Source organism: Bubalus bubalis, chromosome 15, assembly GCF_019923935.1.
Source record: "Bubalus bubalis isolate 160015118507 breed Murrah chromosome 15, NDDB_SH_1, whole genome shotgun sequence".
NCBI lineage: Eukaryota > Metazoa > Chordata > Mammalia > Artiodactyla > Bovidae > Bubalus > Bubalus bubalis.
In genome coordinates this window covers 64066242-64138330 of record NC_059171.1, presented here as the reverse complement: position 1 = coordinate 64138330, position 72089 = coordinate 64066242, and the positions used below count along the sequence as shown (strand labels likewise).

The 72089-nt window shown below is 39.7% G+C and overlaps 1 protein-coding gene across 2 annotated transcripts; it reads left to right on the top strand.

Annotated features, from left to right (window-relative positions):
- The first annotated feature begins 32857 nt into the window (after positions 1 to 32857).
- Positions 32858 to 64461, top strand: LOC102406104 (hyaluronan synthase 2). 2 transcript variants are annotated; one of them, XM_025265444.3, is made up of 5 exons: positions 32858 to 33557; positions 36046 to 36189; positions 46928 to 47554; positions 59878 to 59979; positions 61580 to 64461. In XM_025265444.3, exons 2-5 carry the CDS (start codon positions 36133 to 36135, stop codon positions 62507 to 62509), a joined length of 1716 nt encoding a protein of 571 aa, XP_025121229.1. In that variant the 5' UTR covers positions 32858 to 33557; positions 36046 to 36132; the 3' UTR covers positions 62510 to 64461. The 2 variants fall into 2 exon arrangements, with proteins under 2 accessions (XP_025121229.1, XP_025121230.1); XM_025265445.3 differs by lacking the exon at positions 36046 to 36189 and having other exon boundaries at positions 32861 to 33557.
- Positions 64462 to 72089: the final 7628 nt, after the last annotated feature.

Below are 72089 nucleotides of genomic sequence, written 5' to 3'. Positions count from 1 at the left end.
AAGCTCATGACGTCAGGTAACTTAAAGATAACCAGGAGCTTTTTCCTTCACCTCTTCAGTCTGAGAGAAGTGCTTTAAGCCGAGTGCCTCAGGGAGGAAGGAGAAAAACTACCCATGCAAACAGGAAAATGCTTCATTATTTACTTAGGTATACAGAAATCACAGTTCCAGAACCTGAAATCCAAAACTATCAAGTTGAGATTGTCAGTCCTGTGGGAAGTGGAATATGACAGCTAAGAGTCCAGAGCATCGGAGTCATGACAAAGCTTAGATTTTGAATCCCCCACTCTTGTGTTACAGACAATGAAACTAAGACATAGAGAGATAAAGTCTAAGGTTTAAAACCTAGTCCAGGGACTTGGTGGGCCAGTGGCTAAGACTCAGTGCTCCCAGTGCAGGGAACCCAGGTTTGATCCCTGATTGGGGAACTAGATCCCATATTTGGCAACTAAAGAGTTTGCATGCTGCAGCTAAAGGTCCCACATGCCACAATGAAGACCTGGTATAGCCAAATAAATGTAAATATATTTTCTTAAAATCAACTTAGTCCAAGTACAATGATTTGTTCATAAACGGAGCACAAGGATAGAGATTGAACAGCCATCTCAGTATCTCAGTAAACTCAGTTTATTGCCATCTTAAGCACCTATGTGTTCATTGCTCAGTCATGTCGAATCTTTATAACCCCATGGACTGTAGCCCACCAGGCTCCTCTGTTCAGAGAATTCTCCAGGCAAGAATATTGGAGAGGGTAGCCATTCCCTTCTCTAGGGGATCTTCCCAACCCAGGGACTGAACCCATGTATCCTGCATTACAGGTGAATTCTTTACTGTCTGAGCCACCAGGGAAACCCTTAAGTATCTATAGCTGCATGTTAACTGAAACAAAATTTATTTGCTTTTGACTAGAATTGCATCTGCTCAGTGTGGTCCACTAGTTATCCATGATAAAATAAAATAATGGTGTCTAATGTATATTGTTACCCTGCTTATTTAACTTATATGCAGAGTACATCATGAGAAACGCTGGACTGGAAGAAGCACAAGCTGGAATCAAGATTGCCGGGAGAAATATCAATAACCTCAGATATGCAGATGACATCACCCTTATGGCAGAAAGTGAAGAGGAACTAAAGAGCCTCTTGATGAAAGTGAAAGAGGAGAGTGAAAAAGTTGGCTTAAAGCTAAACATTCAGAAAACGAAGATCATGGCATCCGGTCCCATCACTTCATGGGAAATAGATGGGAAAAGAGTGGAAACAGTGTCAGACTTTATTTTTCTGGGCTCCAAAATCACTGTAGATGGTGACAGCAGCCATGAAATTAAAAGACGCTTACTCCTTGGAAGGAAAGTTATGATCAACCTAGATAGCATATTCAAAAGCAGAGACATTACTTTGCCAACAAAGGTCCGTCTAGTCAAGGCTATGGTTTTTCCTGTGGTCATGTATGGATGTGAGAGTTGGACTGTGAAGAAGGCTGAGTGCCGAAGAATTGATGCTTTTGAACTGTGGTGTTGGATAAGACTCTTGAGAGTCCCTTGGACTGCAAGGAGATCCAACCAGTCCATTCTGAAGGAGATCAGCCCTGGGATTTCTTTGGAAGGAATGATGCTCAAGCTGAAACTCCAGTACTTTGGCCACCTCATGCGAAGAGTTGACTCATTGGAAAAGACTCTGATGCTGGGAGGGATTGGGGGCAGGAGGAGAAGAGGACGACAGAGGATGAGATGGCTGGATGGCATCACTGACTCGATGGACGTGAGTCTGAGTGAACTCCAGGGAGTTGGTGATGGACAGGGAGGCCTGGCGTGCTGCAATTCATGGGGCCTCAAAGAGTCGGACATGACTGAGCAACTGAACTGAACTGAATGCATGCAAGATGATGGCCTAATGGGAAGAGTGAGGGTTTAATCCTTGGTCTATTCATCTTCAGTAAACTGGACAAGTTACTTAAACTCTCTGAGCCACAGCTTTTTCATTTATAAAACAGAAATAATTCTCACTTTGCAGGTTTGACAAAAGGATTCCAGATAATGTATGGAAAGGACCCAACATGGTGTGTGGCACCATTTGTCTTCCATACATAGTTACTATTATTATGATTGTCATTATTAAATATCAGGAAGACAAATAGCCAACTTGAAGTTGAGAGGGTACCTCATTGAATCGTATCTCTACAGTAGTCAAACTATTCATTGCCAACTTTTCAGAAAAACTTTTCTGTTTATAAGAAATCCTGGCTTTTCCATCTGGGGGATCATATTCAAGTTTTCACTTTAACTCTTGAATCCTCCAAGGAAGTGCCCCTTAAGCCTTCTTGTCCTGAATGATGCCATGTTCCTAGACACACTTCCACCCCACATATGTTTGTTGTATTCTGAATGTTTCTGGGGGTTGCCATGGTTTCTAATACTCATTTGTAATCTGCATGAGAAGGTCTGAACTGAGATGTTGCCAGTTAAGGGGAGGGATGGAGTATGGTCATGTCAGACTTCAAGGTTTCATGTTAATGTGGTCTAAACTACCAGTCAAACCTTGTAATTTCTTCACGTACAAAATGGGATCATTATACCTACTTCACAAGTTTGTTGTGAGAATTATATGAGCTAATGCATGTTAAAACATGTAGCTTGCAGTATATTATGTATTTAACATGTGTACTTCTCCACAGTCATCAAGACAGTATGGTACTGGCACCAAGACAGAAATATAGATCAATGGAACAAAACAGAAAGCCCAGAGATAAATCCACGCACATATGGACACCTTATCTTTGACAAAAGAGGCAAAAATATACAATGGAGAAAAGACAATCTCTTTAACAAGTGGTGCTGGGAAAACTGGTCAACCAATTGTAAAAGAATGAAACTAGAACACTTTCTAACACTATACACAAAAATTAACTCAAAATGGATTAAAGATCTAAACGTAAGACCAGAAACTATAAAACTCCTACAGAAGAACATAGGCAAAACATTCTCCGACATACATCACAGCAGGATCTTCTATGACCCACCTCCCAGAATACTAGAAATAGAAGCAAAAATAAACAAATGGGACCTAATTAAAATTAAAAGCTTCTGCACAACAAAGGAAACTATAAGCAAGGTGAAAAGACAGCCTTCAGAATTGGCAAAAATAATAGCAAATGAAGCAACTGACAAATAATCTCAAAAATATGCAAGCAGCACATGCAGCTCAATTCTAGAAAAAGAAACAACCCAATCAAAAAATGGGCCAAAGAACTAAACAGACATTTCTCCAAAGAAGACATACAGAGGGCTAACAAACACATGAAAAGATGCTCAATATCACTCATTATCAGAGAAATGCAAATCAAAACCACTATGAGGTACCATTTCACACCAGTCAGAATGGCTGCTATCCAAAAGTCTACAAACAATAAATGCTGGAGAGGGTGTGGAGAAAAGGGAACCCTCTTACACTGTTGGTGGGAATGCAAACTAGTACAGCCACTATGGAGAACAGTGTGGAGATGCCTTAAAAAACTGGAAATAGAACTGCCACATGACCCAGCAATCCCACTGCTGGGCATACACACTGAGGAAACCAGAATTGAAGAGACACGTGTACCCCAATGTTCATTGCAGCACTGTTTACAATAGCCAGGACATGGAAGCAACTTAGATGTCCATCAGCAGAGGAATGGATAAGAAAGCTGTGGTACATATACACAATGGAGTATTACTCAGCCATTAAAAAGAATACATTTGAATCAGTTCTAATGAGGTGGATGAAAGTGGAGCCTATTATACAGAGTGAAGTAAGCCAGAAAGAAAAACACCAATACAGTATACTAACACATATATATGGAATTTAGAAAGATGGTAACGATAACCTTGTATGCGAGACACAGACGTATAGAACAGTCTTTTGAACTCGGTGGGAGAGGGTGAGGGTGGGATGATTTGGGAGAATGGCATTGAAACATATATATTATCATATGTGAAACGAATTGCCAGTCCAGGTTTGATGCAGGATACAGGATGCTCAGGGCTGGTGCACTGGGATGACCCAGAGGGATGGTATGGGGAGGGAGATCGGAGGGGGGTTCAGGATGGGGAACACGTGTACACCCATGGCAGATTCATGTTGATGTATGGCAAAACCAATACAATATTGTAAAGTAATTAGCCTCCAATTAAAATAAATAAATGTATATTAAAAAAAAATAATACATGTGCTTCTTTATCCTCCAAGAGGTCACATCATAAATACTACAATCCTACCAGTCTCGTTTGCTCACCCTACCCTTGGGGTGAGCAAGGGTATAAATATCTTTACTTTTTTCCTCTGCTCCCTTCTTTTTCTTCCTTCCTCTTGCTTTTAACTACTTAATTACAGGTAGCTGCATCAAAGAGTAAAGGGAACATTTTATAACTGGTTTTTATTAGTGGTTTATTGTTCTATCTAAACTAAACTGCTAAAATTTTTTGAGGAATAAGAAGACGTCCCAGAGAAGATGAACTGTGTCACTCTTGCCCTTGTGTATAATTCTGTGCTGACCAAACATCTTGGCATATCGTGGGCATTCAGTGTGTATCAGGAGTCAAGCTTGTGGATCTAGGATCCAGATGTGTGACCCAAACTTTTTGCTACCTTGGACTTGAGGCAAGTTACTTGACCTTTTTCAGCTCTGTTCCCTCCTCTGGAAAATGGAGATAACATTAATGCTTTCTTCAGTGTTCTGTTGGGGATAAAATGAAGAATGTATATATTAAGTGTGCAATACATTCTGCATGGTTATTGATAGCTATGCATAAATCCTACCAGTAGCGCCATTCCTAGATGGCACTAGTTGTAAAGAACCAGCCTTCAGTGCTGGAGACATACTGAGACATGCATTTGATCCCTTGTTTAGGAAGATTCCCTGGAGAAGGGCCTGGCAACCCACTCAGTATTCTTGCCTGGAGAATCCTATGGACAGAGGAGCCTGGAAGGCTACAGTCCATAGGATCGCAAAGAGTAGGACATGATTGAAGAGACTTAGCAAACCCCCATTTGTAAATAGCTATTAAAATATCACATGGAAATAAAATAACTGGCAGAAAAAAAGTGTGAGTAATTTGATATTTTTAACCTGTAGACTAATTGCTGAATGAGCAAGGGTCCTGGGATCCTGACTCTGATTTAAGGGCACCCTAGTTAAACCACTCTCTGCATCCTTCGCACTGTGATTACAGTATCTTTTTCACATACTTCATTCCCTTTTGAATGCCTCTTCCTTTCCAGCTTTCAGAAATTGTACCTTCCTTTTAAGGCACAAACTGAATCCAGAGATCTCTATGACATCTTCTTGGATCCCCCTGTTAGAATAGAAAATGGAGTCCAAAATGTCTGCTGCTAAAAGACAGGCAAAGAAAGCGAGGAAAAGCCAGAGAAAAGGGAACAAAGCAAAAATCTGCGGACTGGAGTGAGAACCTCAGATGAAACAAACCTGTCCCCCTTCCTGATCCATGATGGGTACTAGCCCTAATCTGCATAGGGCAGGCTGCAGGGGGGTTGGGACGAGGAGACATAAAGTTTAAAAAGAGGGAGCCAAGCCACGCTGAGGCCTTTTCTTCGGGATCTGGGGTGTACTATCCTTTGTTTACCAAATAAAACTCTGAGCTCTAACGGAGCTGTAGCTGTAACACTGGTCTGCTATTTCAAATCTTTGTTGCAGCAAGACTGAACCGAGAAAATTACGCACTTTCCAGACACCCCTATCTGCCTTCCACAGTTCCCCTTCTCTCTTCCTTCCAAATACAGTAGAGTACATGCCTCTCTGGCCTCTGTTAATCCATGGAAACCTGTCCGCAGCACTGCATAGAATGACCTGATTGGTTTTTATGGTTTATCTCAAGGTGGTTCAGGCGGTAAAGCGTCTGTCTACAATGCGGGAGACCTGGGTTCGATCCCTGGGTCGGGAAGATTCCCCTGGAGAAGGAAATGGCAATCCACTCCAGTACTCTTGCCTGGAAAATCCCATGGACAGAGGAGCCTGGTAGGCTACAGTCCATGGGGTCGCAAAGAGTTGGACACGACTGAGCGACTTCACTTTCACTTTCTATTAGATTATAAACATCCTTTCAGCAGAGTCACCTTCATTTTTTATCTCCCAGTATAGGAAACTTTAGAGTCAATATGAATTATCCACTGAACAACAACAGCATAGGGAACATGGCGGGCCTCTGTCCTGTGTGGTAAGATCCCACTGGATTGATTTAGTTGGAATCAATCTGATTTGACTGATTTGGAATCAAACTGATGGCAGTTTGTGAGGTCATTTGCCTCTGCTGCTTCTCAAGTCCTGGTTAACGTCACAGTTTATGCAAGGACTTCCCTGGTGGCCCAGTGGTTAAAATGCTATGCTTCCAATACAGGGAGCATGTGTTTGAACCCCAGTTGGAGAACTAAGATACCACATGCCACATGGCCAAAAAGAAAATAAACAAATACACAATTTACTCTAATTACCTCTTTCGGGAATTGTATTGTTAATTTAGTTTCTCGGGATTCTCAATTAAAACAGCAAACAGAATTGAGTGGGGTGGGGCTGCCTTAAGAGTGATTATAAGAGATTTAGAGGCAGTACTGTAGAGACATGCAAATCAGCACCTAGAATCTATCCCCAGCTAATTATTTTGTAGAGTTTCTATCCTTTTCTTTTAGAAAGAGTCAGCCTGATGAATTGAGCCCTAGGGCTGGTTTAATCAACAGGCTGACTGGAATATGTATGAACTCCCCAACTCTCTGGATGCTTTTAATTCTGAAAGTGTCTTCTGGGAGAGCCCAGTCTTCTCCATAGGTTTGGGTTTGAAAGCAAGCAGAATGAAAGAAGGCTGCAATTGTTCACATGTGTTTGAGTTTACACACACTTAACAGTTTTTTAAAGGGCTTTTTAAAAAGTGCTTTTCATATGATAATCATTTTCTGTATAAGCTATATTTAAAAAGAAAATGCTTAATGATTTCTAAAAGAAAGTAGAAGAATGCTCTTCTATTACACTTCTAAAAAGTATTTGTACATTAAAAATATCTCAGTGAACACTGAGGTCAGATTTTAATTTTTTCTTGAAAAGCATAGCAACCTCTTCCTGGTTTTTGTCTTTAAAACAAACACTTTTATTCATTCTATGCAAAGTAGTATTTTTAAAGTTACATATCAGTTCTCATGAGGTACATTTTGCATTGGGGAAACTATGAAATGCATTAAATCATGCAAATTATTGTAAATGAATTCATTACACTTTGAAAATGCTGCAGGTTTTGAAGGCAGGGGGATTGCACAAAGTCTGTGCCCCTGTGTCATCGGGGGCTCCTGGACATACTATCAGTCTCGCTAAGCTTCCAGTTCTCTGATCCAATCTCAATTATTCTCTCATAGTTCAGACGTGGGGATTAAAACAGAAAATGTACATGTAATTCTGAGTATAGTGCCTGACATCTATAAATCCACAACAAAAATTTCTTTTTATTGTTAAATAAACTTTACTCAGTTTCAGCTACTGTATCAGGCCATGATGACATAAAGATAAGAAAAAAGATCCTGTCTTTAGTCCCACTTTGTTTAGAAGAAACCAAAGAAAGAATTAAAATTAGCTTCTTACAACTGAGAGCTGGGAAACCTGGGCACTAGAGCCTTTATATTTGTGTTTCTGAACATAAATCTTTATGTTTCTGAAACTCCAGCTGACCCAAACATTCTCTTGATTTTGATACTTAAAGGGCCATTTCTTCTACCAGGGGAATTTACTGACCCACAGATTAAACCTGTGCCTCCTGTGTCTCCTGTATTGCAAGCAGATTACTTCTGAGCTACCGGGTGCTGCTGCTGCTGCTGCTAAGTCGCTTCAGTCGTGTCCGACTCTGTGCAACCCCATAGATGGCAGCCCACCAGGCTCTACCGTCCCTGGGATACTCCAGGCAAGAACACTGGTGTGGGTTGCCATTTCCTTCTCCAATGCATGAAAGTGAAAAGTGAAAGTGAAGTCGCTTAGTCGTGTCTGACTCGTAGCGACCCCATGGACTGCAGCCTACCAGGCTCCTCCATCCATGGGATTTTCTAGGCAAGAGTACTGGAGTGGCTTGCCATTGCCTTCTCCGCGAGCTACCGGGTAAACCCACTTAGAAGGCTAGAGATTCTAATTGGCCAAAGACATTTGTGGTCTTACACTAGTCACATAACTTCCAGTTGGACCTCAGATGGCCTGAAGTTTACCAACAAGGAAATCTCCTTTCTTTGAGTGTGCTTTCTGAATTGGTAACCTGAACAAACATGTTCCTCAGCCTCAATGAACCTTCTTCTTTGTCTTCAAAGCAACTCCTCCTTATCCTTCAAGAATCAGTTCAAAAGTTGTCTCCTCTTTTTCTTTTTTCAGTTATTTTCCCACACAATCCTAAAAATGTTAACTATACTGTCCTCAGTTTTGTATGGTACTCTCTCATATACCTCTATTATAGTTGTTGTGCAGTCACTCAGTCAAGTCCAGCTCTTTGCACCCCAAGGACTGCAGCACGCCAGGCTTCCCTGTCCTTCACTATCTCCTTAAGTTTGCGAAAACTCATGTCCATTGAGTCGATGATCTATCATAGTACCTAATATCAAAGTGATAAATTAATGTGTTTACTATTAGTTTTCAAAGTATGAAATGTGGGCTGTCATGTTCAATCCTATTAGGATATGTATCCTCATTAGATGTGTTCGACATTCAATAAGGATTGGCTCAAAGGACCAAGTTTCAGATCTGTCACTAATTGTGTGACCCTAAATTGCTTAATTTCTAGACTTAATTTCTTGAGTTACAGCGTGTTAATTTGGCCTATGTAACCATTAAAGTCCTTGTTGAATGCCAAATTTGATAAGTTTGCAACATCAAGTAAATTAAAATGTGCATTTTTATTCTCCTTTCAAAAATTAGAAAGCCAGATCTTAGAGAGTTGATGGGATGTTAATAGAGTTGTGGAAACAGAGCTGGGTGTTTCAGAGAAATGGCCTTTAGGGGCAGAATGCCTAGTTGAATCTTGCCTCCACTGCTTTCTTACTTGCTGTGTGACTTTAGGCAAGTTGTTTAAACTTTCTTTTTAAGTACCTGTAAAATGACAATGAGGGATTTCCCTGGTAGTCCAGCTGCAGTCCATGGTGTCACTAAGAGTCAGACACGACTGAAAGACTTCACTTTCACTTTTCACTTTCATGCATTGGAGAAGGAAATGGCAACCCACTCCAGCATTCTTGCCTGGAGAATCCCAGGGACCAGGGAGCCTGGTGGGCTGCCATCTATGGAGTCGTACAGAGTCGGACACAACTGAAGCAACTTAGCAGCCAGTGGTTAAGACTCTGCCTTTCATTGCAAGGGCAGGGGTTTAATCCCTGTTGGAAGAACTAAGATCCCACATGACATGTGACACTGCCAAAAAAAAAAAAAATAGGGATGATAATAATTTCTATGTGTAGGGTTGATAAAGAGATGCAATAACTTAACATATTTAAAATGCTGAGGGCTTCTCAGGTGGTTCAGCGGTAAAAGATGTGATTGCCAAGCAGAAGATGCAGGATCAATCCCTAGGCTTAGAAGATCCTTAGAGAAGGAAATGGCAGCCCACTCCAGTGTTCTTGCCTGGGAAATCCCATGGACAGAGGAGCCTGGTAGGCTACAGTCCATGGAGTCACAAAGAGTCAGACACACTTAGTGACTAAATGACAACCACCACAAAATGCTAAGGTCACTACCTGATTCATAAGAAATAAACTGTCAGAATCCATCATTATCTGTTATCTTATACCAGTTAACAATACAGAAGGTCCTAGAACCAAGTCTCCTGGCCACACAGCAGTGCATTACCTGAGCTAAACAGCAAAGAACAAAAATGAAAATATTTATCACCAGTTGGGTTCTCTCTCTCTTTTTAAATCAAAGTGAAAAAAAGTGAAAGTGATAGTCACTCAATGTGACCCCATGGACTATATAGCCCACTAGGCTCCTCTGTCCATGGAATTCTCCAGACAAGGATACTGAAGTGAGTTGCCATGTCCTCCAGGGGATCTTCCCAACCCAGGAATCAAATCTGGATCTCCTGCATTGCAGGCAGACTCTTTACCATCTGAGCCACCAGGGAAGTCCAGTGAAGGACAAAAATGAAAATACTTATCACCAATTGTGCTCACTCTCTCTCTCTTTTAAAAATCAAGTTTTTATTTTTTATTTATTTATTTATTTATTTATTTGTTTAAGGGATAGGGTTTTTTTTTTTTTTTTTTCGTTTCATACATGATATTTTACATGTTTCAATTTTTAAACAATTATCTCCCAAAGCCCATCTCCTCCTGGTAGGACTGGGTGGTTTACCATGATGTGAGGTCACAGGCCTAGGTGGTGCTAGTGGTAAAGAACCTGCCTGCTAATGCAGGAGACCTGAGACATGGGTTTCATCTCTGGATTGGGAAGATCCGCTGGAGGAGGACGTCAGAATTCTTGCTTGGAGAATCCCATGGGCAGAGGAGCCTGGCACGCTGCAGTCTATGGGGTTGGACACCAATGAAGCAACTTCTGCATACACGAGGCCACAGGATGAACTGTCAGATTTGAAAAGCAATAAACACAGTGCATTTCAGTTTCCTGGGAAAGATCAAATGTTTTGAGTTTGACTTCCTTTCTACCTCTAAAAAATATTTCAGAAGGAAAAGACTGATGAATTCTTCAGTGATCTTTCTCCTTTGTATATTTTGTTAGTTTTTTTTTTAAACCCGGGCTGTGAAAAGTTGTTGTTCATTAACGAAACTCAGAAAGTAGTCAAATCCCTTTGAAGTTTAAGATAGCATCTGTTCCACTATCCAAAGAGAATAGAGAAATTAACATCTCCATCACAGGAGTTTCAATGTAATTCAAGTTATTACCACCCAGAAGTTGCAGGTGCAAGGATATAGCTAGCTTTGTTTTATGAAGCATATTCATGTTTGAATGTGTGTGTATGCACATGCACAGTAAAGATGGAATTTTATAAAATATGTATTTTAAAAGATAAGTTATAAAAGCTTGAGATTAAATTAGAACTGCTCTTCAGGTAGATTTTTCTGTTACTGTCAAAGCCGTTTAGAGTTCAGTCAGTAATAATCTAGGTCTTGTACAAAAGAAAATCAAAGAACAAAATTAAGCCTTCTAAGAAACAACTTAAAATTTCTAGTCCAGCTAATTGGAAAGAGTATATTTAAAAGTAGGAAGTCAAATTCAAGCAGGATGCTTATCTCTCTTATCCTTCCCAATCAAGATTTCAAAAGTTAGAGTATTAAAAATAATCATAAATATTATATTTTAGGTTTGCATATAAATGCACATTAATTTGTCAGTCTTTTGATGTATAGTTATGGCATTTAAGAGGGAGTGAAGTACATATCAATTAATTTGTGCCATCTAACCTTTATAAGCCATACCAATAATGGAATTGCTATGATTTCTGATTCTGGTTTCCTTAGAATGGAGTGAGAACTCTGGAAACATTTGAAACTCAAATCTCAATTCAGAAACCTTCACTATTTCTTCTCAACCATACCTAGTTTGATAACAATTATTTCAATCAATTTTAGTTTTACAGATCAATTAATCCCCCAAACACATTGCTTTCTTGTATAATTTACTAAACTAAGTAATCATAATAATAACTATCAAAAATGGAGTAAGCTTCTACTTCTGAAAAGATGGAATAAGCTTCTATTTTTAAAAAGATGGAATAGATATGTTTTTCCCTATTCTTTCTACTAAGTATATACCAAGATAAAATTTTGGAAATTATATGCAAGGCAAGAAAAAAAAAAAGACCTTGAAAGGCCTGCTTTTGAAAAACAGAAAGAATATACATAGTGGATAAAAAAAGATTAACAGAGCCCTATGAATCAGTGGGACTGTCACAAATCTAATATTTGTGAAGAGGAAATGTTTAGAACAATTATAAAAATAGAATTTAAGGAAACACAAAGGGAAATAAAGTTTTAAAATTTCATTCAAGCTAATAAACATCTCAACACCAGTTTTCTGTGATAAATTATATATATATTGTAGTACCAGTGTTGCGCTGTTCTTAGTCGCTTAGTCATGTCCAATTCTGTGTGACCTCATGGATTGCAACCTGCCAGGCTCCTCTGTCCATGGAGGATTCTCCAGGGACGAACACTGGAGTGGGTTGCCATGCCCTTCTCCAGGGGATCTTCCCAACTCAGGGATCGAAACCAGGTCTCCTACATTGCAAGCAGATTCTTTACTGATTGAGCCACCAGGGAAACCCAATGTAGTACCTAGAGCAACCCTTTAAAAAATTATATAAAAGGATACAGTGAAAAAAAACTGTAGATGAAACAAAATGGAATTTTTTTTTTTGATGTTTTAGCAAGCCATAGAAAGAGTAGGAAAAAGAAATACACAGAAGAGGCAGAAAACAAAGATTGAAATGGCAGACTTAAGTGCCAATATACCAATAATAACTTTTTTTAATTTAAATTTATTTATTTTAATTGGAGGCTAATTACTTTACAATATTGTATTGGTTTTCCCATACATCAACATGAATCCGCACAATTGCACTCATCTCACACGCTAGTAAAGTAATGCTCAAAATTCTCCAAGCCAGGCTTCAACAATATGTGAACCGTGAACTTTCTGATGTTCAAGCTGGTTTTAGAAAAGGCAGAGGAACCAGAGATCAAATGCCAACATCTGCTGGATCATAGAAAAAGCAAGAGATTTCCAGAAAAACATCTATTTCTGCTTTATTGACTATGCCAAAGGCTTTGACTGTGTGGATCACAATAAACTGTGGAAAATTCTGAAAGAGATGGGAATACCAGACCATCTGATCTGCCTCTTGAGAAATTTGTATGCAGGTCAGGAAGCAACAGTTAGAACTGGACACGGAACAACAGACTGGTTCCAAATAGGAAAAGGAGTTCGTCAAGACTGTATATTGTCCCCCTGTTTATTTAACTTATATGCAGAGTACATCATGAGAAACGCTGGACTGGAAGAAACACAAGCTGGAATCAAGATTGCCGGGAGAAATATCAATAACCTCAGATATGCAGATGACACCACCCTAATGGCAGAAAGTGAAGAGGAACTCAAAAGCCTCTTGATGAAAGTGAAAGAGGAGAGTGAAAAAGTTGGCTTAAAGCTCAACATTCAGAAAACGAAGATCATGGTGTCCAGTCCCACCACTTCATGGGAAATAGATGGGGAAGCAGTGGAAACAGTGTCAGACTTTATTTTTCTGGGCTCCAAAATCACTACAGATGGTGACTGCAGCCATGAAATTAAAAGACGCTTACTCCTTGGAAGGAAAGTTATGACCAACCTAGATAGCATATTCAAAAGCAGAGACATTACTTTGCCAACAAAGGTTCGTCTAGTCAAGGCTATGGTTTTTCCTGTGGTCATGTATGGATGTGAGAGTTGGACTGTGAAGAAGGCTGAGCGCCGAAGAACTGTGGTGTTGGAAAAGACTCTTGAGAGTCCCTTGGACTGCAAGGAGATCCAACCAGTCCATTCTGAAGGAGATCAGCCCTGGGATTTCTTTGGAAGGAATGATGCTCAAGCTGAAACTCCAGTACTTTGGCCACCTCATACGAAGAGTTGACTCATTGGAAAAGACTCTGATGCTGGGAGAGATTGGGGGCAGGAGGAGAAGGGGATAACAGAGGATGAGATGGCTGGATGGCATCACTGACTCGATGGACGTGAGTCTCAGTGAACTCTGAGAGTTGGTGATGGACAGGGAGGCCTGGCGTGCTGCGATTCATGGGGTTGCAAAGAGTCGGACATGACTGAGCGACTGATCTGATCTGATCTGAACATGAATCCACCACGGGTGTACATGTGTTCCCAATCCTGAACCCCCCCCCAATAATAACTTTAAATGTAAATATTCTAAATATACCAATCACAAGATGCAGATAAGCAGAGTAGATAAAAAAACATGATGCAAGTATATGTAGTCTATGAGATACTCACTTCAAATATAATGATATAAGCAGGTTGCTTTTCCTGCTGCTGCTAAGTAGCTTCAGTTGTGCCCGATTCTGTGCGACCCCATAGACGGCAGCCCACCAGGCTCCCCCGTCCCTGAGATTCTCCAGGCAAGAATACTGGAATGGGTTGCCATTTCCTTCTCCAATGCAGGAAAGTGAAAAGCGAAAGTGAAGTCACTCAGTCGTGTCCAACTCTTCACAACCCCATAGACTGCAGCCTACTAGGCTCCTCCATCCATGGGATTTTCCAGGCAAGAGTACTGGAATGGGGTGCCATCACCTTCTCTGATAAGCAGGTTGGAAGTAAATGAATAAAAAAATATATATCATGTAAATGGAAAGCAAAGTGAGAGTCGTTATATTAATATCAGTTATGGTAGCTTTCAAAGCAACAGAAATATCACATACTAAAAGATAGATAAGAAAACACAGTACTCCTAAATGTACATGTATTAAACAATAGAGCTTTAAATTCTGTGAGGGGAAAATTAATAGAATTGAAAGGAGAATAGAATTATTCACAATTTTAGTTAGAAACTTCAACATCTTTCAAGAATCGTTGAAATACGTACCAATTAGAAAATCATGGGAGAAGGCAATGGCACCCCACTCCAGTATTTTGCCTGGAAAATCCCATGGACGGAGGAGCCTGGTGGGCTGCAGTCCATGGGGTCGCTAAGAGTCGGACACGACTGAGCGACTTCACTTTCACTTTTCACTTTCATGCATTGCAGAAGGAAATGGCAACCCACTCCAGCGTTCTTGCCTGGAGAATCCCGGGGACAGCGCATCCTGGTGGGCTGCCGTCTATGAGGTCGCACAGAGTCGGACATGACTGAAGCGACTTAGCAGCAGCAGCAGCAGAAAATCATGAAACTAATAGCACTGATGACATCAACCAACAGAATCCAATCATTTATGGAACATCCCACCCACCAAAAGCAGAATACATTCTTTTCAAGTACCCACAGAACACATTCCTAAATGGCCCACATTATGGCCATAAAACAAATCTCAAAACAAAAAATGTAAAAGAAATAAGATCATACAGAGGGTGTTTTCTGACCACAGTGAACTTAAAACTAGAAATTGTTAACACAAAGGGAAGAAAATCACCAAATGTGTGAAAACTAAGCAACACACTTTGAAATAATCCATGGGTCAAAGAGGAACTTTCAAGGTAAATCAAAAGTACCCTTAACAGAATGAAAATAAAAATATAGTATAACTAAACTGTAGGATATAGTTAAAACATTGATGAGAGGGAAGTGTATAGTTCTACACTCTTACATTAGAAAAAAGACATATCTAAATAATCATGAAAGAAATTTTTAAAAGTATAGCTATTAATTTAGATTAATCTATATTTTCTTTTTTGAAGAAAAAAAAATGTATTTATTTATTTGGCTGTACCTGGTCTTTAGTTGTGGCATGCAAACTCTGGATTGTGGTATGTGGGATCTAAGTCCTTGTTTGGGAATCAAACCCAGCCTCCCTGCATTGGGAATGCAGAGTCTTATTCACTGAACTACCATGGAAATCCCAATCCATATATTCCTACAATCCCACCAGTTGTTACTTTATTCTACTACTACTACTAGTTTATGAATTTAGACATCTAAGAGACGAAAAAGCATATTTCTAATTGCCAAAATGAATAACAAATAAAAAATGTAAGAAATGTGCCTACAATTTAGGAGTAGTAGAATAAAGTAGCAACTTAAATTATCTTTCATTTTCTGTGTCTCATTCATCACTTCCAAATTTCTGCTAGTTCCCTCTAAATTTCTTTTTTTGGCTTGGCTTTCTTTTTTGGTGAAAATTTGTCTATTTAGCGGGAAAATAGTAAAATCTTTTTTGTGTGTGTATATGTGTGTGATAGAATGGAAATCTGTCTTTTTCAGGTAAGCTTAATATGTGTATTTATATTTATTACATTTTTTAGTGGTTCAGATGATAAAGAATCTGCCTGCAATGCAGGAGACCTAGGTTCAATCTCTGGATCAGGAAGATCCCCTGAAGAAGGGAATGGCAATTCATTCCAGTGCTCTTGCCTGGAGAATCCCATGAGGAGAGGAACCTAGTGAGCTACAGTCCATGGGGGCGCAAAGAATTGGACGCAACTGAGTGGCTAACGCTTTCACTTTTTTTTTGTTATAATTGGACTTATTTTTATCTCTAGTTTTATGTGTTCTAGCTATCATACAATATGCTAATAACTTTCACTATTATTCTATAGAACATACTATTTATGTTAGCTGTACGGATCAACACCACTTTTTTCTCCCAAACTCAAATTTGCATGAATTCTATGATATATATTAAGTGAATAATTGTTTATAATCAGGGAAGCCTGGCATGCTACAGTTGTTGGGCTCACAAAGAGTTGGACATGACTTAGTGACTAAAATACAACAACAGTAAATCCTCACCATGTGGTCAATTCACTGAAAAAAATATGTCTGGATGAGAGGATGAATGGATAATTATTTCAGCTTGATTGTATTTTAATAGTGATAGAAAACATTTTTAAGCTTGTCTCTACAAAGGAAACAAACATTTGTAAAAGTTAGACTAAGCACAATTTATGCCCATTTGTTTAAATAATTTTTTAAATATAACTATTTTCTCCCACTCATCTTAAATGTTTTCATTTCAAGAAGAAAAAAAAAAAAGTCTTAGCCTTTCAGATTGGGTCCCCTATTTCAAAATATAAATAGGAGCATTTGGAGAAAGGAAGAACAAGGAACATTTGAAAGCTGATTTAACCTTATTGGATCAGTCACTTGTAGAGGCTTAGGGATGATTAAAATTTTATCTATCAAAATAAAAATAAGCCAATAACAGTCATTACTAAAGATGAATGCTTTGTAGAAGATGTTAGACTCTCTCCCTCTTCTTCCTTTCTGCATATATATATATATATATATATATATATATATGGAAATTTATATGTGTGCATGTGTGCTAATTCGCTTTAGTTGTGTCCCACTCTTCAGGACTCTATGGATTGTAGCCTGCCAGGCTCCTCAGTTCATGGGATTCTCCAGGCAAGAATACTGAAGTGGGTTGCCATGCCTTCCTCCAGGGGGTCTTCACAATCCAGGGACTGAACCCGCAACTCCTGGGGCTCCTGCATTGCAGGATTCTTTACTGCTGAGCCACTGGGGAAGTACATATATATGTGTGTGTATATATATATATATATATATATATATATATGTATGTATGTATGTATGTCAGTCTATCATGGTTCAGGCAGTATGCTTGTTGCTAAGGATTAATCAAAAAATGGGATAGTTCTAAAGCGAACTACATGTGTTTAAGTCAGCAGGGCACATTCCTTCCTCATCTAAACAAGGTATAAAATTTTCAACAAACTTTCAGTCTTCACCAGCTGGAAAAAAGGCAAAGCAGGTTTTTGAGTAAAATGCCTAGTCATGCTCAGGTGTAACTGGTCAGTTAGAGGTCACTGAAGAAACAAAGTTTGTTAGTCTTCTCCAGTTTGTGTTTCCTGGTAAAAGAGGATCCTCCGTACAAACAGCTATTCTAAGAAACCAGTTCTTGACTCAGAGTTCTTTATTAAGATGCAATGGTGGAAAACCGTTATTTAGCTAAAAGTCAGAGTGGCATATTTAAGAAAACATGGCGAGGGGGCTGGAGGTGGCAAGAAAAAATGTGAGGCTCCTCCTTACTGTAAATCCCGTGGCCTCAGGTCAATAATTTGTCTTAATGGTAAAATGCTTCCTCTGCAAAATGGATGCAATGATATTAGTTTCAGCTTCTCATAGCGTTGCTGGGAAGGAAGAACAAATAAACACTTGTAATGTTCACTCCAAATATCTCTCACTCTATTTATTTCATGCCTTACTATTTCTTTTCTCAAAATTTTTTTCTGTGTAAAAAGGTAGCATAGCTCTGGATTGGCTCCTTCCAGAACATCTAATCACAATACTGTATTAGATTAGTTATGTAAATAGATATTAATTAACCAATCATGAATTTACTCTTGAATGCATTCAGTCAATGTTTATGAAATATCTGTTGCTTTTAAGGCTTTGTACCCAGTGCTCCAAGAGATATAAAAGTGAATGAAACAATTCCTTTGATATTATATGGAAACATTAGTTTTAAGAATTCATCATAAGGGGTCACTTGTACCTGGTGGCTCAGACAGTAAAGCGTCTGCCTGGAATGCAGGAGACCCAGGTTTGATCCCTGGGTCGGGAAGATCCCCTGGAGAAGGAAATGGCAACCCACTCCGGTATTCTTGCCTGGAGAATTTCGTGGACTGGGGAGCCTGGTAGGCTACAGTCCATGGGGTCACAAAGAGTCTGACACGACTGAGCGACTTCAGTTTTTTACTTTTTGTACATACCTGAAAAGATCTTAAATGAAGGCCATGTCTTCAGTGCTTTCATAACAGATCATAAAGAACAGAATAAACTATAAGTAAGAAAGATTGGTTAGATATATTCCCAAATATTACTAGTATAGAATCATACACAATCATTAAAAAGGACTATGTAGATCTCTAAATCATTAACTGAATACACACAAAATAGTTAAATGAAGAAGAGTTGCAAAAAGTAAGTGCTCTTTGTGTAACTTCTGTACATTGATTCATGTGTCTACATGAAAAAAACTGGCACCATTTCTGAGTTTTTACTCTTTTTGAACTCTTTTATGGTGTAGCTTATTTACAATGAATAAACAAGATTTCTACAAAACCAATAAAACTATCTTCAAAGAATTGAAAGTAAATAAATGGCATGAGACTAGTCTTCAACGCTTCCACAACCAAAATTAGGAGAGATTGTATATATAAACATAACTATAAAATTGTTTAGTTGCTAAATCATTTCTTCTGTCACTCCATGGACTGCAGCCTTCCAGGCTCCTCTATCCGTGGGATTTCCCAGACAAGAATACTGAAGTGGGTTGCCATTTCCTTTTCCAGGGGATCTTCCCTACCCAGGGATTGAACCTGCGTCTCTTAAGTCTTTTGCATTGGCAGGCGGATTCTTTACCACTGAGCCACCAAGGAAGCCTAACGATAAAATTATAAAGGGAAAAGTATGATATGAAAGATAGGCATGGACAAGACTCAGCACTCCCAATGCAGGGGGCCCACGTTCGATCCCTGGTCAGGGAGCTAGGTCCCACATGCCACAAACTAACACCCCGCATGCCACAACAAAAAACCTGCATGCTGCAATAAGACCTGGTGCAGCCAAAAAAAAATTAAGAGGAGGGAGAGATAATAAGAATTTTTACACTTGGACCAAGGTGAGAAAAGAGCAGAAAGGACAAACAGACTAAGGTATTGAGATGGAAAAGTGCTGTAAGTCGTTTAACCCAGTGTCCTTTACATGGAAAGGTTTGCTGTCAGGTTGGAATGTTCAAGGCAACATCAGACTGAAGCACTGGACCTGTGCTGAGTTGACAATGGAAAGTGGTGATATTGTACAATAGAAGAAGGATATGCTCAGATTATACCGCTGAGCAATTTCTCCGCGTGGATGTCCTGGTGCGGTGCCTGGAAGTACTACCCTGACACCCAGGTATGAAGGACCCTGGTACTAAGCCTATTTTCAGGGCCAGCATAAGCTTCTACCCTGGAATTGGAGGTCAGAGGTCAAAAGAATGGTGCAATGGGTGCCTGATTTGGGGAATGATGCATGTGCTTGAATGTGTAAACTGGTATAGTCAATGCATGTCTGCACTGCCCATCACATTATAGGATATAGCCAGGAGTGGGGAAAAAAACAAATGGTTGTCAGACCAGAGGCAGTTCACTGGCACCAGGTGGATGGTGGCTGGTAGTGAGTTTTCAGACTGTGTTTCTGGCACAAGATGCTGAGGCATTGAGAACTCTAAATTTGAAACAGGCCTTGCAAGTTTGTACAAGGGTACCTTTTCAAGGTAGGAAGAGGAACTAATTTTATTGAATACTTTGCCCACTTAATTCATCAATATTAAGCATTTAGACATGTGTCATGTGAGCCTCTGTTAATACTTGTGCTGAGTTCTATGAAGGTTAGTGGTCAGGGTAGATGAGATCACAGGTGGCCTCAGCTTGCAGCAGTTTGAAGCAGGGTTTCAGTTCCCAGCCAAGAGACTGAGGTCAGGCAGCCAGAAGTAGAGTGCTGAATTCTAGCCACTAGACCACCAGGGACGGGGGTCAGTGGCAAGGCCCTGGCCTGTCAGCTGTGTACAAATGAATTCCCACATAGAAACAAAAAGTGGTTATGTGTTTATTAGGAGGAAAAGAGCACAGTGCATGTGGACATACACAAAGGTGGGTTCAGAGAGGAACAGTCTTGCCCTAATGGTAGTTTGAATTATATTTATGGGGCATTTCTTCTGGGTTTCCTTTGGCCAATCATTTTGACTTTTCTGGTTCACAGTCTGTATTTGATGTATCTCAGGATCCTCCCATGTGTGCTCATGCATCTCTTAGCCAAGATGAATTATACTGCAAAGGACTGTGGGTGATGAGCCTCTCTTGGCATCACTTCCCTTTGACCTCCCAGAAGCTTTTCTGCACATGTGTGGTTGGGGAGGTCTCCTGACTTTGAGAATGAGAAATTGTCTGGGCAGGGCCTAGCCTCTTCCCTTAATTGTCCTGCTATTCTTGTCATGGACTGTCAGTCTACAGGGAGTGAATGTCCAATCACTTTACCTGGGCAGGGAAGGAGTCAGCTACCGCTTGTCTCAGCATCACTTACTATGAGGTGATGCCCCTTTTCTATTGACCTCCAAGGAGCCTTTCTGCATATCTGTAGTCAGGGAGGCATCCTTGAGTTTGAGAATGAGGAATATATATTCTTTCATCTCTTATCTGGGCAGGGCCCAGCCTCCTGCATCATCCTGATTTTCTGGTGTTTCTGCTATTATGGAGTTTCTGACCACAAGGGATTAACTGTTCAGCCTGGGGCCCATCCATCTCCTGCCTCAGATGGCCCGTAGTAGATGCTCAATCAACTTTTGATGAACGAATAGTCGGTTACAACGAACACAATGATTCCAAATAAGGAGAGATGACAGACAGATGACAAATTGGCCAGAATTTCTTAGACAGAATTGTTATATTTCCAATTCAATGTAGTCAGTAAACAGCCTAAATTCAGTTATTTGGAAGAGAGTTGGGAAGTCATGCTCAAGTTGTTATATTTAGAAATATGTTTTATTTTATTTAGGAATTTAAATTAAATAAAGATGTGAAAAATAACAAATATATCCCTTCTCTTTGCTCTAAAAACAGAGGTATGAAGATTTATTTTCAGTTAACTATTTATTTTTGGACACTCCTACCAAAGAAACTCCTTGATTCAATCTGGCCTGAATCACTGACTCATTGTGTGTGACGTGGGGAAATTCATTTGACCTTTCTTCACCTCAGAGCTTTTCAGCTGGAAATATAGGTGTAAAGCAAGAATGTGCTGAAAACCAGATGCTCCATCTAAGTAAGCTTCCTTGGGTAAATACATTATGCAAAAAAAGAACATTCAACTCTTTCAAAGAAGTATTTTAAATTTGGCTTTTAATTCTTCAACCTAGGGCTTTTTATAATTTAGGTAAACTCAGTGAATGGTCATATACCTTCTGAACTATATACTTACAGCTGGTATTCAATGAGTACTTAAAAAGGATTTTCTTTAAGCATTAAAATCCAAATCTGTAGCTTTTACATCTTCAAAAAGATTTGACCAGCTTTTTAAATTTCTGAACTCTGAGCATATTCTAGAAGTACGGTAGCAGAAAGTCTTAACCTGAAGCAGAGAAATTGAACATCTCTATGACAACGGAGGAAAAAGTTCTTACGCATTTTCTTTTCAACAACACCAGTAATTATGGTTAACATTTATCACACAATTATCAGAATCTGCCTGCAACTTAGGAGACCTGGGTTTGATCCCTGGGTCAGGAAGATTCCCCTGCAGAAGGGAATGGCAACCCACTCCAGTATCCCTTGCCTGGAGCATCCCATGGACAGAGGATCCTGGTGGGCTACAGTCCATAAGGTTACAAAGAGCTGGACACAACTGAGTGATTCACAGGGTATCAGAGTGTTATGGGGATAATTTTTTTTACTTTCAGCATGAGCTTCTAAGGTAAGGTTTTAGTAATCTCCTCATTTTACATAAAGAAAGAAACTGAGACCTTAGAGAGATAAGCAATTTGCCCAAGACCACACAGGTAGTAGCTGCCTGGGTGCCAAAAACACATAGTTCTAGTCCAAGAGCCCTCAGATCTGTATGTGATATTGCCTCACTTGTGGTAGAAATCACTAGGTTAATACACCAGTGAAAACTTACTGATTATACAAACCTTATCATGTTCAAGACAATCACGCTGCTGCTACTGCTGCTAAGTCGCTTCAGTCGTGTTCGACTCTGTGCGACCCCATAGACGGCTGCCCACCAGGCTCCCCCGCCCCTGGGATTCTCCAGGCAAGAATTCTGGAGTGGGTTGCCATTGAAGAAATTCTTTGGTATTCACAATTTGATTGCATTTTGCAAAAGTTTTTGCTCTTTTGTTTCCCAAGTACACAGAACACAAAAGTCGCTCAGTCGTGTCCGACTCTTTGCGACCCCATGGATTGTAGCCCACCAGGCTCCTCAGTCCATGGGATTTTCCAGGCATGAATACTGGAGTGGGTTGCCGTTTCCTTCTCCATTCCCAAGTACAGTTAAGACCAAAAACTGAATTTTAAAGAGCTATGTGTAAAAAGCCCAAGAAAACTCATAAAGCAGAAGTTCCCAAGCTTCAAAGTACATAAGAATTACCCAAGGAAGCTTTCAAAATAGATTCTCAGGGTATGCGTGCTCAGTCGCTTAGTCATGTCCAAATCTTTGTGACCCCTTGGACTGTAGGAGCCTGGCAGGCTCCTCTGTCCATGGGAATTTTCCAGGCAAGAATACTGGAGTGATTTGCCATTTCCTACTTCAGGCAATCTTCCCAACCCAGGGATCGAACCCCTGTCTCTTGTGTCCCCTGCATTGGCAGGTGGGTTCCTTACCACTGTGCCACCTGGGGAGCCCTGATTCTTAGGACTCACCACTATAAACTCTGGTGAACTGGGTCTGGAGTTTGGACACGGACATATCTGTATTTTTAAAAGCAGCCAGGTTACTGCAATGGAGGCTGCCCTCAGTCCATACTTTGAGAAGTCTAAGTTACTTGTCACCTCCGATTCATGAAACCACCTGGCTTTTCAAAATAAACAATGAGGAAACTTCCCTAATTGCTTCATTAGAAGCCTGGCAAATTCAGTCTGAACAAATAACAGGTGCTGTCTACAAGAGACAAGTCAAAATACGTTCTAGTTTCTTAGCTTAAGCACAGTTAAATAGATGGCACCCCTCCATACTAAGTTCTCAGATCCACATGGATCTGGGTTGAACTTTGAACTTTTAAAATACTGGAAAGCAGTGCTATGGGAGAGATCATTCCTACAAGCCAGGAGAATGTAACTCCTTTGACTAGCATGACAATGGCCTGCTTTCAAGTTATACTTAAGTCTAAGGTATGCAGGATGTGACTAAGGCAATGCAAGATGTCACATTTCTTAATGGCATTTTGTAGGACAGAGAGTGCAGTACCAGCCTGCAGTTACCTTTGGAATGATAATTCTGCTAATTGGGATTTGGAGCTTACACCTCGCTTGGACAAAGGTAGGAAGTCTCACTTTACTGAATTGTTTCAGCATTTTCCTCCTAATAATTTCAGCCACTTGCGTTAGATAGAAGGCAGTCTTCTTACCTCGAAAGCTTGAATTTGAACTTGGACTTTTGTTATTGTTGCAGTTGTTCTCTTAAAAGTATAAAAGTATAGAATCAGATTTCAATTCCCAAGGAAAGGCAAATGCTGTATTCTTTAAAAATCTTCTATTTCCAGTTCCCTATTCCCCTTGGATGACTTTCTCCCAAATGCCTGATTTCCTTAATTTGAGATTTTACCTTCCCTAAATTGATGCATGAACAAAAATTACTGTGAATCACTAGAGAAAGTAAAAGGCTTGTTTAGTTTTTTACCCCTTTGTCCTTTCAAAAAACTTTTAAGTATATGATATAGATGCTAAAGAATTAAAGGTTTAGGGTATTATAGTATTTACAAAGACCTAACAACACTCCTGTTGGACAAGGAAATTTTTAATTTGCCCTTGAACAGAAAGCAATCAGTGAACCCCTTGAAATTGTATGGACATTTTTGAGCATATATTCACTTTTCTGAGAACAGAGTCATTTTTTTTCCTTAATTATATATAAAAAGAAATTTCCTCTACGTAGAAGACTTTTAACTACCCCCTTTAATAAGAAATACATTAGTTTCCAGAAATTAAGTATATCTTTAAGATTTTTTTAAAACTGGAAATCTTATTAAGCTTTTCAGGAAAAAGGTGAAATGCCACCCAATATTCAAAGAAGATAAGTTAAACAATGTAGCTATATTTTCACAATTACAACTATTAGCAATTGCTTGTGAGCACTTCCATTTCAAAATCTCCTTAGTCATTACAATTAAGACTATTAAAATATCAAAGGACAGTTAGATTTAGACTTCCCCTCAACTAGCTCTTTCTGCTTTTATTGTTTTGTCATGTAAAATATAAACCCTTACTGATGGAGCTGTTGGTATTTAAATGGAGAATAAACAGTTCTGTCCTTTTCTGTAATCTGGGTCAGAAAATGCAAGTAATAAAAATGTCATTTAGGTTACATGAAACAACTCTGTCCCCCTCTAATCTGAATCGCATATGAGCCAGGGGATAATTCTTTAAATTTAAATAGTCCAATAACATGAAAGCAAAGCTCTCATATATTTGCTGCTTTAAGATAAAGTTTTAAAATATAAGGTTTTCTCTTTTTTTTCTTTTTCAATAATTCATTCAGATGGCTGTATTTGGGTATTGTAATGCCAATCAAATCACAGTCATTCATCTCAGGTACTTCTGAGTAATCTTTTAGACCAAGCCACATAATATTTCAAAGCTAGTTTCCTTATCCATGGAAAGGGATATTGAAAGAAGATTATAAAGAGCGTATCTGATGAGGAAAGGGAGTTTTGTTCCTTTTTTTTCTTTTGGGTAATCTTTAATGCACAGCTTTAATAATACTCAAAATCTAATTTAAAATTATCAACAACTGAAAAATTATCATTCTGCCTGATACAGTGAGATCTTCAAAAACTATAATGAGATTTAAAGCATCCTCTTCTATATATTAGTGAATTAATCTGTTCATTCTGATTTCCTGGGTGTCTGATAGATGCTTCAATATCTCCCTCTACCCACAAGTGAAAAACTTGGTCTTACCTTCAAATTTTCATCTGAATTAATCCTGGAGCCTCAAGAGTTCAGCTTTGGAATTAACATTAAAAATATGCAGTCTAATTTCGATGAACTACTGGAAACCTCTTCACATTATCTAAACTGGGAACTATTAATAGAAAACTAAATTCCTGATGGGCTTCCCAGGTGGCTCAGACGATAAAATTCTATCCCTGGGTTGGAAAGATCCCCTGGAGAAGGAAATGGTTACCCACTCCAGTATTCTTGCCTGGAGAATTCCATGGGCAGAGGAGCCCATTGAAGGGCCGTAGTCCATGGGGTCACGGGACAGACTGAATGACTAACACTTTCACTAAATTCCTGAACAATCTTTTTCTATCTTTGCACAATACAGAATCTTACAAAATACGACCTTTTATGAGGCTGAGACATATTGTTTTAATTCCCTTTGGCTCATAGGGAATATGCTAAGTCTAACACGTATATGCCAGCATTGTGAAAGTTTTCCATGTCTGTTAGGTCCTCTGAATCCTTCTTGTTCTCTGAAATATCATTCTGGGCATTGCTGTTTCCTATAGGCATGCTTCATATGACAGAATTACTATTAATATTTCTCTTACTGTTGCAGGAAAGAGGACCCTTTCCAGGGCCTGAAAGTGGGCTCTTGTCTAACATTCAGAAATGAATTGTCCAAGGAGACACATGTGCTGACAAAGCAAGGGATTTTATTGGAAAGGGCGCCGGGGAGGTGAGCAGTAGAGTAAGGAAACCCAGGAGAATTGCTCTCCCAGTCTTGGATTTTATGGTGATGGGACTAGTTTCCGGGTTGTCTTTAGTCAATCATTCTGACTCAGAGTCCTTCCTGGTGGTGCCAAGATGGATGCCAGCGAGGATTCTGGGAGGCGGTCGGACATGCAGTGTCTCCTTTTGATCTTTTCCCACCTCTTCCAGTTTGTGCTGGTTTATCAGTTCCGTGTTCCTTACCAGGACCTCCTGTCATAAAACAACTCACGCAAATGGTTACTGTGTTGCCTGGCCAGGGTGGGCCGGTTTCAGTCAGCCTGCTTCCCTTAATATTCCCACTGGTAGATTGCGTCTCAAAGTGAAAATTTATCTACATTCTTAAAGTGAAACACACAGATTTATATACTGCTATATTTGCTATGCTTAATGTAAACTGGCATTTTCCGAAGTGTAATCTGTAGATGCTTGGGTACCGCAAGACCCTTTCAGAGGACCAGCAAGATCAACACTATTTTTAAAATAAGACTAAGAAATTATCTGCATCTTTCACTACATTGACCCTTACATTGATGGTGCAAAAATAATGGTGAATAAAACCTTAGCATGAATCAAGGCAGTGGCTTTAAACTGTACTCTCAGTCCTACCAGTCTTTGTATTCTTTTCCCCACACAGGAAAAAAAGGAAAAAAAAAAAAAACTAAACTAAATTTAAGAAAGTTCTTGAGGGACTTCCCTGGTGATCTAGTGGTTGGTACTTCACATTTCAATGCAGGGCATGCTCCCTGGTTGGAGAGCTAAGATCTCTCATGTCTTGTGGCCAAAAACCCAAAATATAAAACAGAAGCAAAATTGCAGCAAATTCAATAAAGACTTTAAAAATGGTTCACACCCCCCAAAAAAAATATATATATATATATATATATATATTTAAGAAAGTTCTTGATAAAACAGTAAAAAAAAATTATTCATTTTATTAAATGTCAATCTTCGAGTGTATTTCTTTTTAACATTCTTGGTGAACAAACACCAAGCTACCATGTTTGGTGAAAAAGCTGTGATTGAGCTGTGAGCTGAGGGGGCTGCTTTTATCCTGGTATACCATTTTCACCTGAAAGACTAATTCACAAGCAAACTATTATTCAGACTTGGGTGTTTTGGAAATACTTTATTTTTTTGAAAAAATAAGTGAACTTGCCACTGTGATGATAATGATTGACATTATTTGATGCTAGCGAAAATGTATGAGCTTTCGAAAGAATATTAGAATTTCAGTAAACTTTATTTGCCACCATGACCATGACAGCTTCCCAATAGTGGAAGACTTTTTGGAGAAGGGTGGTGGTGATTCAATGGTTATGATTTTTAAAATATGGAATAATGAAATATACCAAGAGTTGGGAAATTTATATAATTTAGTGAGCTGATATTTTATAAATGACTGATAACATGATATCACAAATTCATTAATGGTTGTAAAAGATGCATTTACGGTGTAAGATAAACCAGCAGATTTTAATTTGACAGGGTACACAAAGTTCATTCCTGTTGTTTCAGATTCAACACTGCCATTTACCTTTATTCAAAACATTTTTTTTGGTTCCTCTAGGTCTTTGTTGAGGTTCAGGCTTTCTCTAGTTGCAGCCTGGGGGCTTCTTTTGTTATGGAGCATGAGCTCTAAGGCTTGAAGGCTAAACAGTTACCATTTGCAGGCTCTCAAGTTGAGACATAATTGCCCTGAGCCATGTGGGATCCCTTGTGTCCTCTGCATTGGAAGTGGTCGGGCTTCCCTGGTGGCTCAGTGGGTAAAGAAGCTGCCTTCAATACAGAAGACCTGGGTTTGATCCCTGGGTTGAGAAGATCCCCTGGGGAAGGGAATGGCTACCCACTCCATAGTCTTGCCTGGGAAATCCCATGGACAGAGGAGCCTGATGGGCTACAGTCCATTGGGTCGCAAAGAGTCAGACATGACTGAGTGACTGGTACACTTTCTTAACCACAGGACCACCAGGGCAGTCCTTGAAATTTACCTTTAAAAAAGTACTCTTTGTTGAAGTTTTGACTTGGCATCAAAGAACAACAACAACAAAAAAGCTACAAAAAAAAAAAAAAAAAAAAAAAACTTCTAAAAAAAGCTATTAAAATACTCCATTTCCCAATTACACGTCTGTTTGAAGCCAGAGTTTTAAAATGTCAATCGTTAATTCAAGTAACATTTGAATGATGAAGGAGATACGGGAATCCTTTTTTTTTTCCATTAAATCAGATAGTAGAGAACTGAAAACATGGAATATAACACCACATTTCCCAAAAATATGTTATTAAGTTGACTAGTCACTGTGTGCAGTACTTTAAATGAATTAATATTTTTAAACTCTTTCAGTCAGCTTTTCTTTTTTTAAATTTATTTTATTCAAGTATAGTTGATCTGCAATGTTGTGTCAGGTTTTATTCCTAACATGCTAAATATTGATGCCTATAACCCACATGGACACGTTTGTTGAAGGCCTCAGTAATTTTAAGAGTATACAGAGATCCTTTACCCCAAAATGTTTGAGACTGTCTTATACAGAGAATTATGAAGGTAGTCAATCCTTTTTCTGGGGAATTCCCTGGTGGTCCCCTGGTTAGGACTCTTTGCTTTCACTGCCAAGGGCATGGGTTCAATCCCTGGTCGAGGAACTAAGATCCTGCAAGCCACTTCATGGTCAGTCAGTTTAGTCACTCAGTCGTGTCCAACTCTTTGTGACCCCATGGACTGCAGCACACCAGGCTTCCCTGTCAATCACCAACTCCCAGAGCTTACTCAAATCTCATCCTCTATCGTCCCCTTCTCCTCTGGCCTTCAATCTTTCCCAGCATCAGGGTGTTTTCCAATGAGTCAGTTCTTCACATTAAGTGGCCAAAGTATTGGAGTTTCAGCTTCAGCATCAGTTCTTCCAGTGAACACACAGGAGTGATTTCCTTTAGGTTTGACCGGCTAGATCTCCTTGCAGTCCAAGGGACTCTCAAGAGCCTTCTCCAACATCAAAAGCATCAATTCTTCAGGGCTCAGCTTTCTTTACAGTCCAACTCTAACATCCATACATGACTACTGGAAAAACCATAGCTTTGACTAGATGGACCTTTGTTGGCAAAGTAATGTCTCTGCTTTTTAATACGCTGTCTAGGTTGGTCATAGCTTTTCTTCCAAGCAACAAGCATCTTTTAATTTCATGGCTGCAGTCACCATCTGCAGTGATTTTGGAGCCCAAGAATATAAAGTCTCTCATTGTTTCCATTGTTTCCCCATCTATTTGCCATGAAGTGATGGGACTGGATGACATGATCTTAGTTTTCTGAATGTTGAGCTTTAAGCCAACTTTTTCACTCTCCTCTTTCACTTTCATCAAGAGGCTCTTTAGTTCTTCTTTGCTTTCTGCCATAAGAGTGGTATCATCTGCATCTGAGGTTACTGATATTTCTCCCGGCAATTTTGATTCCAGCTTGTGCTTCATCCAGCCTGGCATTTCTCATGATGTATTCTGCATATAAGTTAACTAAGCATGGTGACAACATACAGCCTTGACCTACTTCTTTCTTGATTTGGAACCAGTTCTGTTGTTTCATGTCCAGTTCTAACTGCTGCTTCTTGACCTGCATACAGATTTCTCTCCATGGTAGAGTTTCACCTCACTTCATGATAGAGTTTAAAAAAAAAAAAAAAAATCCTTGTTTTGGAAATTTTGTCTCTCAGACATATAAACACTTTGTGTTGTGAGAGGGAGGAGATCAGTAACAAATCACTGACTCTAATAAATCTGCTTCTAAGGTTTTTTGCTACATTATCTTGCATAGTTGAAAATGTAATAGATATAGGTTGTATGAAGTTGGCCTTAGAATGTCAAAACCTGAAAATATCTGTCACTTTCTGGTCCAAACAGCTTATTTTTAAAATAGAAAGCTAAATTTTAAATTAATTATCAAATGTTATTCAGTTGGCCAGGATGAGATGGATGGATGGATGGCTTCACCCACTCAATGGACATGGGCTTGAGCAAACACCAGGAGATACTGAAGGACAGGGAAGCCTGGCGTACTGCAGTCTTTGGGGTGGCAAACAGTTGGACACGTCTGAGCGACTTAACAACAAAAGCTTGTTTGTGAACTGGACTTCATGTCTTTTAATTTGTTGCTTATGAATCAGTATTATTTGGCTAGTAGCTGTAATTCAGGCCTAGGACTCAGAAAGGAATTTCAGTTAAATGTGAAGGTTGGGGTATATCTAGGGGCACCCAGAGGAATTTAATCTATGAGTCAGTGATGGGACAGAAGAAAGCTGAAGTAGGTCCAATAAGTAAGCATAGGATAAAACTTTAGTTAATGCTTATCTAGAATAGAAATGCTTATCAAGAATAGAAAGCAAGAAGAAGGGTAGTAAAGTTTGTTTGTTTGTTTTTAACTATCCAGATTGGTTATATTAAGAATCATTGGGTTACATTCAGAAGCTCTATCTAAAGGAGAGGTAACACATTAATCTCCTAACATTTGGTTGGCCAAAAAGTTCGAGTTTTTCCCTAACATCATGCAGAAAAATCGGAACAAACCTTTTGGCCAAGCCAATATAACTTAGTACATTCTATCTTCATAACAACTCTGTAATGTAGGTATTTTCTCCACTGATCAGCTAGGTAATAAAGGTCTAAAGAGGTGAAATATGATTCCAGGATTATACAAATGGATCCTATATCATGCGATCTTGCATCAAAAGTGGGATTTGTGAGGTGTTTCTTATTCTGAATCTTCTAAGAAAATCTGTCAGTTAACAATATTCTGCCTTCAAGGAGCTTTCTCCTCTGACTTTAAATTGTGCTATCCTTTTCCCTCTCTTTTTGGGGGGAGTGTTGTTAGGCTCAGGGGAGACTGATAGAAATGCATGGATGTATAATTAGCTTTTATATTCATCTAGTGTTAGGAGACATTTTACTTTTGCTTTATGAATCATGAATTACAAGCAGAAGGGGACAAATAACAAGTGTATTTTTGTTTAAGAAACTCGATTTTACTAAATGCTCTCATTGCTCGAACTCTTAGCACAGAAAAAGCTAAATGCTACCAAGGAATAATCAACAACACTGTGTTACATATAATATTCATGGAAATTTAGAGCTGAGGTTTTGTTCCTGTGGGGTTCCACAGCTAGATACTTGACATCCCACAATTTCTACCCTACTCCTAAGTCCGTTTGATTCAAGTTATGTGTAAGGATACTTACGTTAGATAATATATTTTCAACTATAACTCAGCATTTAAAAACAACCATACAACTACAAATCACTAATTCTTATTCAGTGAGATGAAACTGGGCTCTGAAATTTAAGCCAGTTTCTCAAGAGTTGACCACCGAAGGCAGAAGGCTGCGAAGTTTGCAAGAGAAAATTAGAAAGTGTGTTTCCCCGGAGCCTTGTGGAGTCATCAGGCCAAGGTAATACTTGCCAGAGGTGTGACCGCTGTGTGTGGGGGGTGGGGGTGAGGGGATAGGCGGAAATGCGTAGTACTTTGCAAGTCGGCCCCTGGGGACTGTGTTGGCTGACACCAGGTAGGGCAGTAAAATTCTTGACCTCTAATCACAGCATTCTGCCCCACCACCACATCCTGCGGCACGTGTTGAAAAAGCATGGCTCCCAGGTTACTGACTTTTCTGATTTGACTTGTTCATTATTGTACAAGATACGTGATAAGGAGCAAGAACCTAGTTTTCAAGGCCTAGTCGAGTTCGAAGTAAGTCAACACCTCAGAAGAACGTTGGAAGAAAAAAGAAATCTCTTTTATCCTATAATAACTTCCGCGAAATCTCCCCAAACCGAAATAGTTAAATTGTAAGCTCACTTTCATTTTTTCCTAAACAGTGCCACCTACTGTCCATTTGAAGTCATCAGGAGGCTTTTGACGAGGACCAAAGAGAAATAAAGAAAGGGGGAAAAGGAAAGGAGAAAATTAACCCCCAGCCTTGGGTCCTTGGAAGAAAGATGCAAATAGGCCATCACGAAGCAAAAATAAGTATTTTGACTTGTTATCTTCTTAAAAGTCTCTCAAGAAGCAAAAGCCACTTACGCAGCTTCCTTAGACACGGCGTGTTTTTTTTTTTTTTTTTTTTTTTTTTTAGCGCGCTATTCTGGAGTTCTCTAGAGGACGATTTTTATTTTGTTATATTTTACTTATAATGCTCGCTGCTGGCGTATTTTAATGTTAGGGGATCAGGTTAAGGAAAAAACACAATTATTTTTCTACTCTTTCGCCTACCCAAGGCGAAACTAGTCTATGTAAAGGAGTTTTGACACTTGACATCAGCTCAGAAACTTTTGAGTTGGAGAGAAGAAAGGGTTAACCAGTGGGAGACCAGTCACTGATTTTTTAGAGTTTCAGCCGGCTTTCGGAGGCTCCAGGTGTACACACACACACACACACACACACACACACACACACACACACACACACACACCCCCCAGCTCTCCCTTCCCAGGGCCGTTACTTAGCCTAAGGGCACCATTTGGTCTTAAAGCAAATTACTTAAACAGAACTGCCAGTGCTTCACGAAGGGGGAATCCCTGTAATTCAGAAGAGGCAGAGATGTCTACGCAGCCTGGCCTCCCTGCTCCTCCGCTGGAGGAAAGGAGGGACTCAGGTGGTGGGCCGCCTGTGTGCACAGCATTGCTCTGCACACGTTTGCAATCAAGTTAATTGAATTCATTGGCGTTAGAACCGGCCTCTAGCTCAGAGAGAGCTTTGAATGGCCAATTTCCCTCGCCCTCTCCCCCTCCCCGCCTCCCGCCTGCCCGCCCGCGCTCCCAGTTCCCTCCCCTCCGGTTTCCCAGTCCGCACCTCCCTTCTCCACTCCCCTCACCCCTATTCCCTCCTCCGTCCTATTAAAACACCCACCAGCTCACTTGTTAAGACCCCCTTAAGTTGGAGGAGGCAGAAAGGCAACAACCGCGAGGAAGGAGAAGTCAAGACGTCTGGAAAGAATTACCCAGTCCTGGCTTCCAGCAGCCCATTGAACCAGGGACTTGAACCAGCCCCAGCCAAAGACATTCTCCTGATTCTACGCTTCCTGGGTTCTGCTGAGTTTTCACCAGGCTTTTTTTTTTTTTTTTTTTCTCTTTAATACAAAAAGAGAGCAGAGACTTTCAGATATTAGGGGAAAGGAACTAGAGCATAAAATAAAATAAAGTTAATTTATTTTCAAAGCACAGATAACATTTTCTTTTAAGAGTTAGAAGATTGAAGTGCAACGGAAATATTAAAAAAAATACTAGTGATTTTATTTTAAGTGGGGGAGACCTAAACATTTGAGACTCCTCCATCCTTTTTAAATGTTGTTTTTAAATTTTTTATTTTTCTTGGCCGGTCGTCTCAAATTCATCTGATCTCCTATTACCTCAATTTTGGAAACTGCCCGCCACCGACCCTTCAGGACCACACAGACAGGCTGAGGACAACTTTATGACCAAGAGCTGAACAAGGTACGTTACACTGGCGCGATTCGGTGAACAGTGAGGGTCCTCGAATAGGCCAGGGAGGGGGAAGTCATTACCCCACGTTAAGAGTTAAACCCAATTTTAAGTCAGTGTTCGACAGAAAAGTTTGAGGTCTGAACATTTCCAGCAGGCTGCAAATCAGGGGATATTTCAGATCCCTGGCAAGCTTAGTAACCTATCCCGGGGCTTGTCCCATTTCTGCGGCGCTCGCCAGAAATCTGCTGCCTTTATGGGAACACAGGTAACCTCTTTGCCTGGGAAAGGCTGCACTTCCCGGGATGTACTTTTCCATTCCACATCTTCCGGAGCTGCCGAGGGGCTCCCGAGCTAGGAAACAAGCATCTCCACTGTGTAAGGAAAATGCATTCCCCACTGCCGCCCCCTTCCCTCTTCCATTCTCATCACCTCTCCCTTTTTTCCCACCCTCTGTGTGGGGAGAAAAGCCGTGAACAGCCTAGCGCGTTTTCCTTCTAAGTGGGAAGGAAGCCTGTTTCTTGGAATGCAAAGGGTTAAAGCGATCGCGGGTCCCAGTTCTGGCCCCAGGGAGGGAGGGTCCTTCGTCACCTCCGCGCGGCTACCGGCCTCTCTCGGCCACTCCCCTTTTTTCCCCTGCCCCCCCCCACCTCTTTGCACTCTCTGCACCCCCATTTAAGTGTCAGAGTGGGTCTATCTGGGCTCAGCCCGGCTCCGGAAGCCTCACTACGGCCAGGGGTCCCCTACCCAGGCAATGGCACTGGGAGACCCGAAAGGGAGGAGAGCGCGCATCCCTTCAGTCGGCCGCCAAGCCCCCGGGGGCAGGGCGTGCACGGGGACCGTGTGTGGCGCGCAGGCAGCTGCATCGTCCCGAGAGCCAATTCCGACGTGGCATCGGGCACGCTGGCGCCTCTTTCCGCAGCTGCAGCGGGGGGCACGGTCGGGTGGGGTCTTTGGGGGTGCCGTCCCCAGCGCCCAGCCTCGGGTTGGGGCTTGGGGGTCCACTGGGAGCCGGGGGTAAAGATGGGAGGCGAGCCAGAGGCTAGGTTGGGATGGATAATCAACACCTTGGGCGGAATTCGTCAAGCTGGTTCCCGCCCAGCGTGAGCGAGGGCTACAAAATGGGTCCCTGTGAACAGGAGGGCGGATCTGAAAGGAGGGTCTGTGTGAGGGCGAGGACTGGGAGGCGAGAGGCTGTTCCTCTGGCCCAGGATACGCAGCCGAGGGGAAATGGCTCTGAAGGGATAATTAAGTCTGGAAAGAGGGGCTGGGAGCTGAGAGGCGGTGCCTGGAGAGGAGGGTTTACAAGACCCGGGTCCTATTACACAGGCTTAGGTGCCAGCTTCCCGCGGCCACTCCCTCCATCCCCCAAACGGGCCGCGCGAAGTACTTGGGAGTCACCCAACCCCACGCGCCTCCGGCCCCAGCGAGCTGTTGCAGCCCTGCTCCCAGGAGGTGGGTGTAGGAGCTCTGCCGGCTCCTCCCAGCCGGGTTCCTCACCCTTGGGGACCACTGCTGCCTGGTGTCTCCCGAACAGCTGCCCAGAAAGGCTACACTTCTCCAACCCACGTGGCTGGCCTGGGATTGCCTTTGACGTCACACCCAGGGGGGAGGTGTGACGCAATAGAGCGGGAAGCTCTGATTGGCCACCGAGGGCTTTCCCAACTGGAGGACTGAGTATATGTAGACTTTCAACTCGGCCTGAGAGCAAAGCCAAGGAAGTTGGTTGTTGAGCTTTGCTGGGAAAGGGAGGCGACAGATAAGAACAACTTCAATGTCCATTGTAGATTTCAAGGTTCTTTCCTGCAGATTTCTCTTTTCAGTGAAGACATGATAATATACCTTTGGAAGTTTAAGGATTATGATTTTTTTTTTAAAGATCATTTTAACAAAATATTTTGAGGGTCAGCACACATTCAAACATGCCAATGATGAAAGGCTAAAAGTTAAAATATATATTTGTGTAGAATTGGGTAGAATAGATAGTTATGCCCATCAAACTATTTGTAGATACAATTGAAAATGTTATAGAATAGGTTTGAAAAGAACTCCTAAATTCTAAACTTTTTCCTTTCATTCCAATATGCACAGGTTGCATCATTCATTAAACTGGTTTTCACTGCATTTTTCCAAAGGCTAAATTAAATAAGATTATTCTGACAACTGAAATACTGTTTTTAAAATGCCTACTATATTCCAGCGGAGGTTTTCCAAATATTTTGGCTATTCTTTTAAATTTTCAATAGTTTGACTCTTTACAAATTTTAGTACATATATTATGTTGTGAATGAATTAAGCAATATTGGGACTAATGATTCAAAATTCTAAGACATTTCTGGATTATAGCATTATAATGAAGATATAATTTTTCCTCTTTTCTTTTTATCTATATAAAACATGAGTTGGGTGAACAGAAAAACTTCTTGTAGAAGTGTGACAAATGTACATTACCGGAGTTACTTGTACTTACTGTACCTAGAGCTGGATCCTTTGTTTTCAGAGAAAGCTATGGCAACTATAAGAAGAATTTAAGGTCTTAAATCAATGACTAGTACCAAATCTGAATGCCACTCTCCTTCAAACAAAGATGGTGTTTAGTCACCTACCTTCTTGGAAAACGAGAATTGTGCAACAAATGGGTAAAGTAAGTCATATTAAAACTAATCATTATTGTAAAGTCTTTAGAATAGTCCCACAATATTGAACTTCAAAATTTTTTTTCACACATGGATTCCTTACCAACTGAGATTGTTTTAAGAAATATTTCTTGAATTGTTAAATTCATACCTTCCACTGATTCATTTATTTTCTATGAGGAAAGGCCTTATTTATGGATCACTGGGAGAGACCGTTTAGCAAAGTTTTATTACACAGTTGTATTTTTAATCTAAGAACAAGTAGCGTATTATTAACTTCTTGGCTTTTATATAATGTGGGAGCTATAAGTTAATGTAATTGGAGAATAGAGCATAAGCCCCATAGTCCTTTTACAGGTTATTTTTACCCATGCTCATCCAGGCTGTGTTCCACTAACAGGCTGTAAGGACAGAACCTGTGGCAGCTTGTATGACACTGAATGGGGAGGACAGGTCCCTGCAGAAAAATCAGTTTCATCACCCCAACTTGGTTTTAATCCTTTCCTCTGCATAGACTAAGTATTATCCCACTGCATATATCTTAAATTCAGTAATATTTTGAATGTTATCTATGTGGAGTTCATAATATACTGCTGTGTTCACAACCTAGAAAAATGTCATTGAGTCAAAGTAAATATAACTTCACACTCTTAAATTTTTCTTCAATTTAAACGTAAAATATTTAAATATGAATGTCTCTTAAAAGCATACAACTGTACTGCAATTTATTTTAAAAATGAACAAGATGTAGTACACATCTAAATGGAATGCATCATACGAAAAGCATAATCAAAGAAGTGTTTAAATAACTATAGTGTAAGGTAAAATGCAGTCTGGCCCATAAAGAAGTAAAATAATAGCTAGTATTTATCACCTGTTTAATATATATCAGGCATCAAGGTAGATACTTGATATGAATTGTATCTAGTGCCCTGCCATGCCTCCCAACAAGAAAACTCTATGGGAAAAAAACTTTGCCTCAGAAAAGTAAAGCAACCCACTCAAAATCACAGTGTTACTAAAGAGAGTGAATGGAATTTAATCCAAGATTTCTTGAATATAACACCCTTGAGCTAGACTATGCTACAGTTGGACTAGTAAAGTTTTATGAGGGTTCAAACTGAGGAGAAATCACATCTGATCGAGAGAGATCAGGAAAGATTTCATGTAAGGATTTGACACTGGTATATATGGCCGCATACGGAGTGAGGATTTCATGCCAGGTCTTTCTGTAATTTCCCCCCTTTGCTGCAGTGAACTTTAGGATGAAGCTTAGGATGGTGAAGTTCGGGAACAAATAGACAATTGGGAGAATGGGCATCTTGGGAAGCCATTGATTAACATGGTACAAAAGAAGAGAAATCTGAAATCTAAAGTTCTGGATCCAGAGACATCTTAGATGACAAGGTCTTTGAAAGGTGTTTTGCTAAACCCCTGCAGAATTAGCTCCAGGGTCTCTGCTAGAAGTGCAGTGGTACTGGAAAAGACAAAGGTCAACTTCAAAACCAGAGAGAAAGAGGAGGTCAGAAGGGGAGAAGGAAGGGGTGGGTCATATGCTCTAATGTGAAGACTCCTGGGAGGCGTCATCTGGGTACTTCTCTTAGGATTTCGGGCTGAGGACAGTGGCAGGGGCAATACACCTGAGGGATGTGTATCTATTCAAATGAGGTCCTGAAAGTTTTCTTAGACTTTAACCTAATGATTACCAAACTTTGTTGCAATTAGAGTTACTTAAGGAGATTTAGAAACTCCTGACAGGCTTGTAGCACCCCATGCCAATTCACTCAGAATGTTGCAGGAGCCACACTTCTGTAATTTTTACAGATTCCCTGGGAATTGGATATACATCAATATTTGGGAACCACTGCTTTTTAGCCTTTTGTTGACCATCCTTTCTAATCCACCATTTGCAGCCAAATGGCCAAAAGCAGAATATGTCTTGTTACAAAGAAATACACTTCCAGATGCCTTGCTAGTGTCACCTACCTAAGTTAGTATTTCTAACTCTAGTCATTCTACATATGACTTGATCTATTTCTTCCTCCTCCCACACATTAGTTTAAGAGTAAGGAAACCTGTGTTCTAAAATCTTTTCTGCTATTAGCTGTGACCTCGAGTCATGCATTCACTAACCATATTAAAAAATTTATCTCCTCTTGTCTTTTGTGCTTCTGCGTGTTTAACTATCAGCTATAAGTGAAGGGACATTGACCTGGTCTGTCTGTATTAGATTTTGGACTATAATGATTCATCCTTTGTGTCAGTCCCTGAGGTCAGTCTATTTCCCTCAGTAAAGCTGGTTCTAAATGTGCCATATAATCCTTTGTATTGAGATCCTAAGCAAAACTCAATACCTTGTAGAAATAGAAAGTGCAAGTCACTTTATAACTTGAGTTATGTTCCTTTATGTTAAGATACTAACACCATTAATATTCCATTGACTCTATAATAAATATACATATTCATTACCAGTAATCCTGCAAAAAGTTATCATTCCCATTTTGCAGATGAGGAAATAAAGCTCAGAAAGTAGAGACCAAAAGGGATTTACACTTAATATTCATCCTTGTTCAGGTGACTATGTTGAGACTACCTACAGTGCAACCTATATCCATTCTTCTAGACACTCAGCTGTGGGCAGCTGTGGGTTAAAATCATTAAAACGAATAAAGTTATTTATACCACTAAACATTTTTAAGTTCTGAGGTATCAGTTGTCCAAGGACACATGGCTCATTCATAGAACCCTCAAGTGGTTTGTTGAAAAGCTAAAATGAGGCAGAGGGAGCTGGGACTCGAATCCATTTCTTCCCTGTCCTGCTATCCTTTCCACTATGTCAAAATTATGCCTGTTAACTAACAAACAACAACTTAAAGGGACAGAGAGTCAGGCTGAGTAGGTAATTACTAGTAGGGTAGTAACCCACAGAGAGCTAACAGCACTGAGCTCTAACTTGATAGTTTCCTTTTAGGTATTGAAATGAGATCCATCTTTTAATCTCATTATTAGGTGAAGTCACTATGATTAGCTCCATTTTAAAGATGAAGAAGTGTTTCCCAGCTGGCGCTGGTGGTAAAGAACTCACCTGCCAATGCAGGAGATGTAAGACGTGGATTCCATCCCTGTGTTGAGAAGATGCCCTGGACAAGCAAATGGCAACCCACTCCAGTATTCTTACCTGGAAATTCCTATGCACAGAGGAACCTGGCAGGCTATAGTCCATAGGCTGCAAGGAGTGAGACACAACTGAAGCGACTTAGTATAGATGAAGACAGTGAAGATAAGTATTATGTAACTTGTTCAAGGCTACCCAACCTTTAAAAGAAACCACTGAAAGATAGTTGGGAGTCTATTCCAACCCACTGTGGTTCCAGAGGCTAATATATATGGGTGTGCACATATACTCATTCACAATCATTAGCATCAAGACACAAAGCAGTGTATAGGTTAATGGACAGTAAATATTGTAAAACTACTTACAATAGAGGTTAAGTGGAAAACTACTTAGAGTTCAAATGGAAAAAAGATGACCGCATTATCCCTTATACCTCAAACTTGACCCCCGAATTCATCAGCTTGCTCAGACTGCAATTTACAACTTCAGGATCATTTGCCTTTTCTAACTTTTTTATCCAAAGGTCTTCTAGAGCTGGTTGGATACTTCTCCCCCCCAACTCCAACCATTACCTTTAAATTGCTGGGCAAGAAATTACAGAACTGGTTTTAAAAGAGTGAAAAATCTGCTGGATGAAGGATACCCTTGAGGGCTCAGCATATTCACTGCCTCTGCAGCAAAGACAGAGTAAGGGCCTGTGCTCTGTCAGGCTACACTGACTACTTGAGTCCAAATGAATATTCACTTATTTAAAATGTATTTATTGAGTGCATACCCTGTTTTATGGGCTTCTAAGAGCTTCCCTGGTAGTTCAGACAGTAAAGAATCAGCCTGTAATTCAGGAGACTTGAATGGGTTGGAAAGATCCCCTGGTGAAGGGAATGGCAACCCACTCCAGTATTCTTGCCTGGAGAATTCTATGGACAGAGGAGTCTGGCAGACTATAGTTCATGGGGTCGCAAGGAGTCAGACACGACTGAGCAACTAACACACTCGACACAGGTGCTACAGTGGTTAAAGACTCTGCTTATCAACGCAGGAGCCCCGAGACTTGGGTTCCATCCCTGGGTTAGGAAGATCCCCTGGACAAGGAAATGGCATCCCGCTGCAGTATTGTTGCCTGGGAAATCCCATGGACGGGGGAGCTTGGTAGGCTACAGCCCATGGGATTTCAGAGTCAGCCACGACTTAGCAACTAAATCACAACCACCCTGTTGTATAGCACAGGCATATACAGTTGATTGAGATACACAAGTCCCTATAGTCAGGAGTGTTCTTAGTGTAGCATAGAAAATTAGGCAGAGTCGGGAGCAGGGGTTAGGTGAGATGAATTGGGAGATTGGGATTGACATGTGCACTGTTGATATTATATATAAAATAGATAACTAACGAGAGCCTACAGTATAGCACAGCGAATTTCATTCAGTGCTCTGTGGTGACCTAAATGGGAAGGAAGTCCCCCAAAGACGGGATATACGGATATGCGTAGCTGACTCACTTTGCTATACAGTAGAAGCCAATACAGCATTGTAAAACAACAATACTCCAATAAACATTAATTAAAAAAATAGAAAATCATGCAGGATCAAAGGAGATAGTGACAGGCAGTGAAGAGATGTCAGGGAGGAGTAGTTACTTTATCTTGATTTACTTTTAATATGTCCTTTTATTTTTTTCCTTTTTATTTGTTGGAGTAGAGTTGATTTACTGGGGGAGTTACTTTAGAAGGAGCGGTCAGCTAGGACCTCTCAGAAGAGGTGTCACTTGGCCTAATGTCCACAGCCTTTCCCAGATGCTGACTCGACTCATTAAGAGTTCACTTTCGCTCCTCCCTGATCCAAAATGGAAGCCCCCATAATGAAAGCTGTGGGAACTTAGTTCTCACCACTGCACTAGGGCAATGAGAGCAGCTGTTATTCTCTCTCATCCACTGTTTGCTCTCTGGTTAATAGAGGAAAGTCAAAGGGAAGGAATGGTGCCCAGTGCAGCCCAGTGACCTACAGAGTCCCACTTGGGGTCTATGATCAAACAGCAAGGCTTATATCTGCTCTACAGATGGGACCTATGGCACTGTCTCCCCTTGAGTTTCTAAGTAGCACTAAGTACACACTGTGGCTATCGATGGACTTTCCTGGGGGCCAGTGGTAAAGAATCTACCTGCAATGCAGGAGCCGCAGGAGACTCAGATTCTATCCCTGGATGGGAAGATCCCTTAGAGGAGGAAATGGCAATCTACCCCAGTATTCTTGCCTGGAGATTCCCAGGGACAGAGGAGTCTGGTGGGCTACAGTCCATGAGGCCGCAAACAGTCAGATATGACTAAAGTGACTTAGCACGCACCCATAGCTGTGTATACTTGTGTGTCGCAATCAACTGCGTATTCCTGTATCCAAAAAACAGGTTTAGCACGAAGTAGGTATTCAATAAATACATTTTAAACAAGTGAAAAATCCATTTAGACTCAAGTAATCAGTGCAGACTGGCAGAGCCTAGGGCCTTCTTCTGTCTTTGCCTTTGTTAGAGTAAAACAGGATTTTGACTGTTAGCATTAAGAACAGCACTGCTGTTGCCTAAATGGAACCACCAGCCAATTCCCTTTGGCACCACATCTTTCCAGGTTCCTTTGGTTGTAGCCATGTAGGAAAATACATGAGCCTAGAAATCTCTGGGAATTGGCTGTTGTTTCTGTTCCTGAGTGCATATCAATACTTATTTTTCTATTACAGCTGGAAAACAGTTTTCAAGTTCTTTTTTAATCTTTCCTTACACAACACGCATATTAACCAGAAACAAAAGAACACCACCTAATTTTTCATGAAAGTTCAAATCTATTCAGCCAATATTCACTGAAATTAGTCTAGTCACCTGGCATTTATGCCACCGCGTGAATTGGGCAAGTTTTGTGATTTGGGGCAAGTTACTTAAATATTCAGTCTTGGCTGCCTCATCATATGTATGTGTGATTTGTAACATGAGATTAACAGAATTTTATATTTACTGTTAAAATTAAGTAGGATTGTTCCCTATTCAAGAAAACAAAACTTGACTCTATTCCTGGAGCTTAGAAATGATGAATTAAAAATCATTTACATTACAATGATGCTAATGATATTTATGAATAAAGTTACATCTATCATTCAAATATTTTCTAAATACCAACTGTAAGTCCAACAATATTTTATGTCCTTGGGGGACATTAGTGAAGATAATTTATATATATATATATATATATATATATATATATATATGACTCAGATGGTAAAGAATCCATCTGCAATGCAGGAGACCTGGGTTTGATCCTTGGGTCAGGAAGATCACTTGGAGATAGAAATGCAACCCACTCCAGTATTCTTGTCTGGAGAATGCTATGGATAGATAAACCTGGTGGGCTACAGTCCATGGGGTCACAAAAGAGTCAGACACGACTGAGTGACAGATAACTACCACATACAGATACACATTATATATATATATGCACACATATAATCTGTTGACTTGGAGTGTACATTATGGTGCACCAAACTGTTTTTTAACATTTGGTTTGGCCTAGAATTCTGTGCAGCAACTTAAAAATCAATCAAGTCTAATAATGGGCAAAACCAAGTTTTATATTTTCAATATCTTGGGGAGGAAGATTTCTAAGTCTTTGTATCCGCAAATGATCTAGGATGAAACTAACCATATTTTCCAATTTAGCAATAAACTATGTGTCTGACAAGGAAGTTTGCTTATGAAGCAGAGTGTTTGAATTGGAGATTGTCTCAGAAAGTCTCACACATATGGTGCCCATATCTCTGAAATTATAAAGAAACACATCCTGTGTGTCAGTTCCTGAGATCAATCTATTCCCTCGGTGCAGCTGGCTCTAAGTATGCCTTTTAACCCTTTGGGCTGCGCCGAGATGCTGCTGTGTCACACTAGGCAGCAACCCAGGCTTCCCAGAAATAGATTCTACTGCTGCAGTTTACTAGCAACTTTTCCCAGGCTGCAGGAGGAGATTCTGTGGACTCCTATGATGTAAGAGGGTGTTCCCACTTCAGCAGCGGCCAGCAGATGCTATGTGAACATGCTCTGTGTCCACATGTGCTGATAAAAGCAAGGAAAATGTGAATAATGGAAAAGAATGGCAGGCAGTTCTTTTGCTGGCTGTGGTGATTTGAAACACAAGCAGAACACACTTCTGAGCTTCTCCCAGGCAGAGTGTTTTAGTCCCCTTGAAATTTTTTCACTCTTGTGAGAATGACTCATGTCTTGGAAAAGACAAGTTCCTAGTCTGGTGCTCCCAGCACCTTCGGCATTGGTTAATGTACACTTTGGGAGTTTTCAGCATCCGGCCAGTGGTTTCAATTAACAAGGGTTGCTGTGCTCTGATAACTCAGCGTTTCCCCATTGTCCAGCAGCTTGCACCTTCCATCTGTGTCGTGATTACCTTTATCAGGCTCACGTGTTACATATTATGGTGTCCTATATAAGTGCTAAAAGTGGAATGCACATTTGGTTTTTTGTTTTATTTCTAGCTTCCATGTTAGCTGATATTTTAAATTCTAACACTTTGATTTTGTTCCTGATTGTTGTCCTGTGAAGGGTCCTTGACAAGTTTCATCTCCAGTTTAGCAAAGGAAAATAATGTCTGCAAGCTCAAACCCTGGTCTCCAGCCTGCTTTGCATTGCTTAAATTGTAATGAGATAGAGCCACTAAAGCCAATATTTGTAACAGGCACACAAACACAAACTCAGAAATTATTTCTTGTTAATGTGGGTCCAAGGCAGTTATTCCTGATTGATGGCATTAGTGACTGATTTCCTTCCATGTGGCAGTTCAAGGACCAAGCTCCTTCTATCCTTGGGCTTTGCAATCTCCAAGGACCTGTTAATATGCACATCAAGATGGTGGAGGGAAAAAGAGATATTACAGCATGCCCCCTCTATCCCTTAAAAGCCCTACTGGAAATGGCACATTTCAGAATTCCAGAGACTGGAATGCCATGGCCACATCAAGCAGTCTGCTCAGCAGTGGAAATACAGTTGGTGAGCAGTCACAGTAAGTTACCCTAAAGCATAATGCACTCAGGACCACCTCAGTGATGACCACAAGGCCTAGAATGTAAATGGTGTCACTTAGAGTTGAGTGATGTGATGGCCACACAACTAGTAACAACCAAGATGTTAACAGATTTTATGTCAACACTCAATTTTAAGTCTTAATGTGGAATAGGAAAATATAAATAATATATCCAGGAAGAGATTTTGCAGAGATAATTACTTAACCCAAGGTACTTTTGAAATAAATTTACTTAACTTTTCAAAAACTAGCTGAACTAAAGGGAAAGGTTAAGTATTAATTATATGCAAATATGACAAAACCCCTGAAGTTGGTGTAAATGATTGAAGGTCATATAAATTATGTCCCTCGTTAGAGTTCATTATTGGAAGGGGAGGAATAAAGAAAGACTTCAAGGGGAAACCTATGATATTGTGATTAATTCTAATAAATATAGATTTGGTCTTTGGCATGAGGCTCTTAAGATGTTTAGCATTTCCTACAGATTTAGAGATGTCTTTTGTTAGGTTCATGAGGTGACTTTTGGAATAACTTCCATTTTCTTGCCCAGATAAGTGGGGAGGGGAGACAAGCTAGAGATGGAGTTTAATTGCCAGTGGTCAATGATAATTAATCATTCTATGTAATGAATTCTCCATAAAAACCTGAAAAAAGAGGGTTCAGCAAGCTAATGGATTAACAGACATGTGGCAATTTGGGGAGAGTGATGCATGGAACTTGCCCATACCTTGCTCTGTGCATCTCTTCCATCTGCCTATTCCTAAATTACATCTTTTTTATATTAAACCAGTAATCTGATGTGTAAACAGGTTTCCTGATTCTGTGAGTCCTTCTAGCAAATTAATTGAACTCAGGAGGGGAGCTTATGATCCTATGAGTTTTAACCAGTTTATCATAATTGCAGGTAACAACTTGGGCTTGCAACTGACATCTGACTGTGGGTCTGTGAGGGGCCAGTCTCGTAGGATGGAACCTGTGGAATCTGATACTGCAGGCATATGATGGCAACATTGATTTAATTGTTGGACATCCAGCAGGTGTCCAGAGAATTGTTTGTGGCATGTATAGGAATAGGATCCAGGAAATAAGACCAAGCACCTCGTCTGTGGTCATAATTGGAGATGCTTTGAGGAATACAATATATATGATCCTCTTGTACTCACATTCAAAATATTTCAGGAGATTCAGAAACTAGGGAGGAGTACAAAACTGGATATTATTAAGAACTGAAATGTGTTTTTAAAGTCTAAGTTGAAAAAAAAAAAGTCTAAGTTGTTAAAGTTCTTCAGACAACAGAAAATTTACCTGTTGAATTAAGCATGATGCTATTTCTTCTTTAATTATATAATTTATTTCTGCAAACATTTATTGTGTCCTTGCTGTGTTTCAGTAAAGTTCCTGAATACCAGGTTCTAACTGGCTGGTGTGGATGATGGATGAAGGAGACAATCATATAAACAAAGGACTATAATTTGGAATTTCAGGAGCTTTGATAAATGTCTGTGTAGGATATCCATGCATAAGGAAGTTTTAATGGCAACAGAGACTTGGGAAATAATCCAGTCTAACTGCCTATATTTTACAGATTTAAATTTTTAAAAATTTTATTCTTTATATTTATTTATTTGGCTATGCTGGGTCTTAGTTGCGGAGTGTGGGATCTTTGATCTTAGTTGCAGCATTTAGTACCCCCACCAGGGATCAAACCCTGCCCCCTTGCATTGGGAGTGCAGAGTCTCAGCCAGTGGACCAGCAGGGAAATCCCTAACAGATTTTTCAAGACTGAAGCCCAGAGAGGAAAAATGACTGGCTCAAAGTCACGCAAATTGATGGAAGAGCTAGAACAGTAGAATCCATGTATTTTTATGTTCAACCTCAGCTAGCTGCATGGGAAAGATGTGAGTTGAGGGATTTGCATCAGAGCTGAGAAAATGATAGATAAGAAATTGAGCAAGGCCTATGAATTTTGAACTTTCACTGGTCAGTATTATGAGTGAAGGAATATGATGGTGCAAGAGTGCCTTGCTCACTAAAAAAAATTAGGTGTTATGCTTGGCTATGACCACACACACAGAGTACATCCTTAGGTAAATGAGCTAATGTACTAAAAATGATGCATGCATATATTTGTTTCATACATTATAGTTTTCAATGGTACAATGCACTACCATCTCATGATGTTTCAAAGAATCCTCTGAGGTGTGCCAAAAGGACATTCTTTTTTTTTTCTTCTTAAACACTTATTTTTCCAGATCATTTATTTGGCTGTATCGAGTTTTAGTTGTGGTATGTGGGATCAATTCCCCGACCAGGGATCGAACCTGGGTGCCTTGCATTGGGAATGCAGAGCCTTAGCCACTGGACCACGAGGGAAGTCCCCAAAAGGACATTCTTATCTCTCTTTTACCAATGAGATGCTAAACTGAGATGCAGAAAGTCACTGAACTAGTTAAGTGAGAAACTCAGGGTTAGAACACTTGGAACCAGTGTGCTCCCTGTGGTACCCTGTATATAAAGAAGTGTGGGACAAGAGTGGTTAACCAAGTGTATCATGTGGTTATTTTTACAGATGCATTGTGAGAGATTTCTATGTATCCTGAGAATAATTGGAACCACACTTTTTGGAGTCTCTCTCCTCCTTGGAATCACAGCTGCTTATATCGTTGGCTACCAATTTATCCAAACAGATAATTACTATTTCTCTTTTGGACTGTATGGTGCCTTTTTAGCATCACACCTCATCATCCAAAGCCTGTTTGCCTTTTTGGAGCACCGGAAAATGAAAAAATCTCTAGAAACACCCATTAAGTTGAACAAAACTGTTGCTCTTTGCATTGCTGCATATCAAGAAGATCCAGACTATTTGCGGAAATGTTTGCAATCTGTGAAAAGGCTAACCTACCCCGGAATTAAAGTTGTCATGGTCATAGATGGAAACTCGGAAGATGACCTTTACATGATGGACATCTTCAGTGAAGTCATGGGCAGGGACAAGTCAGCCACTTATATCTGGAAGAACAACTACCATGTGAAGGGTCCTGGAGAGACAGATGAGTCACACAAAGAAAGCTCACAGCATGTCACCCAGTTGGTCTTGTCCAACAAGAGTATTTGCATCATGCAAAAATGGGGTGGAAAAAGAGAAGTCATGTACACAGCCTTCAGAGCACTGGGGCGAAGTGTGGATTATGTACAGGTAGGTCTCCACATCTGCCAGGACAAACATACATTTAAATAAAGCATCTTTTGTATCTCTCCAGTCATATGCTATAGCCCATCCTTGTCCCTTCTGGACAAGTACTTCTTTCAGTTCATCTGAAAACAGCATGACTGTTGAAAGCACATTCTGAAAGAGAGAAAAAAAAATTCTTGTGAAACAGTTAAAACTATCTATGAAAATGCTTACTTCATGCAATGTGTTTGGTTGGAAGTGAAGATTATTTTGAACAGGAGACCCTTCCTTCTTTTCCTCTCCCTTTCCTTCTCTTCCCCCTTAGTTCTGCCAAATCAATTCCAACATCATTTTCCACACTCTTAAACTCTCCAGCGATGTAAGAAAATCGTGTGTGCCCCAGCAGAAGGAGCTGGAGAAAATCTGCAGGACCAAAGGAAGGCTATAAAATATTTTTCACAGAAGCTAGGCAAAATGGGGGCAATGAAAATTTTAATTGGAAAGTATAGAAATTCAAAAGTAAGACACCAAGAAAAAGAAAAGAAAAGGGGAAAAGGAAAACAAAAACAAGACAAAAAAAAAAACAACCCAACCTTCTCAGAACAAAATCTAAGTCATGTTTATTTCACTCTCCAAACAGCATTACCTCACTCCTTGCAACTTGACCTTTGAAAGCATTTGTGATGGTGTTTGCTTGCATGAAAATTAGACAGGCTCTGTCTCTTCATTAATTTCCTGACTGCTAACTCTAGGGTTTTTTCTCTTCTAGTTCTCACCGAAGCTTGCTTCTTTAGAACATTTGTAGGGCTCCTGTGATTTTTCTGGTTGTAATTTTCTGCAGATATTTAAGTTAGACTTTGTTCACAATAATACTGAGAAAGGAGAAGTTCTCTGACTTCAGATATATATTCGACACTCTTCCTCTTCTCTTAAACATGAAACCCTTGTTTTTGGAAGATCCATCATATATTTTAGGGCAATTTATTAACACAGAGTAATGCCCACTGGGTCTCTGAGTAATGGGTCGGAAATGAGCACTGGACTGAGATTCTAGTCCCAGTTATTAGTAGCTGGTTGACCTTGAGCAGGACCACCTCCCAAATCTCGGTTACCTGGTTAGAGGATACCAATCTCTCAAGGGATTTCAGATAAGATTTCAAATTATGAATCCAAAGGGGCTTAGCCAAAGTTGCTGATAATGGCATTGTTCATACTATTAAAGCATTTGCTATTAATCATATAAAAAATAATACTCTATTAACAGCAAATGCTTTAATAATATTATGTAGTCATTATGCAAATTATAGTAATTTGAATTGCTAATTAACATGTCAGTTGTTAATTTCACTAATAGTTGAATAATTTGAAACATTTCTTCAGTTTATACCATCTGTGTAAATCTCTCTTCTAGGGAGTTGATTTCAACCCCCAAGTGTCTCCTATTTTCTAAAACTTTTGCAAATAAGGCTGATTTAGTTAACTCGAGACATTTTACATACATGACCAGATGAGAGGATAAGATAAAACTTTTATAAAGGATGGCTAGGGACCTTACAGAAGATTTGAAGAATGAAGCTCTGGCCCTAAAATGAGAAAACATCTGTTTTGATGTTTTGCCTTTAATTCTAGTTAAAACAATTTACGTTTGTCCTTTCTAATCAACACGTCATTGTGTAGTTTTTCTTCTTCTTTTTTTAACCTGCTTCTCCCAAAGCCCCTTCTCCCATCATTTTGTTTGGAATTTTGTTTGTATCCTTGGCAACTTGACTTGGGCCTGTCCAGGAAAAAATAATACAAAATTTAAAATGTTAGAATAGACTTTTTGCTCGTGCCCTAATCAGGCTTGAGAACTTTCCTTCCTTCAGCATGATATGTCCAGATAGACTGACCCTAGCAACAGCTGTTAACTGGACCCTGAATCCTCCTGAGCCTTAGGGTCCATTCAGAGCACTCAAAGGAGGGTAAAAAATCTTTTGGAATTCTGAAACCAGTAAACTCTATCCTGCCATGCTTCCTTCATCAGATCCCTTGCTATTTTAACCATTCGTGCCCTATAAAAACAGAAATTATGTGAAATTCACTCTAATATAGTATTCTCATCCTTTCTTCTGACTGACCCAGGGTCCAAGAATTGCAGAGCAGAAGCCCCAGGAAGACCAAGGGGGAAAGGAGTCAAGGTTTTTGGCTCCTGAGCATTCCAAGTACTTGGATGTGGAGTTCAAGTTGGTTAGGAATGGAAGGAAGCAACATTCAGGTGCTAATACACAAGAGAGAATGGGAACTAGGGGAAGAAATTGACCATCTGCTCATACTTGCTAACCTGGCTGGAGGACACTGCTTAAGTGTGCAGAGAGATGGCCAAAATGATTGGCTTCCAGTTGCAGCTGGATCCTCAGCACTCATCAGCACTCTTTTCACTTGATCTTGAATAGATGTGTTGCTTATTCCTCTCGTGTCTGTTATTTCATATCTTTGTCACTCTCCCAGGGCCTTACCCAAACTCCTCCCTGCTTAACTACAAACAGATGATTTTGCCTCCTACAAAAGAGAAGAGCAAAAGCATGGGCTCTGAAGGCTGTCAAGACCTGACTGTCTTCTGCTTACAATTTCAAGGGTCTCCAGCCTCACCCCCTATCTCAAGGTTAACCTTTCTACCCATACTTCTGAGCTTTGTGGGTTGGCTCCCTCTTTCAGAACAAGGCTTTATTGGTTATCACCTCTTTATATCTCAAATAATAAGTGCCAACATGGGATTTTTAGGGAAGCTTTAGTCTAAGACAAGCCCAGTGTGGTAGGAAATTCATCTGTGATGCTAGTGGCTGCTTCCAGAGATGAGAAGATAGACAAGCAGAAAAATAACAGAAAATAATGTATAGGGAATGAGAAAAAAGGAGAATAAGGAAGATTTTCTTAATTTTCAATCAGTGTATTTTCTGGAAAAACTTTCAAAGATGTAGAAAAGTGCAAAGAGCAAAACTAAAATCATCTCTGCAACAGAGATGGGAGAGAGAAATTAGGAATTTGGGATAAACAGATAACCTACTATATATTAAAGATAATTAAGACCTACTGTATAGCATAGGGAACTATATTCAACATGTTATAATAATCTATAATGGAAAAGAACCTGGGAAGAATGCATAGGTATATATTTATAACTGAATCACTTTGTGGTATACCTGAAACATTGTAAATAAGTTATATACTTAAATGATAAAGAAAAATAATCTGAAGCAAATACCTGACCCATGTATAGATTATCAAATTTAATATTTTTCCGCATATACTTTTCTGTTTTTCCTTATTTTAAAAACAATTTTGAGATTATATCACACTTGCCTTTTGTATTTACTGCAAAATCAGAACACTTTTAAAGTATCTTTTGACATCTAGATTTGATAATCATCTCTCTTTTCACTGAACATGGATATTATCACATAAGTAGCTACCAGTTTATGTGACAAAGGAAAGAAAAAAAAAAACCAGTATCATCTGATGTCTCTATTAAAAATTTCCCAGGTTAAAAATATACAATAAGTATGAGCATTTTCCCAAAGGGAAGATTATAGGAAGCAATTTTATTATTAATTTAATCTGGCAATACCCTTGCTATCCAAAATTCTTTTGTGAAGGAGAATAGGAAAATTAAATCATTCCTGATAGTAGAGTTGACCCTAATTGTTCATGGATTTGGTGTTTGCAAATTAGCCTAATGAATAAAAATGTATTTATTACCCCAAGATCAATAGTTGCAGTGCTTTTGTGATTGTTTACAGACATGCTCAAAGGGGCAAAAAAAAAACGAGTCACCTGATGTAAATATTTCCAACTGAGGTCAAACAAGATTATGCTTAGCCTTTTTGTTTCAACTTTTATACTGTAAACAGGCAACTTCTTTAGTCTATTTAATAACATGCTTTTCACATCTCTGTGCTTTTTATTGGTGATGTAGCTATTTCAGTGTTCCTGAAGTGAAGTGCTGCCTGAACAAAGTGTTCTGAACAAAGGCTGTTAACCAGAATGTCCTGGCGGGCCAGTGGTTAGGACTCCTCATTTTCACCACCAAGTGCGCAAGTTCAGTCTCTGGTCAGGAAACTAAGACTGCGAACTGAGTTACAGTGCTGCTGGACATGAGTTCAATGTGAACAAATCAACAATATATATTAAATAAGGTGACCCAAATAAACACAAGTAAAACAAGTTTAGGTATTGATCACTAGGCAAAACTGTTGTGACCAGAGGCTGTGAGGAACCTAACTCTTCTGTACTTCTGCTGGAAGCAATTTTCTGATGTATGCTAATTCATTGTTCATGGAAACTTTGTAGCGCATAAACTACCATGGATAATGAGAATTGACGGAGTATAACATTTGATTGGTTCCTATTTTCTGAAAATTTCTGTTGGGACTTGTTGAGAATGTTAATGCGACTTTATGCTCTTCATTTCAGAGGATGAAATTAAGAGCACATTGACATAAAAATGGGGAAATCTGAATTCTTGATTTAACTGATTACTTGCTATGGGCCTCAACTGGTACAACAGATGATTTCTGAGATCACTTCCAGCTCAAGACTCCAGTTAGGGCTGTCTTAATTTCCTAGCAACCTACCTAATGCTTTGCAAGAGTATATCATTAGACTTTTCCTTTCATTTTTAATCTACGCTTTTCCCCAAAGTCAGGTTCTTGACTGTAGACTCTTATTTAAGGACACCGTTATGCAATTTCCTGATTCCCTTCTTTAGAATGGGAATTCCAACCACTTGTAATAAAGGGTGTTTCTTGGCTTAAGTCTTAGAGGTGACAACATTTGGTTTCTCATTTTCCAGCTAGCTTGTCACCTTTGCTTTTGCACCGTCTATAACTTTCACTCATGTATAAACTTGCCTGAAAAAGACAAGAGAATAACCAAATGACTACTTTTTCACCTTAAATAAATATTCTAGGGTGCCTGAAGGCAAATATTTTAAACCAGTTTGGGTAACATATTCTACCAAAGAGCAACAAATAACAACCAAATTGTTTAGGTGTCTATGATTTAGAGGCTTCCTATTGGCTATATTGAGATCTTTTACTGTAAACCAAATTACCATAAGAAAGAATAATCCTACCCATCCCCAGTCCCTTTCCCAAAAGAAAGTTTATTTTCTGAGGGCATTTATTTTTTCCTAGATTGGTTTCATGGATTAACTTCAAAGGTCTTTTCAGTCCTAAAATTATTAGATGTTATGATTTTCTTTTTGCCACTCACAGTCTGCCATAAACTGCTCTCTAATCTTTTCCCCTAGCAGACAGCCCAATCTAAGGACTTTCATGGTGCCTGCTCAATAATCCAACTTGTTTAACTTAAATTTGTTGGGATGTTGGATTAAGCATTAGTTTCTGCTCTCTGAGTTTTGGCTTATTTACAGTAATGATAAGAAGGACTCTTTCCTTCATTGGACTAGTGTTCTTCCTTTTTGCCTCTGGTTTTGATATTTTATTTGGCTGCATTAGGTCTTAGCTACAGCATGCAGGATTTTTGTTGGTGGCTCTGGGACCTCAGTTCCCCGACCGGAGATCGAACCTATGTCCCCAGCATTGCAAGGAAGATTCTTATCCACTAGAATCCCAGGGAAGTCCCAATTTATCACTTCTTTTTATTGAGCATGTACTATGAGCTAACCCTTATAAGTGCTGTACATACAGTATCTAGTTTATTCTCCATTACAACAAATTGCTAGGTGGATTGACTTATCCTTATTTTTCAACTGAGAAATGTAGACTTATAAAGGTAAGGTAAGGAGTTTAGGCTACAAAGCTAGTACAAGTAAATATAACTGGTCAGTGGTGGATTGAGACTCCCATTTGTCTGATTCCAGACAAATTTTGCATGACACTTTCTTTGCAGTAGTATGTTTACTCTGGCGTTGTACTGTTAATGAGTTCAGGGGCCTAACGCTGTCTTCTGTTTGCTAGTGAATAACTACTGGGGAATTTCAGAATTCTGGCTGACTTCTTTCAGGCAATGGCCTGAGGGAGGCAGGGTAGGAGGGTCTTTCCATTTACTATGTGGTTAAGTTGTCGAAGGGAAAGTTATAGTGGGATCCTGACCAAAGGTAAATTTCAAACATAATAGCAATAAATAGTATTGCTGCATCCAGGTTAAGATGAAGGGTCAAGGTTAAGAAAGGGTTGAGCCTTATAAGCAGACAGAGGATGAAGGCAGTAGCAACAGTAGGGGTCTGGATTTATTTTCAACCTTGTTTCCTCATTGAAGGCAGCCTAAAAAATTAAGACTTCCTCTTGCTGCGTAACTCTCAGGGCCCTTTGAAGTGGTTTGGAGCAGGCAGATATGGAGAATCCACCAGTCAGTCTGAAAGGAAATATGTTTTTTTAAAAAGCTGAAACATGGGGAACTTGGCGTTTTAGACCTGAGTCAGAATTTGAAAGACATTTGATAGAAGATGTAACAGGAGAGTTTTATTTAAACTGTGGTGAGGTAGATTAATGTTAAGTGAAGTAAGCTTGAGTGGATTTATAGTCTGATAAGTTATGAATGGACAATGATAGTCTATACCTATTATGGATAATTCCAGACATTTAAATTTGTTCACTGTGATAAGAGATTCTTAATATGTAGTCAATTTTCCTGTTCCTTTTAGAGATTCTCTCTATCGAGTTAATCTATTTGTGGTAAAGATTGCCATGCTCTTTTAGGTGTGGGTTTACTTACAGTATAAAAGTCTAAAGGTTATTATCCTGTACAAATGAGTTTAAGCAAATTCCGGGAGATAGTGGAGGACAGGGAAGCCTGGCGTGCTGCAGTTCATGGAGTCACAGAGTCAGACATGACTTAGTGTCTGACCAATGAACAATGAATGGTATACTTCCCTATGATCCTTTGTAATTACAAGGTACTTTTCTATTTGGTGTCTTACTCCACTATGACTTACAGAAAATCGTAGAAGTGAGATATAGGACTCACTATTTAATTGAGGCTTCTTGATTCTGAGGATATTTGCTCAAATATCCTCAAATCTGGCAAATCAAGATCTGGCAAATCTTGGCTAAAGAAGATCTAGTTTATTAGTATTTTATACTTTTTATGCAGTTACTCTTACTAATTATAACACGTGGAGATGGAGGAAATCTTTTTTAAAAATCGACTAGAATTAAAATTGGGGCTTAGGACATATTTTATCTCAACTTTTTAAAAAATTTTTATGACAGAGAACTCTCCTGCAACCAATTATTTGAGGCCCAGGGTTGGTAAAGTTTGCTTGTAAAACACCTGATGGTAAATTTAGGCTTTGCACGCCATATGGTCTGTGTTGTAACTGTTCAGCTTAGCTGTTTTAGTGTGAAAGCATTCATAGATAATATGAAACTAAATGTGCGTGACTGAGTTCCAGTAAATCTTTATCTATGGACACTGAAATTTGAATTTCATATTATTTCCATATGTCACAAATTTTTTTTCCAACTATTTAAAAAGATAAAAATCATTTATCTCATAGACCTTCCCAAAACAGGTGGCAAGGCTGACTTGATTCTTAGACCTTAGTTTGCAACTCCTGTTGTAGGCATGCAGAGAGGGGCAGCCCTAACTCTTGGCTTGAGCACGGATGGAGGGGGAGCCATGGCCTTACGCACTTTAACTGATGATTCTGTGGTTATGACTGAGGTGGCTGGTTCCGCCCCATAACATCTTCTTTCTTCACATTTTCCATTCATTTTAATCAAAATTTGGTGGCTGCCTTGTTTCCATATCTCCCAGTGAGAAATATTATGACTGGGAATCATGTAATTTAAACAAATTAGAATGATACATTCAGGGTGGACAGAAAGACAGTTGATTTGTTCTCAGTTTCCTGTGTGCAGATCATGTCCTGTGGTTTTCCCCAGTGTCCAGTTAAGCTCTTCATGAACTGGTATATTTTCCCCCACAGCTTCTAGCCCAGAGCTAAACAGCCAACCTTTGTGAAGTTATACGCTTGTTATTAATTGGTGAAGAGACAGCTAGAAATCCTGTTTCTACTGGACTGGTTTCAAGAAGGGCTAGCGTTATAGCCTTTACACACAAACAAATCAATACTATTATGTCCATGAACATACTTGCTTTCACAGACTGTCGTAGATGGTGGTTTTCTGGTTGGCATTCTATCACCAAATAACATCCAGAAACTGAACTTCTATAAAGAACTCTTTAATCCCACTATAACAAACCCCTCCCAAGGGATTTCTGAGAGCTTTCACTTCTGACAGTTAAATTCACCATGTGAACAATCTCTCTCAGAGAACTTCTGGCACTTTGCTGTTGTAAATTGGGAGGGGTGGGACCAACTTAAATATGCAGAACCTCAGAAGTTTGGTTCCAGTTTGGTCATTTCAGAGAGGCAGTTCCCTTGGCTTGTTTTCTGCTCGCAAGCAGGAGGAGTTACCTAAACATTAATTCTAGATTGCTGCCTTCCTGTTGTTTTTAGTCTTATTTTTAGCTTTCTGGTTTTACCTTTCCCAGCTTGAGTCAATAGAGGTGGGTGTGGCCATAAGCTCTGGATGCTGAGAGGTTGAAAGTTGGGTTGAACTTCTGCCTTCACTTTTTACTACTCTAGTGACTGGCCTGCCAGGCTTATAACCGTATATTTACAAAACAGTGATAAACAAGGCAAGAGAGCGGAAAAACATTGCTATTGGAAGAATTCGTTTAGGTTTCTGAGGCTTTGGATGCTTGGATACAAATCCAAGTATTAGCAAAATTCTGTTTTTTTAATGGAATACTAATGCCTAGCTGCTGTCTATTTTTTCCTCCTCTAAAATAAGTCAGACCATGCTGGACCAAAATAGAATGTACCCCCACTCACCCAAAAGGGGCAAGAAGTTATTTAGAAAAGCATGTTTCTAAATAGGGACAGTAATATAAAAATTCAAAAATTAACTTTCATATAGCTAACTGAGTTTAGATAGGTGATTTCATTTCTGTAATTTTGGATACCCTACATACTCCTTAAATTATAAGTTTCAATAATACATTTAAATTGTTTTCACCAATAATATTTAATATATATTAATTTTTTCAGAAAAATCTATTAGTAAAATTAAGCAACATACATTTTAAAAAGTTTTGAGATTTTCTAGTTTTATATGTGAGGGTCTTCTGCAATTAAACACAGAAAATCTCTTTGAACTCAAAAGTGTGTGCATACTCAGTTGCTCAGTTGTGTCTGACCCTTTGGACCCCATGAACTGTAGCCTGCCAGGCTCCTTTGTCCATGGGATTTCCCAGGCAAGAATACTGGAGTGAGTTACCATTTCCTTCTCCAGTTAACTCAAGAGTTCATGCTTCTTTTTTTTTTTTCCCAATATAAATTTATTTATTTTAATTGGAGGCTAATTACTTTACAATACTGTATTGGTTTGGCCATACGTCAACATGAATCCGCCATGGGTATACACGTGTTCCCCATCCTGAACCCCCCTCCCACCTCCCTCCCCATACCATCCCTCTGGGTCATCCCAGTGCACCAGCCCCAGGAGTTCAGGCTTCTAAAAATTGTTTTCATATTTTTTCATTCACAACTGGTATATCAAATTCCTACTATTTTTATAAATCAGTTCAGAAAACTGTAAAAATACTGGCTTTTGATATAAATAAAGAGACTAAGTCTTGATTAAATTAATAAATGTAGCCAGACGACATAGAAAAACAATGAAACTGCAGCTAACACTCCGGTCTCTGCCAATCATGTCTTTTATTTCTTGTGTGGGGATATTAAACTGGTTCATGGTGTGTCAAGTTTGGTCACTTTATATCTTCTTGGGCCTGGCTGAGTTCTCCAGAAAAAGATATGATGTTATTAATATAATTAGAAATAGAGAAGTGACAGCTCTTTCCCTACTTCTGATTTTCTTTGATCATGTGAAAGAATGTCCATCCACAGGTATAGCATACCTAATTCCTCCCTAAGAGAAGTGACTTAATCTGGTTGGGGAGTATGGAAGGTATAAGGGGTAGCCTAGCTCCTTCTTTCTTCTGGAGTGGGCTACTCCGAAGGAGCCATACCTTTCAAAGGGCCATTAACTGTGTCTTCAGGAGGAGACTGGTCCCACTTAGGTACTGTTCAGAATTGATACATCAGTCTAATTCTGGGGAACATAATTATAAAACTGGCTACTGCATTGATATGAGCCCTATTTTCCATATCAGCTTTATGAGTATACAGGTAATATTTTGGCTTCATATCTCCTTTATTCTTCTGTTTCATTTTTCAATAAGTTCATAAATCAGCTTGGAAAAAAAAGTACTATTTGTAATCCTGCACGTTTGGCCTCCAGTAGAATCTTCTGTGAGCCATTCTTGGGTATAGACAAATTCTAAAAATTTTCTTGAAGTTGTAATTGGTTTGCTTGCAAAATTGCTTTTGTTTTTTTGGCCTGTATAAAGTTTGTTTTTCAGAATAACAATTAGCACTTACAGAAAAGCTCAAGATAATTTACATCTCAGTCAGTTCAGTCGCTCAGTTGTGTCTGACTCTTTGCGATCCCATGAACCACAGCACACCAGGCCTCCCTGTCCATCACCAAATCCTGGAGTCCACCCAAACCCACGTCTATCGAGTTGGTGATACCATCCAACCATCTCATCCTCTGTTGTCCCCTTCTCCTCCTGCCCTCAATCTTTCCCAGCATCAGGGTCTTTTCAAATGAGTCAGCTCTTTGAATCAGGTGGCCAAAGTATTGGAGTTTCAGCTTCAACATCAGTCCTTCCAGTGAACACCCAGGACTGATCTCCTTTAGGATGGACTGGTTGTATCTCCTTGCAGGCCAAGGGACTCTCAAGAGTCTTCTCCAACACCACAGTTCAAAAGCATCAATTCTTCGGCACTCAGCTTTCTTCACAGTCCAACTCTCGCATCCATACATGACCACTGGATAAGCCATAGCCTTAACTAAACGGACCTTTGTTGACAAAGTAATGTCTCTGCTTTTTAATATGCTGTCTAGGTTGGTTATAACTTTTCTTCCAAGGAGTAAGCATCTTTTAATTTCATGGCTGCAATCACTATCTGCGCTGATTTTGAAGCCCAGAAAAATAAAGTCAGCTACTGTTTCCACTGTTTCCCCATTTATTTGCCATGAAGTGATGGGACCGGATGCCATGATCTTAGTTTTCTGAATGTTGAGTTTTAAGCCAACTTTTTCATTCTCCTCTTTCACTTTCATCAAGAGGCTTTTTAGTTCCTCTTCACTTTCTGCCGTAAAGGTGGTGTCATCTGCATATCTGAGATTATTGATATTTCTCCCAGCAATCTTGATTCCAGTTTGTGTTTCTTCCAGTCCAGCGTTTCTCATGATGTACTCTGCATATAAGTTAAATAAGCAGGGTGACAATATACAGTCTGGACGTACTCCTTTTCCTATTTGGAACCAGTCTGTTGTTCCATGTCCAGTTCTAACTGTTGCTTCCTGACCTGCATACAGGTTTCTCAAGAGGCAGGTCAGGTGGTCTGATATTCCCATCTCATTCAGAATTTTTCACAGTTTATTGTGATCCACACAGTCAAAGGCTTTGGCATAGTCAATAAAGCAGAAATAGATGTTTTTCATGAACTCTCTTACATCCATCCATCGGATGTTGGCAATTTGATCTCTGGTTCCTCTGCCTTTTCTAAAACCAGCTTGAACATCTGGAAGTTCATGGTTCATCTACTTTTGTATATAAAGAGCTAGATGAATACTTAATACCTTTAAAAGCTTGATTTTCCTTTCTGATGGAATGTGATCTGCTAAGTCCAGGTCAAATGGACATCTTGTTTCAGAGTTATACAACCCACCTTAGAAGAACTGCTTTCCTATCTTAATTACCATATTAAAATAGAGAAAAATAATTACTCTTAAACATGCCTCTTATCAATACTGCCATAGGAGTTTCCCATCATCATTCAGACCTGAGGAATAAGATATCTAAAAGCTTGATTAAGGCAATTAAAAAGAGAGGGAGAGACATTTATGGTGACCAACCCAAGGTGTTTTCCAAGACCTGGAAACCTAGGGTGTTATCAGGGATATGATACTTTTATTGCCAAAATTGAGTACATCCTTGGTGAACCAGGAAAAGCTGACCACCTTTCACCACATGCCTAGGTCATCAGTTCATTTGATCTTTTCAGCAATTTCATTAGCTTAAATACCGAGTTTGCAAGTTCTTTGTATTGGCCATCATATAACAAACTTACATCCACATGATACTCGCTTATTTAGGCCTTGTGACAATAGGCTGAACGCATAATATATATGAGTCCAATTTTGACTACACGGAGCATGCTCATTGTCTTATTTTCTTTAACTCATTTCTTACTTTCTTTGCAGGTTTGTGATTCAGATACCATGCTTGACCCAGCATCATCTGTGGAGATGGTAAAAGTTTTAGAAGAAGATCCCATGGTTGGAGGTGTCGGGGGAGATGTCCAGGTGTGTATGGCTTTAGTAGCACCCTTAGTCATTGATTCTTTGAATATATATTTATTATACACCAAACTATGTGCCAGGTGTTGTTTCTGGAGACTAAGACACATTAGAATGTGTCTTGTACCCACTGTACTACCTCTTCTATTATCTAAATTGAAGTAATTTATGATTTCTTTGCTTAGCTGGAGGTTGTAACACATGTATGTAGTAGCTCATAAGTTACATAAAATATAATGTAAGTGTGTAATTTCTGCTGTATCTTCTTAAGCCACAACTTAATGTTCTGGTAAAATGATGTTGGAATTTAGTGCAAGGATTAAGAAATGGAGGTATGGCAGTGGGTGGTTTTTATTACTATACCATATACCTCTATATTTAAAAGCTGAGCAATATATGACTTGTCAAAAATCCAAATCGGGTAAACTAAGGAAAAAGAAACTGCAATTCAAATTTACACTAGAGAAAAAGTCAAAGAAGTGGATTTTCCAGTTATTATTTATTTCCCATTATTTGCCATCAATGGAGACTTTAAGTGAAAGAAATATTAATAAGGTGATTAACATTTATGAAATGAGAAAACAATATATGAAAATATATGAAGATTAAAGTGAATCCTTTGCAAAAGTACAATTAGATTTTAGGAAAAAGTGAGAAGCACATGGAATTTTGACTTTAAATGTAGGTATTATGTTGCTGTATAACCCATATTGACAATGCTTGGTACTAGTGAAGGCAAAGAAAATGAACTGGAAGGACAAAGAAATACCCTGGTGATAAAAAGAAAGCATACAAAATCCAGATGAAAATGGAACAGAATTGAGACAGAGGAGGAGAATTAAGAAATATTGCCCTCCCGTAAAGCTAATAATTTTAGTAGCCTTTATGTAGAGCCTTATTTCAAGATTCCAGTTTTGAGGTGAAGCCAGAAAAAACCCCTTCATCACTAGCATTGCTAAAGCTGGGGAGGAAGGAGAATAATGGGGTTGGATGAGTAGGAAAGAGAAGAAGATGGGACTTAAACCTTCAAATATTGGATGGAAGGGAAGTGACAGAATAATTTTAGGGCTGAGAACTGAAGCCTAAAAAAAATCCCAAAGTTACAACAAGAGAAAGAAAACATAACAAAAGAGTACAGGGAGTGATGAAGTAGAAAAAAGTTATTTTCAACAAGTGTTAACACATACACACCACTTATCAAGTTAATCTAGTAATACGTGAAGAAAATAAAGGAAAATCATGTTAAAAAGGAAAGAAGTCAAAATAGAAAAGTAAAATACCAAACATGACTCTAGGTAGTAACCTCACGATAGTGCAGATTTTGTTGGTATTTTTAGCTGGGGATTCAGTTTAGTCATTCAGTCGTGTCTGACTCTTTGTGACCCCATGGACTGCAGCATGCCAGGTTTCCCTGTCCATCACCAACTCCCAGAGCTTGCTCAAACTTATGTCCATCGAGTCAGTGATGCCATCCAACCATCTCATCCTCTGTCATTCATTTATCCTCCCAACTTCAATCTTTCCTAGCATCAGAGTTTTTTCCAATGAGTCAGTTCTTTGCATCAGGGGGCTTACCTTTATTTAATTACTTTTATTTTTCTTGCAGATTTTAAACAAGTATGATTCCTGGATCTCCTTCCTCAGCAGTGTGAGATACTGGATGGCTTTTAACATAGAAAGGGCCTGTCAATCTTATTTCGGATGTGTCCAGTGCATTAGTGGACCTCTGGGAATGTACAGAAACTCCTTACTGCATGAATTTGTGGAAGACTGGTACAATCAAGAATTTATGGGCAGCCAGTGTAGTTTTGGAGATGACAGGCATCTAACGAACCGAGTGCTGAGTCTGGGCTATGCAACGAAATACACAGCTCGATCCAAGTGCCTTACTGAAACACCTATAGAATATCTCAGATGGTTAAACCAGCAGACCCGCTGGAGCAAGTCCTACTTCCGAGAGTGGCTGTACAACGCGATGTGGTTTCATAAACATCACTTGTGGATGACCTATGAAGCCGTCATCACTGGGTTCTTCCCTTTCTTTCTCATTGCCACGGTAATCCAGCTCTTCTACAGGGGTAAAATTTGGAACATCCTCCTCTTTTTGTTAACTGTCCAGTTAGTGGGTCTCATAAAGTCATCTTTTGCCAGCTGCCTTAGAGGAAACATTGTCATGGTCTTCATGTCCCTCTACTCAGTGTTATACATGTCAAGTTTACTTCCCGCCAAGATGTTTGCAATTGCAACAATAAACAAAGCTGGGTGGGGCACATCTGGAAGGAAAACCATTGTCGTTAATTTCATAGGACTCATTCCCGTATCCGTTTGGTTTACAATACTCCTGGGTGGTGTGATTTTCACCATTTATAAGGAATCTAAAAAGCCATTCTCAGAATCCAAACAGACAGTTTTAATTGTTGGAACGTTGCTCTATGCATGCTATTGGGTCATGCTTTTGACACTGTACGTGGTTCTCATCAATAAATGTGGCAGGCGGAAGAAGGGACAACAGTACGACATGGTGCTTGATGTATGATCTTACGTTTGATGTTTGCAGTTGCAGACACACAAAACCTTAGCTCCTCTAGGGACTGTACGGTATTGTGGCGTCAGATAACGCCACCAAAGGAGACATATCGCTGCTGCTGGGACTTGAACAAAGACATTTGTATGGGTTTATTTTAATTCTGCCAAAGGAAAATGATACATCAAGAAGAACAACTCAGATTTAACCTGATATTTCTATGAAAATGGGAAGATTCTTTGTGTATGCACTTTTTCCTTACTGTACATCCGCCTAACAGTGTTTTGCCCTATATACCTCACTAGCCATGCTTTATGTGGGTTATCATGGAAGAAAAGGATTTTGGAAACTCAAGGAAAAGTTCTTTCAACATATACAACCTAACTTATGGACTGTGTTGATAGCTAATTTTTTTTTTTAGAATGATTTTTTCTGTTTAATTCTACCAAATGAAATGCCAAAGGAAATTTTACAGGCCGTTGGCTGTGCTGTATTTTTATATAATTGTACTGTGTTTTAAAATTTTTGTATGCCAATTTTAAAACAAATTTTGCATATTTTATATTTTACTTCTCTGCCAAAATACACCTGTTTTTCCTTTTTTTTTTTTAATAAAATAGGTTCTTAAGAAATTCCTACTTAAAAAGATTTCTACCCAAAATGTGAAGCTTGGTTGACGTTGTTCATGATAGAAAGAATAAAATGTTTCTCTCTACCTTTAAAATTGAATAGTTTATTTCTGTGAAAAAGTGAACTTTCAATGTTTTAACTTTTCAAAAAATTTCTTTTAGAAAAGGCCAATACACCTGTCACACTTCAAGAGTAGAAATTCATACTTATTTGTACAAAGAAGTCATTGAAAATCAAGGCCAAAGGGGTAGGAAAGTGCAATTTTTTCAAAAGATTGAAAAAGGGAATGTTAATTCTTGAAAAATACTAAGCATCCAGCAGTGGACAAAATCTGGTTATCAAAGATAGTCTTTGGACATTCTCACAGTATTTTCCCAGGCTAAGTAAAGAGGAATGTGGGAAAAATTATCTGTATAATTTGGACAAATACAATTCAGTTCATCTTTTGTTCTGTGACCTGTATTCACTGGATTCTGTCTATATGTGGAACATACTTTACCTCCCTTTTTTTCCTCCAGCTTGTTAGTTTACTTTGCATGTCAGTATGAGGTTTATATGGGTGAATGAGATAAAGAATAAGGATAAAGCATATAAATTCAAAACCAGCAGAATCAAGCTCCAGGTGTCCTCTTTAGCTTTCTAGGGAAGATATTTTCTGAATTATACAGATAATAGCTTCATCTCTTCTGTTCTTGGCCTATATAAATGTGTCTACAGAGTAGACATGATATCAAGGTTTAATAGTTTATCAAGAATAATTGACACATAAAAAATTGAGGGATCAGGTACCTTCAGCCTGGCTAATTTAGCTACTCTGAGGCCTCAGTTATCCAGTTTGACTTTTGGCATGACCCATCTTACCTTGTAGCTGGTACTGTGTAGACCCATGTTAAAAAAAAAATAAAACATATTTAGAGTCGCATGGAAAGCATTGTGATGAAGCAGCAATGTGGAGAAGTATTCGACCATGTTCTTCCTAACTTTCTGCTTCCTTTTAATACAGACATCTATAGTCCATCCATCCTGCCTAAGAAAAAACTGCACGTTCTACCTTCAGAGTACAAAAAGGTACATAACTTCTACAACATAGACTCTCACTGATTGGAGAGCTTGTGGGAAACAAACAGACCATGCCATTAAATGAGACTAAAACTTGAGTTTGCCTTTTTAATTATTTATGTTCTAAGTTAAGCTTGATAACATTCAGATTCTCTCATTCTTATAAAAGATTGAATTAATTGCCTGTATTTATTTTAGCAATTATTCAATGTATTTCCAGTATAGGATGTATAGTATAATTGAATTTTTTTGTAAATAAAATATTTTTGATAAGATTATTGCCTTTTATTCTAAGGGAAGGGGGAATTCAAACAGAACAATGTTTTATTTTGACTGTAAGGGTATGGATTTAAGAATGGGGTATATAGAAATATAAACATTGTTAGTCAACTAGAGAGGTCATTTAATGTTATTAATCAGAAGGCAGAAATCTCTAGAGTTGGTATGGTTGGGAATCTAGAAAAATGAGAGAGACAGTCCCAATTAACACAACTTTGTCTTTCTTGAATCTTCTGCCTTGTCCCTGAAAAGAGCCCTAATTTAGACAGAAGTTGTTTTACTATAGTAATCTATCATAGTGGGAAAAAAAAATTTCAGAAACATCATAGGCAAGTTTGTTATAGCATTATTTACAAATAATAACAAAATCTTAACCTAATTTAAGATTTAATAATGTGGGTAATAATTAAATGAATTATGGCATTTCCAAACAATGGACTATAATTACCCATTAAACATAATGTTCCTAGAGAATATGAGGCTGTTGAAGAACTGTTACATTTAAAAATACAACCATTTTGTACGATAATACCCTGATTTTGTAAAAACAAAAATGTTAAAACATGGTTATTTCATGGGAATATGACCGATTTATATTCTGTATACGTTTTTTTGTATTTCCAAGTACCTTAATTATGTATTGCTTTTATGATCGGAAAAGGACAATAAATGTTGCTTTTTTCAAAAAGTGGGTTGGGGCATCTAATAACATTTCCTGGTTTGAGGAGCTTTAATAGTAATTAATTTTACCATTTATCCCTCAAATTCATCTTATTTCCCAATTCTTTTTATTATTTGCTTCCTAAGAATCCTTCATTACCTTCATACAGTTACATGAAAGAACAAAACACTATAGCCAATGAACATTCCTGCCACTCTGAACACCAACATAGTGATGATTCTAGTCCCAGTAATTTGCTGATACATGTCACTGGTGCTATACTAGAGGTCAGCAATCTTTTAATGTAAAGAGCTAGATATGGCACCCCACTCCAGTACACTTGCCTGGAAAATCCCATGGATGGAGGAGCCTGGTGGGCTGCAGTCCCATGGGGTCGCTAGGAGTCGGACACGACTGAGTGACTTCACTTTCTCTTTTCACTTTCATGCATTGGAGAAGGAAATGGCAACCCACTCCAGTGTTCTTGCCTGGAGAATCCCAGGGACGGGGGAGCCTGGTGTGCTGCCATCTCTGGCGTCACACAGAGTCGGACACGACTGAAGTGACTTAGCATAGCATAGATAGTATACAAGGCAGACTTTCCTGGCTATATGGTCTGGCATGTGACTACTTACCCCTGCTACTGTAGCGCAAAAGCATCCAGAGGCCATATGTAAATAAAGTGGTGTGTTCCAATAACATTTTTTATGGGCTTCCCAGGTGGCGCTAGTGCTAAAGAACCTGCCTGCTAATGCAGGAGACAAGAGAGAACAGGTTCAATCCCTGGGTCAGGAAGATCCCCTGGAGGAGGAAATGGCAACCACTTCAGTATTCTTGCTTGGAAAACCCCACGGACAGAGGAGTCTGGTGGGCTACAGTCCATGGGGTCGCACAGAGTTGGACATGACTGAGTAACTAAGCACTTACCCAGAACCGTATCTATTTACAGTGTTCCATCCAGTTCCTCAGCATAAATTCTTTGAAATTAATGTTTTTATTTCCCAGATGGTTATTGAGTCTTTTTGTATTTTCATACTGTTCATGGGGCTCTCAAGGCAAGAATACTGAAGTGGTTTGCCATTGCCTTCTCCAGTGGACCACATTTTGTATTGAGTCTGCTTTTTGAGAGGAAAAAAAAAAAAAAAACAACAGAAGATAGTGTGAGAAACAGGAGTGTACAGAGAAAAAGTTGTTTAAGATGCAGTTGCAACCAAGGCTCCAGCCTATCCATCAAAGTTTCTAGAAATGGAATGGCCCTCCAGAGTTGTCCTAAATTTAGACAAGGGGGCCATGCTTTTATTAATACCCTTCTCCCTTCATATCAATCAGTAATTGGGTGAAGGGTGTTCTGGGGTGGGAGACAGGAGAGAAGACTCAGCCGTGGGCAAGGAAGCTCACTTCAGCAATTGGAAATTCCAGGAGAGTAACTCAACTCATTTAACAACAGTCAGTACTAATTGGTCTGTGTCCAGTCATGTCTGACTCTTTGCAACCCTATGGACTATAGCCCGCCAGGCTCCTCTGTCCATGGGATTTTTCCAGGCAAGAATACTGGAGTGGGTTGCCATTTCCTCCTCCAGGGGATCTTCCCAACCCAGGGATCAAACCTGCATCTCCTATGTCTCCTGCAGATTCTTTGCCACTGAACCACCTGGGAAGCCCCCAGTACTGTTGGTGGCTGGGAGCACAAGTATCTCTGTCCTAAAGCAGAGAAATAGGAATTGCCTTTCCTAGAGTGTACCCATTAAGAATCAGATTCCTAGGTAGTTAGCACATCTTAGCTAATAGACCCTGCGGCTGCTGCTAAGTCGCTTCAGTCGTGTCCGACTCTGTGTGACCCCATAAACGGCAGCCCACCAGGCCCCACCGTCCCTGGGATTCTCCAGGCAAGAACACTGGAGTGGGTTGCCATTTCCTCCTCCAATGCATGAAAGTAAAAAGTGAAAGTGAAGTCGCTCAGTTGTGTCCGACTCTTAGCGACCCCATGGACTGCAGCCTACCAGGCTCCTCCGTCCATGGGATTTTCCAGGCAAGAGTACTGGAGTGGGGTGCCATTGCCTTCTCCCAATAAATCCTAGGTGGACCTTAAGAATCTGTGAAAGTGAAAACGTTAGTTGTGTCCAATTCTGTGCGATCCCATGAACTGTAGCCTGCCAGGCTCCTCTGTCCATGGGATTCTCCAGGTAAGAATACTGGAGTGGGTTGCCATGCCCTTCTCTAGGGGATCTTCCCAATCCAGGGATCAAACCTGGGTCTCCTGCATTGTAGGCACCATCTGAGTCACCTGGGAAACCCTAGGAATCTATACATCTCAACAATAGCCACAGTGATTCTCAGGTACTTTGTGCTTCTGTCTGTTTTGGTAAAAATTATTCTGATAAACGTTGAAGTCAATGTCTCAACTGAAAGAACACTTTTCTTAATATTCTTCTTCTCCCCATTCTCCATCAGAATGTTCCTGTTTATCAGAAGACCTTCTGCTTGCCAGATTACCTGCAATGGACCACTTAAAAAAAATATATATATATATATATATGTGTATACATATATATATATGGACTTCCCTGGTGGCTCAGATGGTAAAGCATCTGTCTACAATGCAGGAGACCTGGGTTTGATCCCTGGGTCGGGAAGATGCCCTGGAGAAGGAAATGGCAACCCACTCCAGTATTCTTGCCTAGAAAATCCCATGGACGGAGGAGCCTGGTGTCCATGGGGTCGCAAAGAGTTGGACACGACTGAGCGACCTTCACTTTCACTACATATATATATATATATATGTATGTATGTATGTATAAATATTTGGCTGTGCTGGGTCTTAGCTGTGGTGTGAGGGCTCTAGTTCCCCAACCAGGAATTGAACTCGGGCCCCTCTGCACTGGCAGCACAGGGTCTCAGCCACTGGATCACCAGGGAAGTCCCTACAATGGATCTTTAGATTTAGGACTTCTCTAACACTTGAGAGTTCCTAAGTACAAGGTCCTTTCATTTTTCCTTACATTGATTCTCACTTATAATTTTTTTCTACCTTTTTTTCCTGAAGCAGTTGTAGAATAATGCTGATCACTCCAAAAGGCAGTAAGCCTAGCTCTAACCAACCTGCAATAAAATATTGCAATTTATTACCAATATTTGGGATGAAATTCCAGGGTCTCCTGGAGGTCTGTCACTTAAACTCTTGGCTTTTCTTGAATGAAAATTGAGTAAGTGGTTGAACCAAGACTTGGTCTGTAAAAATATGCTTTATGACACAAGAGTAAGCATGGTGCCTCCAGCTGTTTTCTTTGAAGCCCAAATGTGGAGGGTTATTTGTGCCTATAAAGAACATTGGTACTAAGATTGGAAGTCCAGAGTCACAACTTTTTAGATGAAGTTGAAGTTAGAGAGATTGTCTAGTCGTTGTCACTCTTTATGTTCACATATTCTTGTATTTCAGAGGAGTAAACTAAGGATGCTGTGGACTCCGGATCTGAAAGGAGAAGCAAAGTAAATTTGGTGCCATGGCCTAGACCTACATTTAGGTTTTCTGAAAATACAAATCCAAGAATCCTCTCTACCAAGCTAAGTAGGCATAGGCAAAGGTAACTCACAAGTGCAACAAAGAAAATCTGTGCATGTTCTCTTATTATACAGCAGGAGAATCCTCTATGGAGCAAGACAGCTTAATCAATTCCAATCGCTCTTACTTAAGAAAAAAGTCAAGATAATCCTTTCTCAGATAAGATAAATCCTTTTTCTAAAGAGTTGTTGATGCTAGAGTCAATAAGGCTTCCCACATGGCACTAGTGGTAAAGAATCCACCTGCCAATGCAGGAGACAGGAGACACAAGTTCAATCCCTGGATTGCGAAGATCCCCTGGAGAAGGAAATGCAGCCCACTCTAGTATTCTTGCCTGGAGCATTCTATAGACAGAGGAGCCTGGTGGGCTACATACAGTCCATGGGGTCACAAAGAGTTGGACATGAATGAATGACTAACACACAGACCTAAATTCAGAGGAATCTGGCAGGCTACAGTCCATGGAGTCACAAAGATGCTAGAGTCAATAGGTCTGAGCACAGCACAGCTGGCTAGAGTCAACAAGAACTGGACTAGCATGACGCTCCATATGTCAACCACAAAACACTTCTTTTTGGAGTCAATTTTTTTTTTTAATTAAACTTTTCATGTTAAGATAATTGTAAATTCAACAACATTGTTAGAAATAATACAGATAGGAGTGGCCAAGAAGGCAGAGTAAGAAGACCCTGAGCCCACTTTCTCCCAAGACACACCAAAACCACAACAATTTACAGAGCAATCATCATTGAGAATGACCTGAAGACTAGATGAAAATGTTTCCCAAAACTGAAGATACATAGAAGGAGCCATAATGATACAGGTAAGAAGGGTGGAGACACAGTATAGTTCATATCCCCATCCTTGGGTTAGTGACCTTCGGGTGGGAGGATAATTACAATTACAGAGGTTATCCCCATGGAGAGAGAGGCCCAAGCCCCACAGTGGGCTCCATAGCCCCAAGGTCCTGCACTGGAGTATGAGCCTTCAGAACTTCTGATTTTGCAAGCAGATGGGACTTTAGTACAAGAGAATCAGAAGGTTGTAGGAATCAGAGACCGATAAAAGCTCCCAAGTTCTGAGACCTAGCACAGAAGCAGTCATTTGAATGGAGCCTGGGTCAAGCTCATCTGCCAAACTTAGAGAACCTCCCAGAGAGGCAGGAGGCAACTGGGACTTTCTCAGGACGTGGCAGCCATTTGGGGAGCTTATTCTGCCCTGAGTCCACTGCTGCAGGCTGGTGCCATTTTGGAGTCCTCTGTCTAGCCAATTAGCACTGTGGACTTAACTTAGCCACAGCGCACTAGTACCAGCTCTGATATACCCTAGACCCTACAGCTAGATATCATGGGGCCATACTGACTCACCAGTGAGCCTGCATCAGCCCTGTGACCCTGGAAACTGAAGCCAGCCATGCTGGTATCCAGCCTCACCCATCAGTGAACCCTACCAGCCCCAGAACTCCCAAAGTCCTGAGGAGTTTCAAATACTGTACCAGCAGTATGTGTGTTTTCTTAGTCACTCAGTCTTGTCCAACTCTTTGCAATCCCATGGAGTGAAGCCCACCAGACTCCTTTGTCCATGGGATTTCCCAAGCAAGAATAATGGAGTGGGGCTGCCATTTCGTATTCCAGGGGATCTTTCTGACTCAGGGATTGAACTCTCATCTCTTGAATCTCTTGCATTGGCAGGCAGATTCTTTACCACTAGTGCCACCTGGGAAGACCAAGCTCAGTTCAGTTCAGTTCAGTCACTCAGTCGTTTCCGACTCTTTGTGACCTCGTGAACCTCAGCGCGCCAGGCCTCCCTGTCCATCACCAACTGCCGGAATCTACCCAAACCCACGTCCATTGAGTTGGTGATGTCATCCAACCATCTCCTCCTCTGTCGTCCCCTTTTCCTCCTGCCCTCAATCTTTCCCAGCCAAAGTATTGGAGTTTCAGCTTCAACATCAGTCCTTTCCGTGAACACCCAGGACTGATCTCCTTTAGGATGGACTGGTTGGATCTCGTTGCAACCAGAGTCTCCCTGGTTGAAGACTCTCAAGAGTCTTCTCCAACACCACAGTTCAAAAGCCATCAATTCTTCGGCGCTCAGCTTTCTTTATAGTCCAACTCTCACATCCATATGTGACAACTGAAAAAACCATAGTCTTGACTAGATGGGCCTTTGTTGCCAAAGTGATGTCTCTGCTTTTTAATATGCTGTCTAGGTTGGTTATAACTTTCCTTCCAAGGAGTAAGCGTCTTTTAATTTCATGGCTCCAGTCACCATCTGCAGTGATTTCGGAGCCCAGAAAAATAAAGTCAACCACTGTTTCCACTGTTTCCCCATCTATCTGCCATGAAGTGATGGGACTGGATGCCATGATCTTAGTTTTCTGAATGCTGAACTTTAAGCCAACTTTTTCACTCTCCTCTTTCACTTTCATCAAGAGGCCCTTTAGTCCTTCTTCACTTTCTGCCATAAGGGTGGTGTCATCTGCATATCTGAAGTTATTGATATTTCTCCCAGCAATCGCTTGTGCTTCTTCCAGCCCAGCATTTCTCATGATGTACTCTGCATATAAGTTAAATAAGCAGAGTGACAATATACAGCCTTGACATACTCCTTTTCCTATTTGGAACCAGTCTGTTGTTCCATGTCCAGTTCTAACTGCTGCTTCCTGACCTGCATATAGGTTTCTCAAGAGGCAGGTCAGATGGTCTGGTATTCCCATCTCATTCAGAATTTCCCACAGTTTCTTGTGATCCACACAGTCAAAGGAAGATCAGGTACATGCATATAAATTCCATGGTAACCACAACACAAAAGTCTAGAATAATATAATACATACACACAAAAGAAATACAAATACTACACTAAATATAATCATCAGTCATAAGGAAGGAGTGCAAAACAAGAAGAAAGGAACAAAGAAGAATACAGAAACAACCACTAAATGATTAAGAAAATGGCAATAAGTAGATTCCTATCAATTACTTTACATGTAAAGGGACTAAATGCTTCCATCAAGAGATCTACTTCAGACATGAAGAGACATACAAACTGAAACTTAGGGGATTTAATATTGTTAAAATGACCGTACTACCTAAGGAAATCTACAAATTCAATACAACCACTATCAAAATACAAATGATGCTTTTCACAGAACTAGAATAAATAATTCCAAAATTTGTATGGAAACACAAAAGACCCCAAATAACTGAAACAATTTTGAGAAAGAACAAAGCTGTAGGTATCACACTCCCTAATTTCAAACTATGCTATAAAGCTAAGTCAAAACTGGTATAAAAAAGACAGATAGCAATAGAACACAATAGAGAGCCCAGAGATGAGCCCACATTTACATGATCAATCAATCTAAGACAAAGGAGGCAAGAATAAACAATGGAGGAAAGACA

What these genes read in the sequence shown, in the direction of transcription:
- LOC102406104 (XM_025265444.3), top strand. Translation starts at nt 36,133, where the DNA reads ATGGTGTTTAGTCACCTACCTTCTTGGAAAACGAGAATTGTGCAACAA. An exon ending in GAAGTGTGGATTATGTACAG is followed by an intron (nt 47,555 to 59,877) that starts GTAGGTCTCCAC and finishes CTTTCTTTGCAG; the next exon opens with GTTTGTGATTCAGATACCAT. An exon ending in GTGTCGGGGGAGATGTCCAG is followed by an intron (nt 59,980 to 61,579) that starts GTGTGTATGGCT and finishes TTTTTCTTGCAG; the next exon opens with ATTTTAAACAAGTATGATTC.